Raw genomic sequence first — 72,089 nt, 5'->3', positions numbered from 1 at the left:
GACAAATCAGGTGCGAATCTCAGCCAAAAAGCTGAGTATCTCCTCCCGCATCTTACTATATGTGATTTCTCACATCATTCTCCCTAGGCATTCAAATCATGCCATTGCTCAGGAGAATGACATCTTCACTATGTGGGCTATTAGAAATCAGCTACCCATTGACTGGCGCCATACCTTCTGCACTCAGATGAGAGAAGCCTCATATGGCTCCACTGCCCATCTACCATACCCCATGCTTGTTCAACGCATTATGGAACTTAAGGGTGTGCCCATGGATGGTGAAGAGAAGAAGAAGCTGATGGTTGGTCACAACTGCTTCGGGAAAAAAACTACTTCTCAAGACTCGTATCATCCGACAACATGGTCAGTGGCAATGGGATGATGAATTCCTATATGCAGATGCCCCAGCTGATGATATAGAGGAAAATTAGAGTGCACCGCAGGCTGCTGATATGCCAGCAGATCCATCTGCTGCTGCGACTTCATTTCCTCCGCTGCCACCTCCAGTTGGTGCCAGAGGGTACTCCTCCGAGGATATTATGATGTATCTTCATTCCTTCCGATGCGAGGTGTCTGATTGTCTTACTCGCATCGAGACCACTCTTGGTCTTACCGGAGCTGGTCCGTCTCGTGCTTCACAGAACGATGACTTAGCTGAGGACACTGCTGGCACTGAAGTGATCCCTTCAGCTTCCAGCTCCGATGATGACTCTTAGTCTAGGATTGCTTATTACTTTATTTTCTAGCTAGACTATGACTTTTGGATATCTGTACTCCTTTTTGCTTGCTATTATGTTTGAGTACTACGCGTATGTATTACTTTTGGCTTAATGATATGCATTATCTCTTCCTATTAATTTGATCTCACTAAATTCACTTGATGCATGCTTACTTACTTTATCAGATTAATTGCTTCTTTTTTATGTTGCCAAAGGGGGAGAAAAGGTAATTAAATTGAGAAAAGTTCAATTAGTCAAAATGACAGGTAAAAAGGGGGAGATATACCTATATCATGAACTCAGGGGGAGTATCAAATTTAAAATAATTGAATTTATATAACACTAACCCTCTTTCTCAATTTAAAGTTTGTCATCATCAAAAAGGGGGAGATTGAAGAATCAAAGTGATGATGTGGCTGCCATGATGATACTATTGATGATTCCACGTCAGCATAGTTTTGATGATAACAAACAAGTCAAAGAAGATTGCTTGAAGGTGAAGCAACATCCAAAAGAAATCAAATCAAGAAACATGCAAGCCAAGCATCAAGTCAAGTCCAAGATCTCAATGGTATATTTATCTAGGACTTAGGAAAATGTGTAAAGGTGTATAGTATTATAGCATTGCATAAGCTCAAGTCATACACATCATCAAATGCATAAATGAATCTTGAACTAACAAGTCAAACATGCATCTAAAGGTTTTTCAAATGACTTAAGCAAAAAAAAAAAAAAAGAATCATGGCATTATAACAGTTACATATTCATGGCCTTATACATCCATTAAGAAAAGTCAAATCAAGTGGTTTAAATCGTTCAAAATTGGTTTGGAAAGAGTACTTACATAAAATATACTTTTCTAGTTAATTTCCATAACCAATCATATGCTTTACAAGTCATAGAAACCATATTGAAAGAAAGGAATTTTTGAAAATGTGTAAAAAGGTCACTGCCATAAAATATCCGGATATCTGACCAAGAATATTCGGATATCAATCTCCGGATATCTGATACTGAATATCCGGATATCACATATCCGGATACGTGCGCGATGAATATCCGGATATCTACTGTTTAAACGGCTATAAACGGCTATAATCACATATCCGGATATGTGTTCGATAAATATCTGGATATCTACTGTTTTAAACGGCTATAAACAGCTAGTTTTCGAATTGGGTGCCTATATAAACCCCCCTAACATCTCAAATACACACAATTCGGTCATTGATCATTTACCAAGTCTTTATCACTCATTCTAGCTTGCTTTTGCTCACATATTACTCATTTTGATCATTGCATAGACTTGAGCTCATCTTTGTTGTTAGGCTATACACCTACTAGTTCTTCAATTTGTAATATCTGTACTTTGAGAGTACATATCCACTCTTTATCACCTTCATCTTACTTCTTGAATCAAAAGGGGAGTGAACCCTTGTGTTGGTCTGCCAAGAGACAGAAGTCTTGGAAAGGGGAGTGAACCCTTGTTAGTCTACCAAGAGACAGAAGTCTTGGGATTTTGTAAAGGTTTGTCAAGCACCCGTGAAGCTTGACCGTTAGTGAAAGATTTGATCGAGCGACTTCAGTCTGGACGTAGGTCACAGTGGTGGTGACCGAACCAGGATATATCAAGTTTGCAAATCTCTCTATCCCTTATCTCTTGCATAAGCATTGATTAATCATTTGAGCATATTTAAATTCATATCTCATCAAATATTTACCTGATCTATTTTTCTGTTATTTAGTCACTCCACGCTGTAAATTATTTAAATTAAATAAATTGGCTTTGAAAAAGAAAAGTAAGGCATTTTAATAGAAATATTTTTAAAACTCAATTCACCCCCCCCCCCCTCTTGAGTTTGAGGCCACTTGTCCAACACCTAAAGGACTACGACTTCAAATTAAAATATCATCCTGGCAAGGCTAATGTTGTAGCTGACGCATTGAGCCAAAAATTTGTGAGCGTAGCAAGCATGATGATGAGAGATTATGATATGATTGAGAGGTTCATAGATATGAAACTATCTGAAGTCTTTCCAGGCAGAATTTGTGACATCGAAATTACAAGAATCGAAAATGAAATGTTGATCAGAATTAAAGAAGCTCAACTGCAAAATGAAAGTGCTAAACGACTGAAAGGTCAGAGTGGTGTATCCTGCAATGAGGAGGGTATACTATTATATCAGGGTCGTATTGTTGTACCTAGACAGTTGGCAGAGGAAGTAATGGCAGAGGCCCATAAGGGTCAATTCACAGTCCATCCGAGAGCTACAAAGATGTATCAGGACCTAAAGATTAATTTCTGGTGGCCTGGTATGAAGAAAGATATTGTGAAATTCGTCTCTAAGTGTCTAGTATGTCAGAAGGTCAAGATTGAGCGTCAAAAGCCTTCTGGTATGTTGCAACCTCTGGATGTTCCTGAATGGAAATGGGAGAGTATCTCCATGGATTTCGTAGTGGGTTTGATGAGGATTGATGAGGATGAGGATGTAAATCACAGAATCAGAGCAGGGTGGATGAAATGGCGTAGTGCATCTGCATTTTTGTGTGACCGCAAAATTCCCCTGAAGTTAAAAGGAAAATTCTATAAAACGGCAGTACGACCGGCAATGCTATATGGAGCGGAATGCTGGCCAGCACATAGGCAACATGAGCATAAGATGGGAGTAGCAGAGATGAGGATGTTAAGGTGGATGTGTGGGTACACAAGGATGGATAAGATAAGAAATGAAGATATTCGACGAAAGGTCGGAGTAGTACCGGTAGCCGAGAAGATGAGAGAACATAGATTGAGGTGGTTTGGGCACGTGATGAGAAGACCCATGGATGCTCCTGTAAGAACAGAAGTTTGTTACCAAGAGCTAAACACAAAAAGAGGCAGAGGTAGGCCGAAGCTTACTTGGGGGAAAGTAGTAAAACAAGATTTAATGGAGTGGGATATAGATTGGCGGACAGTATGTCTTAGAAAGGAATGGAGAAAAGCTATAAGTATGGTGGAGGGTTAGACCCGCTGTTATTCCTATGTTCCAGATGGTCCTTTTTTAGTCCTTTTCCCCTTCATTTCCCCCACTTCTTCTTGTCCCTTTCTTTTTTACTTTTATTTATTTATATATACATATATTTTTATTTCATTTTATTTTATTTTATTATTTTATTTGTGTATTTTTATTTATTTATTTATTTATTTATTTTTTATTTTTTATTTTTTTTACTTTTTTTCAATCGTTTTGTATCTTTTATGTGGGTTCATCTACCACCGACCCCAACTAATTTGGGATAAAGGTGTAGTTGATGTTGATGTTGATGTTGTTTGCCGCGAACACAGGCTAGTTATGATTCCATATGGGTAATTGTGGATAGATTGACCAAGTCTGAACACTTTTTGCCAGTACGGGTAGATTTCTCTGCTGAGAGATTGGCTAGGCTCTATGTGAAGGAGATTGTGAGGCTTCATGGGGTGCTTGGGAGCATTGTTAATGATCGGGACCCGAAGTTCACTTCTCGCTTCTGGGGAGCATTGCAGGAGGCTCTCGGCACTCAGTTGAGATTGAGCACTGCCTATCATCAACAGAAGGATGGTCAGACTGAGAGGACCATTCAGACGTTGGAGGATATGCTGAGGGCTTGCACCCTGGAACAGGGTACTGCATGGCATCGATATCTCCCGCTGGTTGAGTTTTCATATAATAATAGCTTCCATGCTAGTCTGGGTATGGCTCGCCTTGTATGGTCGCAGGTGTAGGACACCTACTTGCTGGTCAGAGGTTGAGGACATTTGGATTGGATTTTGTTCAGGAGACCACTGAGCAGATTAAAATGATTAGGGATCGTCTGAAAAAGGCTCAAGATCGCCAAAAGAGTTATTATGATCTCAAACATCGGCCTCTAAAATTTGAGGAGGGAGATCATGTATTTTTAAAATTGTCGCCGGTTACGGGTGTTGGACGAGCCCTTGGAGTGAGGAAGCTAAGTCCGGGATTTATTGGACCTACCAGATTCTACGTAGGGAAGGACCGGTTTCCTACTAGCTTGCCTTGCCTCCTCAATTATCGAATTTACACGATGTGTTCCATGTTTCTCAGCTGAGTAAGTATGTAGCTGATCCTTCTCACGTGGTTCTACCTGATGACGTGGAGATTCGGGAAAATTTGAAAACTTCCGTTGGGCCACTGAAGATACGAAAGAGATGAGAAGAGGCTGAAGAATAAGACCATTCCTATAGTGAAAGTCCAATGGGAAGGAAGGACGCCTGAAGAGTCCACTTGGGAGCGGGAGGATGAGCTTCTCCGGCAATATCCTGAGTTTAAGGACAGGTATGTTCTTGATTTTGCGGACAAAATCACTAATAGGTGGGGTGACTATAATATCCCTAGCCTAATTAATTAGTAAATTACATGTAATTGAGTAATTAAGCATGTATTAGTGAGTAAAATTAATTATAAAGCCTAATTAAATGAATTAGGGTCACTTTTGAGGTAAAAAGTGTTGTCAGTGAAAATTATGGGGTAAAAATGGGTGTAGACAAAAGTACCTAAAATATAAAAGTAAAGTTAAAAATATTAATAGGAAAATATTTTCGACCCTTTGGTTAAGTTTGGTGGTGAATGGAGGTGAATAGATAGATGAGCTTATACACAGTTAAAATAACTTACCTATACTAAGTGGTAAAACACCACAACTCACTCCATTCTTCTTCTCCTTCCTCAACAAAATTGAGAGTGAGAGGGAGAAAACCATTTCATGCCCAAAACCCTAGTTCCATCATCTCTCTACCGATTTGAGTGATTCAAAAGCCTAAAACACTTAGAATCTTCTTTTCATCCTTAATCCTAGCTTGGCCTTGAGTGGGGAGCATTGTGGTGTGAGATTTCTCTTCCCAAACTTTTGCCCCCTTTGAAGATTGAAAGGGTTTGGGAGCATTTCACTTCTTGGGGACTTAGGAAGCACTCATTCCATGGTTGTGCAATCATTTGTGGTAAGTTTCCACTCCTTAAGCTTGGTTTTCATGGAGTTTGTATGATGGAGGAAGATGATGAATAGTGTCATTGTGAGTAATATAAGTTTGAGTTTGACTTAAGCTTAAGCCCTTTGTAAAAGTTGCTGCAGATGATAAATAAACGGTAGAAATGAGTTTAGATAGTCATTTAGTTATTGTTCAATGTATTAGAAAATCCATGCTTGCGGTTTGTGTGTTTTCTAGCATTTTGGGCAAATTGTAAATTGGATGGTTGATTGTGTCCATATTGTGATAGGATTGAGCCTTGTGGACCAACTTTGAGTGACCACTCATTGGAGCAAGCTATGGAGCTTGATTAACCCATTTGGATAGGTAAGCTTATGCCAATTTGTGGTGTAGAGTTGTTGTTTTGTTGATGAATATATGGATATTCATTAGCTTGTATTGATTGATTGTGTGGCATCTTGGTGTAGGTGTGTATTTTGCAAGTTGTAGCTTGAATTCAAAGTTGATTGGTTGCAAAACTTGTTGGTGAGCAAAGGTTGAATTGGAGCTTTGAGGTAAGCCTTCGGACCTTGGGAATTGATCCTTTTATTGTTCCACCAAGCCCAGAATGGGTAGTGGTTATTAATAGTGTTGTATATGCAATAGGGTAGTTTAATTCTTTGTTATACGTATGTGTATGCATTTTGTGTGACATAGGATGGTGTTTCCCTATGTTTTGTATGTTCATGACGATGCGTAATTCATACTTTGTAGTTTAGCTGGCCAGTAGGACTATTTTGCATCTGAGTACCTTAGGACGGCATGAGAGCTCGAGGGATGTCTCCTGGAGATGTTTTTACACACTGCATGATATGTATTTACTGCATTATTTACTGATTATTGCTATTATACTGTGAGTGAACTATGGGGTGGAGATATGCTTCAAAGACCCCTGGTTTACTGAGATGTATTTATATATCTCACCCCGTGTTGTGGGGACCCCCTTTCAAGTAAAGATGTTGGAGGAGCCTCTGGTGGAAAGTGGCCATACTTGGACTAGTTGATACATGAAGATTTTGCATTAATTTGTTATATGCATGCCATTTTGTAGTTCCTATGTATAGGATTCATATATGAAAGCCATTTGTTATATGTATGTCATGTTTCATTTTGATGGACTTAGCCTATGCTCGTCTCCTTTGGTATCTCTTTTGTTAATGGGAGCCAAAGATTTGATCATAGTGTTTTGTATGTAAGTCCTATGATTATATATTAGAGACACCTGGACATTGTGTAATATTGTACGTGTTGTATATATGATGGAAAGACATGGATGCAATTTGATGAATGTGTGTCTTAACATAGATAAGGATCATGTATTAAAGTTGTATAATGTCTATTAGGTGTTAAGAGAATGGTGAAAGTGGGAGGAAATCTCCCATGGAGTCACATGAAAACAGAGGAGGGCATGTTTTGCCCAGCTGGATAGTGTTTTAGCGCTGAAATTGGCGCTAAAACGCTCTAAGTTCGTAAAATGGAGGAAAGATCTCTGCCCCTGGACGTTTTAACGCGAATATGGGCGCTAAAACGCTCAAGTGGGCGTTTTAACGCTAAGTTTCAACGCCAAAACGCTCTGGAGACTTGGAGAAGGCAAATTTTTCTGCCTCTGGGCGTTTAAACGCTAAGTTGGGCGCCAAAACGCTAAATTCGAAAAATCAGCAAAAACCTAGTTTAGTAAAATTGGCGTAACTCGAGCTACAAAGCTCTAATTAGAGCGTGGTTTGAACCCACTCGAAGCTAACAAAGAGATATACAACATAGTAGAAGATAAGAACTATATAGGAAGTATTTTAATCATATAATAATAAAATAGATGAAGACATTTAACAACGCGTGGTCTAATGAAATAAGAATATGATGTTAAGATTAATTTATTTTATTCCGCAACGTAATATGGTTATGATCACACAATTAGGTATTTTAAATTCAGGTTTGTTCAAAAATAAAAATTTATCTGGATTTCTAATTGAACCAATGTGATTGTAACTGCGCTTAATATCATAATGTGATGTTAACAAACCGGTTCTAGAATGGGGTGTTACAAAGCTCGTCCTCCCGCTCCCAAGTGGACTCATCAGGTGTCCTTCATTCCCATTGGACTTTCAGTATAGGAATGGATTTATTCCTCAGCCTCTTCTCATACCTTTCGAGTATCTTCAGTGGCCCAACGGAAGTTTTCAAACTTTCCCGAATCTCAACATCATCAGGTTGAACCACATGAGAAGGATCAGCTACATACTTCCTCAGCTGAGAAACATGGAATACATTATGTAAATTCGATAATTGAGGAGGCAAGGCAAGCTGGTAGGAAGCTGGTCCTACCCTACGTAGAATCTGGTAGGGTCCAATAAATCTCGGACTCAGCTTCCTCACTCCAAAGGCTCGTCCAACACCCGTAACCGACGACAACTTTAAAAATACATGATCCCCATCCTCAAACTCCAGAGGTCGATGCATGAGATCATAATAACTCTTTTGGCGATCTTGAGCCTTTTTCAGACGATCCCTAATCATTTTTATCAGCTCAGTGATCTCCTAAACAAAATCCAATCCAAATCTCTCTATGTCCCCAACCTCTGACCTGCAAGTAGGTGTCCTACACCGGCGATCATACAAGGCCTCGTAGGGAGCCATACCCAGACTAGCATGGAAGCTATTATTATATGAAAACTCAACCAGCGGGAGATATTGATCCCATGCAGTACCCTGTTCCAGGGTGCAAGCCCTCAGCATATCTTCCAACGTCTGAATGGTCCTCTCAGTCTGACCATCCTCCTGTGGATGATAGGCAGTGCTCGGTCTCAACTGAGTGCCAAGAGCCTCCTGCAATACTCCCCAGAAGCGAAAAGTGAACTTCAGGTCCCGATCATTAACAATCCTCTCAAGCACCCCATGAAGCCTCACAATCTCTTTCACATAGAGCCTAGCTAATCTCTCAGCAGACAAATCTACCCGAACTGAAAAAAAGTGTGCGGACTTTGACAATCTATCCACAATTACCCATATAGAATCATAACTAGCCTGTGTTCGTGGCAAACCCACTACGAAATCTATGGAGATACTCTCTCATTTCTATTCAGGAACATCCAAAGGTTGCAACATACCAGAAGGCTTTTGATGCTCAATCTTGACCTTCTGACATACAAGACACTTAGAGACGAATTCGACAATGTCTTTCTTCATACCAGGCCACCAGAAATTAATCCTTAGGTCCTGATACATATTTGTAGCTCCTGGATGGACAGTGAATTGACCATTATGGTCCTCTGTCATCACTTCCTCTGCCAACTGCCTAGGTACAACAATACGACCCTGATATAATAGTATAACCTGATCATTGCAGGATACACCACTCTGACCTTTCAGTCGTTTAGCACTATCATTTTGTAGTTGAGCTTCTTTAATTCTGGTCAGCATTTCATTTTTAATTCTTGTACTTGGAGCTTCAAGGAGCAACTTTTTGGTGTAAAGGGGGTTTGATACTGACTTCATTGCTTGGGGGTGAAAGGGTCATCTACTTAGCATTTGGAGCTTCAAGGAGCAACTTTTTGGTGTAAAGGACCTAGATTGTTGTGTATTTTCATGGTCTTGAAGTGATAGAACCATAGTGCTGTGTAGAGGGCTCCAAATCTATCCCATTTTCTGAGTTTGTGAGCCTTGAGGTAAACCATGGTCACCTCTTTTGTATATCCATGATTTTAGCTTGATTAAGTCATTAAAAAGAGAAACTTTGATCATTTGAGTTAAAGGCTGATAATCCATGTTTAAAATGTATAAATGAACAGTTATTTATGGAGTTATTGGACTCCAAATCGCATTTGGACCCTTAAAAATGGGATTATGCAGAAACTGCACGAGTTTCTGCATTCAGTCTAATAAGTATTCGAATTCTTTTCGTGGAGTATTCGAATACACATCAGTAGATAGTCAAATACCGATTGTTGTGGGGCTTGAGTTGCCCATTGCTGTGCTTTCTCCACCGTTGTGGGTGACTACCGCCACCGGAGAAAAGTGTGATACCTCCACTGTACATCAAGATATCGTGTTTCAGTGGGATGGCCGTGAATTTTCGGTGGATCTGATAGGATTGCCGATGGCTAATTTGGAGATCATCCTTGGCATGGATTGGTTGTCCAAGAATTGTGTGATGATTGATTGCTGTGCAAAGCGAGTGGTGATGTCTCCGTGTGATTTCACAGCCAGTTCCTCGCCTTATATTTTAGTGCTGCAATCTAGGAGAGCCTTGAGAGCAGGGGCATATGGTTATGTCATGTTGGGAGGTTTGGTGAGTGGGACACAGGAGGACATTGTTGGCATTCCTGTGGTAAGGGAATTCCTCGAGGTGTTTCCTGAGGAGATTCCTGAGTTTCCGCCACAGAGGGAGATAAAGTTCTCCATTGATTTGTTACCTGGTGTGGGGCCTATTTCTTTAGCTCCATATCGGATGTCTCCACCAGAGTTGGCAGAGCTGAAGAAGAATATTGAGGATCTTTCGGCAAAAGACTTCATTCGACTGAGCGTGTCTCCATGGGGAGCACCAGTTGTTTTTGTTAAGAAGAAAGATGGGACCATGCGATTATGCACTGATTATAGACAGTTGAACAAGGTGACAATCAAGAACAAGTATCCCCTCCCTCGTATTGATGATTTGTTGGATCAACTTAGGGGTGCTTGCGTGTACTCAAAGATTGATCTCCAATCCGGATACCATCAGATTCGGGTCAAGCTGGAGGATGTCCCAAAGACCGCATTTCGTTTGAGATACGGTCACTATGAGTATTTGGTGATTCCATTTGGACTCACCAATGCGCCCGCAGTTTTCATGGATTACATGAACCGTATTTTCCATCCGTATTTGGATCGGTTTATGATCGTCTTCATTGACGATATCTTTATATACTCCAAGACGGAGGAGGAGCATGCGGAGCACTTGAGGATTGTTTTACAGGTGCTGAAAGAGAAAAAGCTTTATGTTAAACCTTTGAAGTGTGAGTTTTGGCTTAAGTCAGTGAAGTTCCTTGGGCATGTGATTTCTACAGAGGGAGTTGTAGTAGATCCCAAGAAAATTGAGGTCGTGTTAGATTGGGAGAGGCCCAAGACGGTTACAAAAGTGAGGAGCTTCCTTGGTTTGGCTGGGTACTACAGGAGGTTCATTGAGGGGTTCTCCAAGATGGTTCTACCATTGACTGCCTAAGACTCAGGCTGGTTGTGACTCTATCTGGGTCACTATGGACAGATTGACTAAATCTGCCTATTTTCTACCAGTAAAGGTGAGCTTCACTGCTGAGTAGTTGGCCAGACTTTATGTTCGCGAGATCATGAGACTTCATGGGGTGCCCGAGAGTATCATCAGTAATAGGGACCCGAAGTTCACATCTCAGTTCTGGAACGCACTGCAGGGAGCTTTTTGAACTCAGTTGAGATTGAGTACATCCAACATGGCGTGAATAGTGCCGGGAATACATTTTTCCACTGTATCTTAGCGCGGTTAACACCACCACGGCGCTAATAGCGCCAAAGTTCTGGAGATTATACCTAACCTTAGTACTTTACCCATTATTTGAGTTATACATATCTGATTAACGCAGTGTTGGTCTCGTTGGAAAGCTAAAAGAAAGATCTATAACTTCCAATAAGACACAAGGTCCAAATCCATCATATAGGATATGAAAAATGGATAACAATACATGATATTCTTATATTTACATATATTCTCAACTCGAAGGGTTTTCTTTCACCTAATAGAGATTATACCATCACTTCAACACATGATTCTTGGCTATTTCAAGACACACATTTATCAAAATAGGAATCCATGCCCTTCCATCATATATACAATAAGCACACTATTACACAATCTCTAAATGTCTTTAATACATAACCATGTGACTTAGTTACAAAACACCATGATCAAATCCTTGGCTCCCATCAACAACAAGAGACACCAAAGGAGATGAGCATAGGCTAAGTCCACCTAAAATAAAGCATGACATACATATATCAAATGGCTTTCAATTACAAATTCTATACATAGGAATTACTAATGACATGCATAACCCAAAATAGTGTAATATCCTCATGTATCAATCTAGTCCAAGTATGGCCACTTGCCACCAGAGGCTCCCGCAGCGTCTATACCTGAAAGGGGGTCCCCACAATACGGGGTAAGATGTACGAAAACATCTCAATAGACCAAGGGTCCTTGGAGCATTTATCTACCCCATAGTTCACTCACAGTATAATAGCAATAATCAGTAAATAATGCAGTAAATACATATCCATGCATTGTGTAAAGACATCTCCAGAAGACATCCCTCGAGCTCTCATGCTGTCCTAAGGATACTCAAATGCAAAATATCCCACTGGCCAGCTAAACTACCAAGTATGAATTATGCATCGTCATGCAACATACAAAACATAGGGAAACATCATCCTATGCCACACAAAATGCATACACATATGTATAACAAAGCATTAAACTACCTTATTGCGTATACAACACTATCAATAACCACTACCCATTCTGGGCTTGGTGGAACAATAAAGGGATCAATTCTCAAGGTTCGAAGGCTTACCTCAATTGCTTCCAATCTCATCCTTTGTTCTTCACCAACTCAAACAATCAAGCTTTATAATCAATACCTACATCAAGGTATTAGAAAATCTGTCAAGATAATCCAACGAATACCAAAATTGTCATCAACCAAACAAACATATTCACACACCACAATAGGCATGAACTTACCAATTCAAGTGAGCTAATCAAGCTCCATGGCTTCCTCCAATGTAGGTCTTTCAATGTTGGTCCACAAGGCTCAATCCTAGCCATCACATGGACACAATTAAAATCCAACCAAACCATTGTTTACCAATTCAAGAAAATCGACAAACCAAGTATATAATCTTGCAATTTTCAAAGCATAATCAAATGACTATCTAAGTTCATTTCCCGTTTATTTATCCTTTCTAACAACTTTTACAAAGGATTTAAGCTTAAATCAAACTCAAACTCACGCAATCCAAAAACACTATTCATCATCTTCCTCAATCCTACAATCTCCATGAAAACTAAGTTTCAGGAGTGGAAACTTACCCCAAGAGATCACACAACCATGGAATGTTGATCTCCTAAGCTCCCCTTGAAGGAAATGCCTCTAAACACCTCTAATCTTCAAGATTTTCGTCCCCCAAACAAGCCAAGATCTCCACCCACAATGGTTCCCAACTAACAATGAGTGGTGGGTTGTGAAGAGGAAGGAATTTGATGCAGGTTTGCCTTTGGAATGGATTGGTTTGGGTGAGAGATGAGTGAGCTAGGGTTTTTAGCATGAAAATGGGTTCTCTCCCTCACTCTCAATTTTGTTGAAGAAGAAGAAGAAGAATGGAGTGGGTTGTGGTGTTTTACCACTTAGTATAGGTTAGTTATTTCAACTGGGTATAAGCTCATCTATCTATTCACCTTCATTCACCACGAAACTTAACCAAAGGGTCTAGAATATTTTTCTAATATTATTTTTAACTTTACTTTTATATTTTGGGTAATTTTGTCTACACTCATTTTTACCCCAAAATTTTCACAAACAACACTTTTTACCTCAAAAGTGACCCTAATTTATATAATTAGGCCTTATACTTAATTTTACCCACTAATACAAGATTAATTGCCTAATTACATGCAATCAATTAAATTCACGTTGAGGGATATTATAGAAATCTCTTCTTCCTCCTTGGCTGAAGCTTTGAGGTAAGGAATTTTGATTTCCTTAAAGATTCTATGACCTAGGGTAATAGATTTTGGGGATTTTGGGCTATGTTGTGAAATGGTGAAATTGATGGGTGTTATGCGTATATTATGTGTAGGAGTATTAAACCTAATGGTGAAAGTTGATTGGAAACAACATTGAGCAAAGCTTTGGATTCTTGAAACCTTAAGTAAAAGGGTAAGTCCCTAAAATCTATATCCTTGAGGACTTATGAGGTTTACTTGATTATTTATGTGTGTATATATGTGATTGATTGGATACACACCTTTGGTATAGGTTGTGTTGTGATTATGATGCACTTGGCACTTGGTTGGAAAGGTTAAGAGACTTAGAGGAAGCTTTGATAAGGTAAACTATTGGACCTTGGGATTAATCTCCTTTGGTGTGCCACATACTCCATTTGGAGTAATGGTTTATCTTGATTGATGTGCTTGTGCATTAGAATGAGTATTATTGCTTGATATGAGAAATGTATTCATGTATGATTGCATGAGTTAGGATTTTCCTTGGCCAGAAGAATATGGATATATAAACTTCCCTTGGAGCTAGGTTCATAGAGAAACTCCTTGTAATTAACACCTAAGAGGAGGAGTCCTTTGGGACTTCTCTCGAAAGTGTCATAAGAGCATTCTTGTGTTTGGCAAGTTGGCTAATGGAATGGCTCTTGTGCTATATATATATATATATATGCATATATGCTTCTTTAGATGAGATATATTATGATGTGCTTGTTTTAATCCTTGTTTATCATGAAAGTAAACTTAAGGGTGAAGGAGTCTTTAAGGACCCTTAGTTTACTGAGATTATTATCTCACCCCGTGTGGGGAATTATATTTCAGATATAACAAGTGATGGAGTTGGGACTTCCTATGCTAAGAAGCCAATATAGAGCATGATGACCTTTATACCTTTGAGTTGGTCCTTTTGATATAGGAATATGATAGGACTTTCTTTTAGAAATGTATATTTGGATGTTGTAAACTGAGAAGTTGTATATTTAATCATATATGTACCTATGTCAAAAAGAAAGCTAATTGTGAGTTAGATATGATTTTGGTGAAATTGTAATGTAATTGAAGGGCACGTATATCTCAACTTGTAATATGAACATCATAAGATTTAAGGAAGGATGAAATTACATTTATTTTGATGTATATTACCTTTGAATGATGATCATGTCAAGAGCATAATGTAATGAGTTAATACTTATGCCAAAGTTAGATATTTCATTGATAAAAGTATGCTTTGATGCTTGATTATCATGAAATGTTATTGAGTTGGTTATTAGGTGCATTGGAGATGTAATGCCCCTCTCAAACTGATTAGTTAACATTCAATATGGTATTAAGCGCAACATAATTACTTAAAATTTGCGGAAGCTATGTTATAAAAGTATCACTCACACCTAAGTGAACATATGACTTAACTTTTTCATTTCATTTTTTATTATTAACATAAATTGTACAGTCTCATACCTGCACAGCAATCCAACTTAATAATCTTGTAATCAAAATCGATGGTCAATGACTATCCGAGTATGATAACCTGTACCATCCTTGATAGAATCTTGCAGACAACATTTCTGTTGTAAACTGGACAATCCAGGGATAATTCCCACTTCATAAAAAATGCCTGAAAATCAAAAAAGTTCAGTCCAGTCATAATATCAAACTGTCCAACATAACAAACTTAGAATCTATCCATGTATTCATACAAAAAGTGGCTCTGTGCCAATATTCCCATAATCTAACATATCATGTATATATTCACATAATTATCAATATCAAAAGTATCTAATGACATAAAGGCTACATATGCCTCAAATATAAACCATATACGTCATATATAAATACATTCCTCTCAACATATATCTCAGACTATATACATAAGTGCGTGAACATGTCTCACGACTCAAAATAATATATAATCATCCATCAAAATACATGTTTGCCTATACAATTGTGCATGATACTATAACATGCCCACAAAATGTATATATAGTAATCCCAAAACATAAATCTCCGTAGGTCATGGATGCCCTAACCCTGTGTGGGCCTCCTGCCCTATGAGGGCTCTCATGCTGCTGTTGGAGTACCTGAAACATATCCCTAAACGAGGTGAGATTCAACATCTCAGTAAACTCAGGGTTTATGAAGCAGTCTCTATCCATGAGTTCACTTCCTGCATGAGAGATTAAATATCATAGCATAGCAGACATCATATACACATCCATATACAAAGTCAGAATCATCCAAGGGTTATCCTAAAGGATAAATGCCCCAAGGAGAAACCTCACACAAAACCATATTTACACAATTCTGAATCTTCCTAGGGTGATCCCAAAGGATAAATACCCCAAGGAATAACACACACAAATAACCATTCCGAGGGATGTCCCAATGGATAAATCCCTGAGGATGGTTCACTTCTATGGGTTATCCCAATGGATAAATTCCCCTTGGAGGGTCCATACATGATAGTTCCAAGAGTTGTCCCACTGAAAAAATTCCACAAGGAAAATACACTTCTAAGAGTTGTCCCAATGGATACGCATAAGAATGTCCATATATGATAGTTCCCGGTCCTTTATTCGTTCTATAGGAGCCATCTCGATCTCATCTACCACTAGATAAATTTCCCAAGGAAAATACACTTCTAAGGGTTGTCCCAATGGATGAATTCCCCAAAGAAGGTTCATGTATTAGTTCATTGGCCAATAACTGATCAGTCATTCAATCAGCTCATAACACCCATTCATTCAAATCATCACATCACATCACTAATCACTTGTCAATCAATCAAATTATATCGTCTTGTATACTTCTCTACAAGAATGCAACTATACTAAGTATCTAACATTCATACACACATCAATGCTTACCTCTTAAAGGAGAAAACTCCTAAATCGAAAGCTTACCTCTTAAAGCTTCCAATTCAATGCTTACTTGTAATCCAAGAAAGCTAGTCCACAAACTTTAAAACTTACTCGCACACCAAATCACCTATTACAAGTATGAAATTAGAATCGGTAATTCATATCATGCATCATGTAACACCCTGTGTGCACCTGGTGTATTAACATACAAAAGGTAATAGCGTAGCTCAATAAATGCGAAAGCTAACTTTTTCTTTCCCATTATGAAATATATTATAATAACCAAGTGGATTTACTTATTCTTTTTCAAAATAACGCATGTATGTAAATTGCAATAGAAACTACACTGAATAGCCTCAATATATAAATAATGTATCAAGTCACGGAACTACAACACGTAGACCGGACAACATCCTGGTACAATATTACAACACCAGTCTGAAACAAACATAACTTTTACCAATGTGGCATGGACAACCCTCATGCTCACCAAATATAACAACATAACAATGATGTAAGAACTCGCACCGTTAAATTAGGAATTTAAATAAATTAATTATTAGTTTAAGAAGTAATTCCATATTTGACCTTGAATAAATATGGGAAGACTTAAATAATTATTATAAGGGCATAATAACGCTGAAAGTCGCTTTTCTGACGAAAAGTGCGGATCCGGTTCTGCTTCATGGTATAAATGCGTACCGATGAAGTATCCCGAAAAATTATAATGAGTACATGAATATTGCTAGAAAAATATCTAGGTCAAGTATATCAAGTTTGGAGTAAGAATAATGAGTGCTGATGTCAGAACTAATACCGACTATATATAAATTGCGCATCGGCAGAGTGCTGTAAAAATTATAATAAAAATATGATAAATCCTAAAAAAATGGCTAGGTTAAGAATCTAAAGTTTGAGGTTAAAATGAGTAGCGGAGCAAATAGCGCTAATAGCGACGGATTAACTTAATGCACCTATAAATACTAAGTCGCACAGATTTTTAGGGCATTTGAATACACCTCTACGAGCCTCTCTGTCAGAAGCCTTGGTTCCCCACCTTGCCACCTTCAATCCTTTTCAAAAACTTCCCAAGTGATCATCTTTTTCCCAAGTTTCTACAACGAATCACTATAGTTGTTGTGAGCAAGCCTTGGGGGTAGAGAGGCACCACATTCTGAGTTGTTGCAGCCACTGTGTTGAGTGTGTGAGGGCTAACTTCTTTGGTTATTGGATTGGGAAGCCATTTTCCTTGGCCTTTGAAGCTTCAAGGAGATACCTTGTGGAGAAAAAGAACAAGCTTGATAGCCATTTTCGTGGTCTTGTGTAGTCAGAATCATAGAGCTGTGTAGGAAGCTCCAAGACCACTCTTTTTCTCTGTTTTGAGCCCTTGGGTAAGCACCACTACCTTTGCTCTTGATTTTCTATAGAAATAATGAACCTTGATGCATGTAATAAGTGGAAGTTGATAACTTAAGGGTTGTAAAGTATAACACACCTAAAAACGCATGCTTGAACGTCTAGAATCATTAAAAATTGTGTCTTGGAGGGATATCTTCGCAAAATGCAAAAACTGTATTCTATCGCGAAATATCTGGATATGATATCCGGATATTGATATCCAGATATGGGGTTTGTGATATCTGGATATGATATCCAGATATGCCCCAAGGAATATCCGGATATTCTGGAAAATTTCGTGCATTGAGTCGTTCTGTCCAAACAGAAGCGTGGGTTTGGTTTATAGACCCTATGTTGAATAGTATGAACCTCTGTAATAAGTCAGAACCAATTAGAATGAAGGCTTATGGCTTCGAAGGAAGCCTAAGGGAATTAAACGAAAAAGGAAACGTTTTCGTAATGTAATGAACTTCTAGATGATGAATGTTGATAATGTTTTGTTATAAACAGACTGTGAGTATGTTGTTTGGTGACGTGGGCTAGTGTGGAATCTTAGTTTGGATTGTTAGCTTGAGAGGTAACCTTTCATGTCCCTGGTTTTGCCCATTGTTGGTTCCGCCATACCTCATGGAGGGATGGTTTATATGCATGATGTGTTTTAAAAAATATGTGATGATTATTTATATGCTATTGAGCTGATTTTGAGTGCAACTGCCATATGATATGTATGTGGTGTTCCACCTAGACGGTAACCCCTGAGTATGTGGAGACATACAAGATGGTAACTCCGTGGGTGAGGTACAAGAGTACTATGGGCTGTAGATGTACGTAAGTCCTACCTTTTATTCTCTGGCCAGTAGAATGTATATACACACATGACATGGATATACCCTGCATTGCACGGATTATGAAATTATGATGATATTGTGCTTTTGAAATTATATTGCACATGTAAGTGAGCCTGGGGTGGAGAGATCCTTGAGGACCCCTTGTCTTATTGAGGTTTCTTTTTAGAGATCTCACCCCGTGTGGGATACATTTTTAGGTACAGGTATCTCTAAGGTTGAGACCTCTGGTGCAGGAGGCCGGAGTTGAGCTGATATATGCATGTCTACCTGTTACCGCTTTTGGATTTATATATGCCTTGTTATTTATTATATGGCTATTGATTGAGACATCGTTTGGCTAAGTTGCCTTATTTGGTGAGCATGTGGGTTGTCCATGCCACATTGTTATCAGACGTGTTTGATTATACTTGAGTTGTATAATTGTATCTGGATATTGTCTGGTCTACGTGTTGTAGTTCCGGGACTAGATGCATATATATTTGATGAGGTTATTCAGTTAGTTATTTATTGCAATTTACATACAGGCAATATTTTAAAAAAGAATAAGTAAATTCACTTGGTTAATAATGAATGATTTCATAATTGGAAAGAAAAAGTTAGCCTCCGCATTTAATTAGCTGCCCTATTACCATATGTATGTATAATACACCGAGTGCACACGGGGTGTTATATTTCATGGTATCAGAGCATTTTTTAGGAAAAAAGCTTGTATGTATTGCAATAACTTAAGATGCCTTGTCGTGTGAATTGTCTTGTGAGTTTCTTTTAGGTCTTGCTATGATAATGCATGTGTGACCGCATTGTGTAGGTCTGATCAACTCATTCTTTGTGTAACATGTGCAGAGTCATGGTACTTCCTAGAAGGACCCGAGAGACAAATGAGGGTCATCCTGATCCTATCCTGACTGCATTAGCTAAGATGCAGGCGGCTAGACAAGCCGACCAGGAGGCCATTAGAGTGGCCAATCAGGCTGTGATGGACGCCATGAGAGAGGGAAACCAGAAAGCTACTAAGGACGTGCTCGAGGCGAACAGGCTGGCGAACATGACCATAATGAGGGTCATGTTGGAGGAGATGAGGGCTAGTCGCAATGAGCAGTTTCCTCCACCATCACCTCCACCGCCGCCACCTCCATCACCACCTAGTGACCATGATGGGGACGGAGGAGGAGGAACACATATTCCTGACCACAACGGTCTGAGCCACATGGAGGGTGTGAGCCACCTGACGGGACTGATGCAACCTTATTGTGAGCCAGCAGAAGACTAGGAGACGAGATATCGTCAGCTGAATGCTTTTCGTAGGCATAAGCCACCTTCATTTGATGGATCCTATGATTCCATTGTTGCTGCGAGATGGCTTCAGGCCCTGGATAAGATATTTAGGGTGAAGTAGTGTACGTATCCCCAGAAGCTAGTGTTTGCTACTCATATGCTGGAGGGAGATGCTCACGAGTGGTGGATGAACACCTCTCAGTTCTATGAGATGCAGGGTCATGTTATCACGTGGCCATTCTTTGAGGAGCTAATTATGGGGAGGTACTTTCCGTATGATGCTCTGGAGAGGAAGCAAGGTGAGTTTGAGCGCTTGATACAGGGCTCAATGTCTGTTGATGAATACTTAACTAAGTTCAATGAACTGGCCAAATTTGCCCATTTTTGTATTGCTATGCCTACACTGGCATTCTTGGCTTCTAAGTTCTGTAGGGGACTTAATGGAGAGATAGCAGATCGTATTGCTGGTGCTTCCTCCAGAGACTTTGGTACCTTGATCCAACAATGTCGTGATATTGAGGATGTTTACATAAAGAACAAGAAGAGGAAGACGGGGGGAGCCTGAGATGAAGGGAGATGGTAGCTCCACTTCCTGGAGAGACAAGGAGTTTGGAGGGAAAGGCAAAGGGAAGCATTTATCTGCCAGGCAGGCGCCGAACCAGTTCAAGAGAACATTAACTCGGCAGGGGAGTGCAACTAGGCCTTCCACCGTTCCCAGATGTACTGGATGTGGGAGATCACATGTTGGGTCGTGTTCCACCGGTCAGATCATTTGTTTCCATTGTGGCAAGGAGGGCCACTATGCCAGAGATTGTCCTTCGTCAGCTGCTAGAGCTGCAGCAGTTCATGTGGTTCCTTTGCAGATGATTCCTACTCCACCTACAGCAGCAACTGTCATGCCACCGTCTACGGGCCGAGTTTACACCCTGGATCGACAATAGTCGGATCGAGCTGCGAACCTTGCGAGAGGTACTATTTCTATTGGTAGTTGTGTCGTTGATGTGTTATTTGATTCCATGGCTACGCACTCGTTCATCGCGACCCTGATTGCTGTGGGGCTTGAGTTGCCCATTTCTGTGCTTTCTCCACCTTTGCGGGTTACTACTGCCACTAGAGAAAAGTGTGATACTTCCTCTGTACACTGTGATGTTGTGTTTCAATGGGATGGTCGTGAGTACTCGGTAGATCTGATTGGGCTACTGATGGCTAATTTGGAGATGATCCTTGGCATGGACTGGTTATCCAAGAATTGTGTGATGATTGATTGTTGTGCTAAGAAAGTGGTGATGTCTTCTTGTGATTTCACTGCCAGTTCTTCTCCTTATATATCAGTGTTGCAGGCTAGGAGAGCCTTGGGAGTAGGGGCATTTGGTTATATCATGCTGGGAGGTTTGGTGAGTGGGACATAGGAGGATATTATCGGCATTCCTGTGGTGAGGAAATTCCTCAAGGTGTTTCCTGAGGAGACTCCTCGAGGAATTCTCTCACCACAGGAATTTAACCACACAATTTAATTAGACCATCTAACTCAAGCTTTAACCTAATCTTGGTCAATTACCAAGATAACCCTAACTTTTATCATACTAACATCTATGTCCTCACATATATTTCATACTTATACTTGGGTCCTATTAGACGTTTCTGGCATTAAATGTATTCTTAGCTTAGTTATCATGTCAATCACATGATTTAATTCTCACAAAATATTTGAATTGGTGTTTAATTCCTTAAACACTCTATTAATCTCTTTTATTCATATGTTTAAAATTGAGGGTTGTTATACCATCGATCCATTTTGCAACCTCGGGAATAGTATCACGAAATCGTGCAAAGGCATTCTAAAATCTACCATAAAAATGAGTATAACCTGCACAAATAGATATGTATTTACATAGAAATACATTAATACATTCAAATTGGAGATAAGGGTTGTTAACCATACCTAAATTCGTTACCGCCTTCTTCAATTTGTCATTTCTGACTCTTTGATTAAAATTGCTAGCAATGTGACGAAGGCAAAACACGTGATGTGCATGCGGTGGCTTCCAACTAGCATGACTGTCCACAGCAGCTAATATGCTAGTGTGCCTATCCGATGTGAGACATATATTTGTCTTCTGCGTAACATGAAAATGCATGAAGGAGAGAAAGTACTCCCAGGCTTCGAAGGTCTCACCCTCAACAGTGGCAAATGCAAGTGGCAAACATTCATTATTTCCACCCTAAGTTGTGGCAATCAACAATTTCCCTTTATACTTGCCATATAAATGAGTGCCATCAATTTGAATAATTAGTTTGCAATAATTGAATGCCTCGCAACACTGTCTGAAAGTCTATAAAATACGATGAAATACACATTTTCTAGAAACTACTCGATGATATAATCATTTGTTTGAAGATGGTAAACAAAACCTGGTGAAAAGCGAAGAATATATTCACACCACCTGTGCAAAAATACATAAGATTCCTCCCAATCACCATACATCATTGCAATTTCTTTCTGCTTCGCATATCATGCCTTTATATATAAAACTTTAAAGCCATAAGAATGAGTTATCCTCTCCTGAACTAGTGCAACTGAGACCGATGGTTCCTTGCTTATCATCCCTAACAATCAAATTGCAGCATACGCATTAAGGCAAACATGGACACAATTATTTTTTAATATTCAAAAATTTCTAAAATAATGTACTAATATTCAAAAAATTCTAAAATAACGTACCTAGTACAAGGGAAGCAATAACATTAGAATCAATTTGTCTGTGATCCTGAGAAATATGGTCATTCAAGCATACGTGATCACCACCCCATTTAGTAACCTTCCAATTTTCACCATACGTTTGTTTTATGACCCTAACCCTCCACGGGCAACCCTGTTCATGCGAAAAACATTTCATGTTTAACTGTGTAGGCATGCTCTCAACCACAATCGCTTCTCGATGCTCCTTCATGAGGTTGCGCTTGATTGTCATCTGCACCTCTCTTTTTTATACAAATTATTGATTAACAAACTACTTTTCCCCAATTTGCCATGGACCATGGACTGAACCCGAACCGGAAGCGAGGTATAAGATTCTTATACGCTCAAATGATTCCAATCAATATATGTGTAATATGGGATTCCATCCCAAAAAGGAGTAACGACCTCATTGCTCGCATGTACGAATTAGTAATAGTAACAAAAAGCAAAAATTACATAAACATAAACATATATGTATATATGAGTTTTTACTAAATACCTTCATAATTTTGTGGTGATTGAGTCAATCACATGTCATGATGTTTCGCGACTTGAGACTCACCCCCAATCATGATATTCTTTGATTTAAGTCGCGAGCAGACCACGATCCTCATCATTGTCCAAAGCACTAGCATCCTCGGCTAGAAGATGATCTTCCACTATGATATTTTCATCATCGTCATCATCATAATCTTCATCCATAACCCAGGTAGGGTCATTTTCATCTTCCTCAGACATGTTAACTACTGGAGCAGCAGATGACAATGCATTACGTGGAGAATTGAAAGCAACTAACCTCATGGGTAAAACAACACCCTCTGCTCTGGCAATATCCACGTACAACTCTAAGAAATCTTTCCTTCACTGGTTGAAAAATTCTTCCATTACCATATCTACGTCTTCATCATCCACTACTTGCAAACTAATGTATTGTTTAGATTGCCATAATCTTGTCGTGACCAGAGTGATAGATTTGTTACCTTGGAAAGCTAACTTTTGACGAATTCTCTGATGTAGTTCAGTAATTGTTGAGTTGCGCTTGATACGTGTTGGCTTTTTTTCGCCTTCAAAAACTACACCACGTCTGCCTTCAACTTTCCTACCATTATAATATAAAATAACACGAACATAATCAGAATGTGAACTCATTCTTAAATATATAAACAGAAAAAATAAAAGAGAGTATGAAAAGTGTGGAGAGGAGGTTTATGATAGAGAAGAATTGTGAAGAGTGTGGAGAGGATATAAGTTTAAATAGGAATAACTGGGTCAATCACGCCTGGGTGGGGCGAAAAGAGGGCTTGAGTCTCGCCCCAATTGGGCGAGACTAGTTTCGCCTAGCTTGGCCGAAACTCCCTTCCTTATTTCGCTTAATTTGGACGAAACATGTTTTGCCTAAGTGGGACAAAATTGAGTGCAATATATCCGTAAATTAATTTAAAACGACTATATATCCATTATTATTCATTAAAATAATTATATATAATTTTTTTCCCGAACAACATACATCATTTAAGACCATTTAATGAAAATAAAATTTTAACCATAAATTTCAAATTAATGTGAATTTATCACTTTTTAAAATATTAAAGCAATATATATGTCACTTTTTTGTGAGTATATATATGTAGGGGTGTTCAAAATGTCCAAAAGAACCAAACCAATCCATAACCAAACCATTCCATATTTAAAAAACTGGTTATTTGTTTACCAAAAAAAAAAAAAAACTGGTTATTTTTAAAAACCGGTTTCATAACAAACTGCATTTTATTTTATAAACTGGTTATTAACCAAACCATAAAATAATTGGTTATCCATGGTTATCCATAACCAAACTGTTTTACTTACCTTCTTCGCGAAACGACAACGTTCTGTTTCGTTTTTGGTTCTGTGAACTTTGAAGCAAAATCCTTGTTCTTTGCGAATTTGGAGTGGGAGTTTCGAAGAATGCTTTTGGGAGAGGAATTGAGTGCGATGGGGCTCAGGTTTTCTTTGGCACACGTGAATTTTGTTATCGAGGTTAATTTGTCGCGAAACCACCATCATTTTCACACTGCTGGGAGCAAAAGCAGCGATTTCTGTGCTCATTCGATCAGCAATGCCAGGAAACATAGTTGACTAAGCACAATATTTCCATATAGATCAGATCCCTCCTAAATCCTAATATCAATATCACTTTTCATGATGGAGTTGTACGTGGTTTCATGGATTCCAGTAGCTTCAAGGTTAAGAAGAAGGTACAAAGGTATTGGAATTTGATTCTTTCGTTTCTGTTGATTGAGACTTGAGAGTGTTGTGTGAAGATAAAATGAGGAGATTATTTGTATCTTGAGATTATGTGACCATTTCGATTGAGATTATACATAACCATAAAATTATTTGCTATAAACCGGATTTGAATTTGCATGGTTCATAACCGGTTTTGATTTAAAACCGGTTTTGAATTAAAACCGGTTTTAAATCAAAACCGGTTATGAACCATAAACCGGTTTAGAAAATTAAAAACCGATTTTAAAAAAAGAAAACTGGTTCGGTTTGAAAACCAAACCGTTTAAAATCGGATCGGATCGGTTTTTGTCAAAACTGGTTATGAACCGCTCCAAGCACATCCCTATATATATGCCACTTTATTAACATGTTTTATGCCTTCCCCTCTCTCTTTTATTGAGACGTTTATTTCTACACTTTAAAGAATATATAGTATTCCTATATATATTTTCTTACAACTTTGTCATTTTTAATTGTAACTTTTACCCTTTTAATTGATTTCTTTACTTTACTGCATGATTTCATAATTTCTAATAACATTATTGTAACTTTTTTGAACTTTTTATACATAAAGTGAGGCACGAATTTTAAATTGTAAATGTAAACCTCTTGCTTCATATGGAAAAAAAAAAGTAAATATAATTTTAAATCCCTAACCAAAAAAATACGGTACCCACTTTAGTTCTTTATAAAAAAAAATTAGTTAGTTGATCCTATGAAATTCAAAATAGATCCATTTTAGTTCTTTTGAAGGATTAATATGAGTATTTTTTGAAATTTGTGAGAGGTCACGATTTCAACTAAATTGATCCGCTTTAAAGCCGTATTTTTTAAGAATCAAAAAAAAATATTTACTCAAAAAAAAAAAATGCCAGTGAAAGTAAAAGTCATTTAAGATTTTATGGGAAAGGATATTGTAACAACTAAGTTGTGTTACTACCATGTTACTACCAATCAATCTCATCGTTAGATCGATTATTTTGATCCAACGATTATATTTATTTTCATCTTTTTATGGTTATGATTCCCCGTATTTAAAGTGAAAGCATTAAATATGAGAAATCATAACCATACAAAGGTGGAAATAAATATAAAGTATTAAATTGGAGAAATCATGACTATACAAAGATAGAAATAAATATAACCGTTGGATCAACATAATCAATCTAACAATGAGATTGATTGGTAATAACATGGTAGTATAGTAACACAACTTAATTGTTACAATATTCTTTTCCCTTATTATATTCTATATAAAATAAATTCTTTTTGGTTAATAGGTTAAAAGGTTTTAGGAATATTATGTTTTGGCAATGAAGTGCCCTTTGGGAAATTTACTTTTCACTGAAGCCAAACAGAAAAATACAAACGAAAAAAGAAAAAAGAAAAAGAAGGTTCATATAATAAAAACATTACACTCGGGGCCTACACGACTGTCAGTGATTTATTCCCTTTCCGAAGAAAATATAAAAATAAAATGAGATAATTTTTAGAGTAAACACTTTTTTTAGTCCCTGACAATATTTACGAAGTTCTTTTCAGTCCCTGGCAATAAAAAAGGACCAAATTGATCCCTGAAAGTATATGAAAAAAGGTCACTCTACATATTTGGGAGTTGACATAAGGACTAACATGGCCCCTTTTTTTGTAATTTTAGGGACCAATTTTGTCCTTTTTTATTGTCCGGGACTAAAAAGGACTTCGTAGATATTGAGAGAGACTAAAAAGGATGTTTACTCTAATTTTTAATATTGTCTTTGATTTATCCACTTCTGTTTACCTTAACACAGTACTCCATAATCACATAGCAAAACCATAATATTAATGGCACCAGAGGCTATGCTGCAATTGGGAATCTTAATCCTAACCCTATCCCTGTTCTTCGTCATGCACAATCTCCGCAACCAAACAACCCAAGCCAGAACTCGAACCCGCAACAAGAACCGCCAACCCGAACCGAACCGCTACCTGGCTCAAGCATCGCGCCACCTGGCTCGAGCCAGATCCACCTCGCACCGAGCCCAACACGCCAGAAGCGCGCTCATCGAAGCAGATCGAGCCCTATCCATCTCGCCTAGGGACCCCTCCGCCCATATCCTCCGATCACGAGCCCTCCACCTTATGAACCACCGTGTCGCCGCTTTAAGGTCACTCGACACCGCCCTCTCCTCGCCAGCCGCGAAGTCCCTCTCCGCGGCGGAGCGCTCTGCCGCGCTTGTCAACAGGGCGGTACTGAAGGTGGCCGTGAACATGCGGCGGCGAGTTGACTCGGCGGTGGAAGACCTGGTGGAGGCTGTGGGACTGAGTGGAGGGAAGAATAGTAACTCGGAGGCGCTGTGTTTGTTGGGAAAGTGTTACGAATGGAAAGGGATGAAGACAGAGGCTAACGATGCGTTCCAGAAGGTTCTTGATGTTCACCCCGATTCCGTGGAGGCTCGGAATGGGTTGAATCGATTAGGCCCCTAATTTTTTTTCCCCCTTACTTTTTAATGATTTTTTTTTTTTTAATGTAATGAGTTGTTTTCTACTTTATATTTAAAACAAAAATTTTGTAATGGGAGTAATATATAAGATAAAATTATTTCACTTACATGTCAAAAACTAGATGAGATATTTTTTTTTTCTTTCCTTCTCATGTGAATTCATATATAAGAGATAAAATTATTTTCTATAATATAAAAAATATTAATTTTATATTAAATATATTGAAACACATTATATTGTGATAATTTATGTTTTTTTTCTAAAATTCAATATATCTTAATTTATGCCCCCATACTCATATTATAAAGCAAGACATGTGACAAACATGTTTTAGGTTTTGCACAAGTTGCGCATTATTGGGATATTTAAATGTTCTGAATCTTACATTAGTTACTAATAAGATTAAGTGAAATTGATATAAGTGGATTGATCCATGAATTCACTTTATGTGGCGTTGTGATATGACATTTGTAACAACCCGTTCTAGAACCAGTTTGTTAACATCGCATGATGATATTAAGCGCAGTTACAATCACATGGGTTCAATTAAAATCCGGATAAATTTTTCATTTTAAAACATACCGAACTTGTAATACCCAATTTCGTGATCATAACCATATTACCTTGCGGAATCAGATAAATTAAGCTTAACATCATGTTCTTATTCTATTTTTAAACCATTAATTTACTTCTTATTTATTTCACAACTTCTGCTATATTGTAGATCTCTTCATTAGCTATGCGTGGCTTCAAACCGCGCTCAAATCGGAGCACTGTAGCCCAAGTTAGGACAATTTGAAGCAACACAAGAGAGTGTTGGTCACAGGCCCCGCGCGCTTCAGCGCGCTACCGGGCGCTCAAGCGCGCGCTATCGGGCGCTAAAGCCTCCATCTGGGCGCTTAAGTGCACGGAGGCAGGAAGCATCAGATATTTCAGTGTAGATGGGCGCTTAAGCGCGCAACAGGGCGCTCAAGCGCGCTTTCCTGGGCGCTCAATCTCCCATTGGGACGTTTTAGCGCGCAGAGACAGAAGCATCTCCTCCTTCAGTGGCTAAGGGCGCTCAAGCGCGGACCAGGGCGCTCAAGCGCGCAACCCTGGGCGCTAAAACTCGAGGGGACAGTAAGCATCCCATCTTTCTGCAGCGAAGGGCGCTTCAGCGCAAACCAGGGCGCTCCAGCGCGCGACCCTGGGCGCTTAAGCCCCATTTTGGGCGCTCCAGCGCGAGGAGGCCGAATGCATTGGCACTCACAGGGGCAGCAGGGCGCTTGGGCGCGCTCCTGGGCGCTTAAGTGCGCTGCCAGGGAATTCCAATCCCCAGATTTTTCAAGTCCAAGTCTAGGGGAAGATGCATCCCCATTCCAAACCCCAATTGTCCATGCCCCAAAACTAAATCCTAGCACTCATCCAACCTCTCCTCAGGAGATTTAGCTAGAATTTGGGCAGCATAACCTTTGTTTTCTCATTGTTTCCCAATTTAAACAAAAGGTACCTAATTGATTCTCAGCCCAACCAATTCAATAACTCAATACATAACAAGCATGCATATATTGAACTTCAAGTAGGCATCATTTACAGTACATATCCATTACAAATCATGGAACTTAGCTTACAAAATACTATGATCATTCCCTTGGCTCCCATCAACAAAAGAGATGACCAAAGGCATGAGCATAGGCTAAGTCCATTCCAATATACAAATCATAAATCTAGCATTGCCTATTCATTACAATTCTATACATGTGAGCTACAAAACAACATGTATAATCTCAAAAGAAATGCCACATTTCATGCATAATCCAGATATGGCCACTTGCCACCAGAGGCTCCTGCAGCATCCTTACCTGAAAGGGGGTCCCCACAACACGGGGTGAGTTATACGAATATATCCAGTAAACCAGGGGTCCTTGGAGCATCTCTCCACCCCACAGTTCCATATCAGTGTAATAACAATAACAATAATAATGCAGTAAATACATATCTATGCAAAGTGCAATACATCTCCAGGAGAAGTCCCTCGAGCTCTCAAGCTGTCCTAAGGAAACTCGGATGCAAATAGTCCTACTGGCCAGCTAACTACCAAGTATGATTTACGCATCGTCATGCAACATACCACATAGGGAAACACCTTCCTATGCCACACCAAATGCATACACATACGTATAACAAAGCATTACACTATTTCATTGCATTTATATACACTATAATCACCACTACCCTTTCAGGGCTTGGTGGAACAATCAAGGGAATTACACCCAAGGTCCGAAGGCTTACCTCAAAGCTTCAGCAACCTTAGTTCACCACCAATGTCAACAATACTCTACTCCAAAACCAACACCTACACATGGTGTAACGCAATCAACACATTGCATCCAAGAGTATTTCACAATCAACCATCAACTACTCCATTCAAAACACAACACAAGTATGAGCTTACCAATTCCAATGAGCTACTCAAGCTCCATAGCTTGCTCCAATGGTTGATCACTCACGGTTGGTCCAAATGTCTCAATCCTAGACATCACAAGGATCCAATCATCAATCAACCAAGCCATACCATTTATCAACAATGCAAGAAATGCAATATCTAAGTGTCATATTCTTGCCATTTTCCAAATATAATCATTTAGCTATCTAAGCTCATTTTCACCGATTAAACGTCGTTCCTAGCATTTTTCACAACATGCTTTAAGCTTCATTCTTCCTAGAACATAGCTAATTTAACAACATTTCATCAAAACCCCAATTTACTATTCATAAACCCTAACTCATGCAAAATCTAGGGATTTAGTGTGCAAAGTAGTGGAAACTTACCACCAATGACCACACAACGATGCAATGAGCGCTCCCCAAGCTTCAATGGAGGTTGAAGCACTCAAAACCCCAAATTTCTCCAAAGGGCCGAATTTTTGAGAGCCAATATCTCACCACACAAAGCTCCCCACTTAAAACTAAGCTTGGATTATGAAAGAGGGCGAGATTCTAAGCGATTTAGGCTTTTGAATCACCCAAAACCATCAAGGTTTCCTCCCTCCTCTCTCTCTTCTTCTCTCTCCCTTTCTTCTCCTTCTCCTTCTTCTGTTTGCTGGCGACGGGCAATGGGGGGAAATGGATTCTTTTGGCTTTTAGTCACTTAACATAGGTTAAGTGGCTTTAAGCGGGTATTGGTTTGTCTATCTATTCAACTCCAATAATTACCAAACTTTACCCAAAAGTCTGGAATATTTTTCTAGGAATATTTATATTTATATTTTTATATTTTGGGCACTTTTGCCAGCACCCATTTATACCCCTTAATTTTTACTGAGTACACATTTTAACTCCAAAGTGACTCAGATTCATTTCATTAAGCCTTATACTTAATTTTACTCACTAAAACATGTTTAATTAATTAATTACACTTGATTTACTAATTAATTAAGATGGACTATTATAACATTGCATTTACTTGATGTGATTGGTACAACTAAGTTCATTAGTAGTAGTCTTGTGCTACTGGCCCTTCTAACAATGATATCAGAGTCGGTTGGGCTTTGCCTAACCAAGTGTTTGGCTAGAGGCAGATTAAATATTTGGGCCCTCAAATACTCTATTCAGATGGAGTATATTAATGTTGGATTTCGTACTTGAAAAAAGATTGTTAAGATATTCAAGTGAGATGTAATCTCACATTAGTTGGTAATACGCTAAGTGAAGTGTATATTAGTGAGGAGACTCATAAACTCAATGCCTTAAGATTTTGGATTTAGTTATAATATCGGAATCTTTGTAAGTTTTTGCTTGAGGGGGATTTGACAATTATAGGACTCACGCTTGACTGGGAAGAGAGAGAAAAACCTCAAAAACAAACTTGTAAAACAGAAAGATCTTATTATACCACTGATCAAGTTAAGACACAAGAAGAAATCTTTGTTAAAACGTAAAATTGAGCAGATCAAAATATTCCTCATCATTGAGAAGCTGCTTAAATAATCCAGTTTCTTACACCAACAAAGACTTAGGACTTTACCAACAAAAAAAAAAAAAAAAAAAAAAACCCATCCAATCTTTCAATTTTCCCAGGTAAAAGGTTGATTGTAGAAGGATCAAAGGAGCGTCAAGCTAAATTGCACCAGAGACAGCTAGCTTTTGTTTTGTTAGCAGAACAGAAAATAGCAAAGATTACAAGATGATCATTTCAAGAATTCAATAGGGCTGATGAGGCCATATGAAGAACTCAGCTGGTGCTGGCAGTGCAGTCATTGTGGTTGCATTGGTCATAACTGCAGCAGACTCTGCTGTGCTATTGCCAGCAACGTTGGTAGGATGAAAATGGTGGAAGAGGTTGTGGGGGTAATATGCTGTTGCAGAATCATAAGGTATAGAATCAACTGACTGAATGGTTGAGAAATTGATGCTGCTACTCACATTTGCACACTGTGGTTGTTGGGTAATACTCATAATAGGAGGTTCTTTCTCTGGTTCTTGGGAAAGCTTCAAGCGTTTTCCTCCCCCACCAATTGGAAGAGAGTTCTTCAATATAGCTTCCACATTGTATCTACTCATCTCAAAATTTGTTACAGCATTTGCACCTCTAAACTTTATGGCTGCGATGTCATATGCCTCTGCTGCTTCCTCTTCAGTTGCTGCAACAATGCAAGTACCAAGAATATTCAACTTCAAAATATTAAAAATATATCGTTATATAACATGCAAGAAGAATTGTTTTAAGACATGCCAGCAAAATAATGATGTTAAAGATTACAAATGTTATAGATTATAAATAGTGTCAACATTGGACTGGTCTATCATGAAGACTTGCTATGATGTTTAAGGACATGATTATCAGTCCTTGAGTTTACAGTTATGTCATGGTATCAGATTATAGAAGCTAAAAACTTACGAAATGTTCCCAAGTATAGATCTTTGTTTCCCGCAACTCGGCCAATTCTTGCTTGCCATCTACCCTGCTGGTGATGCCTGAAGAATCCGAAAGTATAAGAGACATGGAGAACATAATTACTCAGTAGTACATCATTATTATGTTAAATTATTTTAAATTACAAACCTTGTAACACCCCTGTATATTGAAGCTCCCCTAGAAAAACCACTGCTTTTCCTGCAAGAGGAAGTACAATTTTAGTTGCGGCATTGAAGTATAGTGCTAATTATATAATAGGCCAGCTCAGGCAAACCTTCGCAGTGATGCAACAAATTCTTGCTTTCCCACATGTTTCATCTCCTCCAATTCCTTTGTATAATTGGAAACCTGAGATAATGGAGGGTAAAAATATGCTTAAGTGATGCAAGTTCTGATACGGTCCATTCAAAATCTTCAATTAAAACATATATAACCCACAACCGCTTGAAAACCCTTCAAAAAGAGAACCTTAATTCATTTACTTTGCACCCACCTTAGCCTCAACTTTTTAGGTACGAAGTAAAGCCTATTTCTTTGACATGGGTTACCAAGTTTCACCTTAGCAAATAGATAGATACTACACGTACATCCAAGTATGAACTGATAATCATTCCTTTAGGAGAATTTGCCTCACTATTCAGTCCCACTTCAATGTTTTCAACTCATCTATATACGTAGGATTTCATGCACACAGACACACATAACTAACATAGATCTAAACAGAATACTAGAAGCGAGTATTACAGGAAAGTTTGTGGTAGCATTTGGTCCCCAGTACTTCAGAGCTGCCAAATCATAAGCTCTTGCGGCCTTTTCTTCCTTGTCATATCCACCTGATAATCATGACAATTTATCATCTCTCAAACAGTATCAAGCTTAAGAAGATAAGTTGAGAAACAATCTACATTAACATTAAGTAAGAAAATTTCTTACCCAAATACACTGTAGGAACAGTCAAAAAGATGGGTGACAGCCATGAAGTGCACCATGCCACATTCCATGCAAAGGAAAAGCCAAGAAAATCAAATTTAAGCTTATGAAGTGGTCAAATTATTCTGGTAAAAACTACTTTTTTAAGCTAAAAATGTAAATGGCCAAAAGAAAAGTGACCAAATGCATACAATGGTGGCTGTACAGAATCCTTTTTTTTCTTTTTCTTTTTCCTTATCTTTTTTACTCTCTTTCCTTCCACCCCATTCTAGCCACAAAGAGAAAAAATAACTGTTCATGAGATGGGATCCATCTACCCCACCATCTTTTCTAATAGTAGACAGACAGTGAAGGACTATTAAGTGTACCATAAAGATACAATAACAGATTGATGATGAATTTTCAAATCACTATCTTCATTAAGGTTTAACACTCCCACTAAGCTGGCACATTGTCAAAGACATCCGAATTCCCAACCAACTAAAAATCGGCAAAAATATGGTAAGAGTTTTTGGTCTAGTTGCGTTTAGCTAGACTCTAACATTGACATACCCAAAGGTAGTGGGTTCAATTCGTAAGAGTCATAAATTCTGAAAAGGGACTAGAGACTCAAATCCGAAACTGAATTAATGAAGGCCATTGGAGCTTCATACTCGGCCGAAAATTGCCTTATTCTCTCATTAGATAGATTACAGACAAAACACCTTTTTCCTTTCTTACAAAAGTGATTATTATAAGATTTTTATGTGTTTTTTTTTGTTTTTTTGTCACTGCAAAACATCCAAAGATCCAAGAAATCCCGTGAGTTTGTTTCAGCGGGGCCAGACCCACTGTGAAAAACCTTTTCAGTCAACAGTGGACGCTCCACCACATTCATGTAAGTACAAATTTCAACATGGAACGAGTGAAGGATGATGTAGTCAAACAAAGCTTTCATAGCGAATAGAAAGCAAAAAGCAAAAGTTAAAGCCAAACTAAGAACAGAACAATTTGCATGCGAGAGAAAGAAGGAGAAAGGGATAGATAGCTCTTTATATATTTGGACGCGTCACTCGCAATCTAACAGAAAGCAAAAGCCACGCCCGCAAAACCAGTACGGAACATGAAGAGGCTGCACACAGAAAAGAGATTAACAACAAAAATGGCGGCACATTGGATCAAATCAATTGACAGAAATTGCAGAACAATGAAGTAACAAGTACAAGCACGATACCATATCACCTATCAACATAAGTAAACAATGAAACAATGTTGTGAACAAAAAAGCATATATCTTTCAAATGCATGCAAGCCTCTTTTCAGTGTTTGTCCCTATTATTCATTTTTCCATCATTTTCTTACCTCAAGTTCAAAATAATAAAACATTTACCCAAGATAAAATAAAATAAAGTTCAAAACAATAAAAAGAGAGAGAGAGAGAGAGAGATGAACCTTGACGCCCTTTCCTGACTTGACCCTCTCTTCTACAGCTGTTATCCCATAGATGCGCTTCATATCTACCCGTCCATCTGTGTCTGTAGGAAAATAAAAAATAATAATAAGGTGTTTGAAAACAGGCCAAATTTATGACCTTGACATCAATATTAATAAATGACAACAGAGCCGCAAGGTTAGCATCATTTCCAGGGTAAAAGAGAGAAGTTCATTAATGAAAATAAAGAAGATAACAATTATAGAAAAAATAAAATAAAATAAAAATTATTGTAATTTAAAATAATAATAATAATAATAAAGAATGAGAGGATGAAATGAAATGGAGCTACCTTGTGACTCCTCTGTAAATTGAAGTTCGCTGGCCAAAGGTATGAGCAATTTTCTCGGATGCATCAGAACCTGCTACAACAATGGCCTTATCAGAACTTTGTGCGATAGCATCCATAGACAAAGTTCCCTTAGAAGACTCAACCGAGGGAGCACCGAACTCGGCAGTTTTGGTGTTTGAGACCGAGTCATCCACCTCGGAGCCCGAGTTGGTGGTGGAAAACGCTTGAAACCCAGCAATTGCTTTCAGATCTTGATGGTTGCTGAAGTAAGAAGAGGCAGAACCATGGTCGTATATTTGGCTCAGAGAAGAAGAATCATGTGTCTCCGTTTGGTTATCGAAGAAATCTTCAACTTTCGGCACCGCCTCTAGTTGGTTCTCATTCTGTGAACCCATCAAGCTTGTGAAAATGGAAGGTTGTTCAGCCATGTTCTCTTCTTGGTTTTTGTTCAGTACCTGAGAATTTGGGTTTGTCCACCCTGCGAATTTCAAACCAAACACATGAAAAAGAAACAAGAAACAAAGATACAAGCTTTTGAAGAACCCATTTGTTAATAACTTTAATATAATAGCTATACCAAGGACCTTTCACTGTTTGGTTGATAAGAAACTGTAATTCCAACTACACAAACACGAGACTAGAACTCTAGTTTGGAAGATTATTCAATGCGTAGGTTACTTGCAACATGAAAAAAAAAATACATATATATAAAGAACACTTCCAAAAAGTTTCCTTAAATTCCGTAAAGTTTTTATTAGTGTGGTTCGAAAATGGCGTTACCATTGGAATAGAAGTCGAAGAAGTAGTGAGAAGGAGTGTCGTATTGAACAAACTTTGAGTTTAGGGACATGAGCATTTTCATGAGCGTCAACGAAAACGTAAGCCAATTAGGAAGTAGCAACAGCGTTTGTTTCTGTCCCTCTGTTTAATCTCTGATCAGCGGAAAAGGAGAACCGGTTTCAAAACGGGTTTTCCGAGGAAACAAACAAAACAAACTGAACCCAATACTGAAACCACCTCTCTCTGAGTCTGAGTCTATAAGGCGTTACACTGAAAGCTACTTCATGTTGGGATTATTATTTATACATAAAAGAAATCAAGATTAAAATATTTTGGTCATTGGGGGTATAATGGGCAGAATAAATTTGCTAAGAACGCATGCAAGCTCAGTAATAGTGGATTGCCAATGAAGATAGACTTGAAGGAGAAAAGGGAGAGAGAAAAAAATATAAGCGTAGAAGCTAAGATGAGTTGTATTGTGATAGTGGGAAGAGCAAGGTGTTGAATTATAATGGGTGAGTTCAGCGGTTTCAGCTGCCAACCGGCATAAAACCAGAGCGATTGAGTTTTATTTTCACACAGAAAAATTAAAACAGTAGAAAATGAATTATTGAATTGGATAGTGAGAAATAAGTTAATTTAATATTAAAAGGAACATGTAGAGAAGTTACATTTATTATTTTGTTCTCCTTTTTTTTTATTAAACATTTTATTTTCTGCTCTGCGCGTAAGAAAATTTGTCTGAAAAGAAAGATGGTTGCGAAATATGCGGGCTGGCGGAAAATTGAAGTATTTGGTACGGTTCCTTTCAGTTTCACACTTATCAAAATAGCCTCACTATTTTATCGTAGGTTGGCTTTTTTTTTTTTTTCAGTTAATAAAATTATTTATATTAACTCAAAATGACATTATTTTGAATCGAAGATCATGATATTTTTATAATTATAATTTATTTTAAAATTATAATAGTCTTTATTATTATAATTTTTTAATTCAAAATAATATTATTTTAAAATTAAATATAAATAATTTATTTATATTCCTTATATAAACTTTAAAGCCTTTATTATAATGTTATTAATTAGAGGAAGTCATTTCATTTCATACACACACTTGTCTCACATGCAGGTGCAGCTCTTACTCTTTGCTTACGCTCTCTTTCAGTGGGTCTAGATTGGATTGGTTCCAATTCCGACCCTAAAATAAACCAAATCCAATACTCTTTAGTGTATCATTTGACAAACTTTAATTATATTCCAGTGTGTGGATTTAAATTGGAATTTTCACAACTGTGGAATATATAGCTCAGTTGCTAGGCTTGATTTAAGCGGATATCGTTGTAGCGCGGGAATTCAAATATTGGACATTTGGTAGAGCATAAATTTTTTTTTTCCAAGAATTTTAATTTTCAGAAATATGATTTTTACATTCAATTTACGATAATATCTGAAAATTAAAAATTTAAAAAAATTTAATTTTCTAAGAATCTCCAAAAATTCCGCGTACCAACGGAAAACAAGTGAATCAAATTAAGGTACTACCCGACTCATACCAATTAGAATTTTGATAGGTTTCTCTAGTCATCAAGACACTACTACGGCAGTTAATTTCACCAATTTTCTTAGACCGAACTAGAAGATAATTTATTATAGACCTGCACCCGTGCTCAATTTCGGTTCTTTAATCTTGCATCAGCGGCACAACTTAGCGTGATGGGTTGTGCTTTAGTAACACTCAAAAACCAAAATCCGTTGTTGTCGAATTGTTTTGTTCCAAAGCAAAGAGATCCACGAGACAATTTGTTCAGATATTCACGACTAAGAAGTACGGAATTCTTTTTCTTTTCTTAGGGGGCGTTTGGTAGAAGAAATTTTTTTTTTTGTTCGGAAATCTCGATTTTCAAAAATATGATTTTTATATTCAGTTTACGATAATATCCAAAAATTTAAAATTTAGAAAAATTCAGTTTCCTGAAAATCCGGCTAAAATCCTTGTATCAAACGCCCTTTTAAGGAAAAATATTGGTTGACCTTTGGAAGCATAAAGTTTGGAGTACTTTTTTTAAAAATCTTTTTTAAGACTCTCGCTATGGGCTTGAAATACCAACGCCTCCCTGCATCCCGTTCAGAGACTCACCTTTTCCTTTTCGACACTAACTTGGAGACAGATATGGTCAACACGTTGAATGAATGAAGAAAAAATTAAATTGACAATGACAAACAGGAAGTATTACAAATAAGTTTGATAGTTCGTATGAAGCCCCAAGTGTTGGAGTGGAGCTAAGAGGGGGGCCGAGCTCCGAAAAGTATGGAAATTAAGCAAAAGGAGAGTAGAAAAAATAAAATAGACAAAAAAAAAAGTTTATAAACAATGGTGACAAGAAGAGAGAAAAAGTTACAAATGGAAGTAACCACCCCTTTAAAAAGACACCGGCCAGAAGGCCAAAGGTTGCATTTAAAAATATACAAATTGCTATCAATTACGCAATCATTGTTGCACACTCTTTGAACTATCTAAATTAATTGACGATTGTCACATGTCATCACAAGCCGTCAAATGACACCAAAAGTTAACCATCCTATCAAAGTCAGACTATGTTACATCAAACAACTCTATCAATGTACGACAATCAAGTCAACTTTCAATTTATGATCACTATTAAAGCATAGTCAACCAGGTTGCCTCAATGGCCCATAATTACCAATGCTAATATTAACCAAGTTGCCACGTAAAACTTGGTCAATATCACAAGTTATAATCTTCAGGGTTCAGGGGTACTTTTCGGAGCAAGTCAACAAAGCCCAAAGAAGAAACTGAAGAAAGCCAAGTACCAATCCAAGGTTTTCAAGCCTACTACATAAAAGACACCAGATCTTGAACCCAACCACACAAGATGGAACAATGCACCTACTTCGGAGCAAGTCGACAAAGTCCAAGAAAGAAATCCAAAAAAGTCAAGTGCCAGTATGAGGTTTTCAAGTCTAGGACACAATATCTCAAAGACACTAGACCTTGAACACGTCCATCCAAGATGGAATAATGCACTTGTAATCAAACATCTTGACGTACCCCGGCCGAAAGGGTTGGAACACTCTATTGACTACACCAAATGTTGTCCATTGTCCTTTGCAACTCACTCTAACATGGCAGAGCAATGAGATGGGGGCAATTGTTCTGCACTAATATCTTGGACCCACGATACGATCCAAAGAGCATCTTAACTACCAATGACTAGTAATCTATTAGTATCATAACTGACTTCCTTATCTTAGCCAAATTTCCTTTATGATCTTAATCATCTCAAAATCTCATGTTCATCCATAAATACAAGGCACCCCCCCCCACACACACACACACACATACACATTTTTCCCATATTGCACTTTATCATTATCACATACTAACTTGAGTGTCAAAGTCCCTACAGGTGCAACATCATGTTTCATCCACTTAAGCTTCAAAAGATTTACATTCAATAATCAAGAGAAACCATTAAGAAGACCATGAATGACACCCTTCAATCGGTTCAAGTCATAATATTTGACCATGTCACCTAGAAACACATTGTTACATTCTATTGTAAATGCAAATAAATCTACGAATACTTCAAAAAAAATCAAATAGAATTCAAAAACAAGAAAATTACATCATAACTCTTAATTATTGTAGCTACTGAAAGTTCTTGCTGAAAAGAAAAGATGGCTAAACAAACATACAAGGGGGTTGAATTGTGTGTTACTTCTAATGCAAGAAATAATTAAAAACACAATACTTTAACAGGAATTTTAACCAAAATGAATTCAAACAAAATGTAAATCTTTTTTTCAATACAAAGCAGAACTAAAATAATTCTAATAACATAAATTCAGAAGCAATACATCAAAATAAAATTTGAATGGAAAAATAGTGAAAATCAATGTTTATGGCAACCTTTTTCAAGAAAACACGCAAGAACGAATTAAAATAGAAAACTTATGATTCTCAACCCTTATACAGATTCAATATGACATATACAAAGAATCAAAACGAAATTAATTGATCAAAATCAAAAGAGAGAAGGGTTTGGGAAGAATCACACGGGATATATTTTGGTTCACTCTCTAACCAATTGAGAGCTACATTCAGACTGAGGTCGATCCGTTCACTATGTTCTAGCTTCCAACCGGTGCTAGAAAAATTGATCTACAATGATTTTTTACAAGTCTATGACCAAACTTTTGATCACACTCAACCTATCACCTATAGGGTCTCTGATAAACCTTTAGTTTATCTTATTTTATAGACTAAATTAATATAAAATATCAAGTTAAATAAGTCAAAAACTAGGGTTTAATATAATAATCATGAACATTATCTGAATTTTTGTTTAATGGAATCATCTTTGCTATTTTTTAGGGATTTGTTGACAAAAGGAGTCAAAGATGAAGATTGGATAAATAGAGATCACAACTAGAAAAGATGAGATCAAGAGATGATAGAAGAAGATCAAAAACAATAAGATTGAAGATCTTATCAAGTTGTTAGAAGTGGGAGCTTAAGCCCCCATTCAGAAGCTTAAGCTCCCTAAAAACGCAAATAGCTACTGCCTCTGGGCGCTTAAGCCCTCAACTCAGGGCTTAAGCGCACCACAAGAAGAAAAAGTTGTCGCGAGGAGCGCGCTTAAGCGCCCTTCAGAGCGCTTCAGCGCGCAACGCGAATCAGAATTCACTGCCCTAGGGCACTTAAGCGCGCTACAACAGGCTTAAGCGCCCTGACAGATCCAACTTAGGCCCATTCGAGTTTTCTACTATGATACAAACTCTTGGCCAATAAAAACACCATTGGGGACCAGAAATACATAACTTTTACATTGCTAAACAACTCTTGGGTGCTCGGAGGCTGAAGGAACGCAGAGAAACATCAGATTCATGTTCGTGAGCGGCGGAGACGGATCAACGTCAAGTGTTCACTGGAGATATTGAAGATCCACCAATCACTTATGGAGTTTGGGGGAGCTTTTCTATTTTCTTTTGTTCTTGATTTTGCCATGTCCGGCTAGTTCTTTAAGTAGTTAGGGTTAGATGGATTTTAGTCGATTTATTATGCTTTGAATAATTCGTACGTTAATTTTCCTTTTTATCATGAGTGAAGTTATCTGTTTTTAATGCTTTATATAGGCTTGAATCTTATATAATGATCATCGGTGAATGCATGACAATAGGAATGTTGGTGTGTGATCCATATCTGATAACTTCATCGTAAACGCTATGATTCTAGGGATAGACATAGGGTTTGCGTAATCTTTAAGATTCTTGAACTTAATGCTTGCATGCTTGGGGAATAACCGGGGAACTAGGGTTCTTCCAATATTGTAAAGGTTTTAGAGTAACAAGGGATTGAGCTCTAATAACATGCGAAAGAATTGATTAGATTGATACTAAGGACAATTAACATTAAGAAGGAATTCAAACGTAATAAGGAGATTAAATGAAATCGAACCCCTAGCTACGTTTTTATTTTATTAGTTAAATCACATCTTTAATTTCTTGTCTTTAATTCTTGCAAGTAATTAGCTTAATATTTAATATTTTAATTTTGCAATTCAAATCCTGTTTCCAAATACACTTTCGATTGTCCAACTAAGTTTGCGATAGTGAATTAGTGCTTGAACCGTAATCCTCGTGGGAACGATCTCTTACTTAATCATATATTACTTGTACGATCGGTGCACTTGCCGTGAGTAGCAACAAGTTTTTGGCGCCGTTGCCGGGGATTACTATTTCAACATTAATAGTAGCTATTAATTCTTTAGATTGGACCTTATTTTCTGTTATTTAATTTTCTGTTATTTAAATTCAGTTTTATTTTCTTATTTTATATAATCTATTTTTCTGGTTTATGCGAGGTACCGTTGACACCGATTCCTTGCAATTCGACCCGGAGATAGAGAAAACAGCAAAAAGAAACAGAAAACTTGCTAAAGAAAGAAGACAGCAAGAGAAAGAAGCTTCAAGCTCAACAGAACCAAGAGAAGAAGCAATGGGAGACAACAATGTACCTCCACCACCTCCGAGAACGTTGGGAGATTACATGACTCCTGCTCGAGTTCCACAGACGGCGAGTATTGTTAGACCAAACGTGGATGCTAACAACTTTGAACTCAAGCCGGCACTTTTACAATTAATTCAGAAAGACCAATTTGCCGGAGGAAGCACGGAAGACCCTTACATCCATCTGGAAAACTTCTTGCTATATTGTGATACCTTGAAGATGAATGGGGTGTCTCGGGATGCTATTTTGCTCAGATTGTTCCCATGTTCACTTAAAGACGAAGCAAGAGGATGGTTGCAATCGTTACCTCAAGGAAGCATCACTCACTGGGACGACTTGGCAACCAAATTTTTGGATAAATTTTTCTCATCTTCGAAGATGGCAAAGCTCAAGGCGGATATCACTTCTTTTGAACAAAAAGAAAGTGAATCTCTATATGAAGCATGGGAAAGATTCAAAGGACTGCTCAGGAAGTGTCCCCAACATGGCATTGAAGCCTGGGAGCAAGCGAGAACCTTCTTCCAAGGGATGACGCCGAACACAAGAACAGTGGTGAATGCTGCATCAGGAGGGTCCTTGAAGACAAAAACTCCAGAGGAAGCCTTGGAATTACTAGAGTCTCTAGCCTCTCAGGAGTATGATAATGCTCCCGCACCACAGAGAAGAGCGGGGATTATGAAGCTTGATGGCTATGATGCCATCTTGGCCCAGAATGATCAGATCCTACAGTCTAATAAGAAACAGCAACAACAACTAGATGCTCTCACAAAGCAATTTTCTGATTTTCAAGTTTCTTCTAATACTTCAGTAGCTTATGTTAATACTTCTTCTATTGTTTGTGATATTTGCGCAGGTGCTCATACTACTGATGACTGCAAGGCACCCGAAACTGCAGATGTTAATGGAATTTGGCATGATCAGAAAGTTCCATATAATCCAGGGAGGAACCAATACGGCAATAACCAGAATCAAGGGTGGAGAAATAAAAATCAACATCCAGGATTCAGTTATAGCTCGAATCATCAGCTAAATCCTCCTATGCCAGCACCACAGCAACCTCCACAACAATCAGAGTGGGAGAAAGCCTTTGCACAACTATCCAAGACCACATCAGACTACGTTCAAAGTACCAATGCATTCAGGGAAGACACTTCAACCTTTATGCAGGAGACCAGGGCCTCATTCCGGAATCAAGAAGCCTCTATCCGGAATCTTGAAACCCAGATCGGTCAATTGTCAAGGCAGTTCAATGAAAGAACCCAAGGCACTTTCCCGAGTAATACAGACGTTAATCCAAACGCACACTGCAAGGCCATTACCACTAGAAGTGGCATTGTAATTGAACCTGTGATTAAGCCTTCAGTAGAGAAAAAGAAAGCTGAGGGACCTGCCATTGAAGAAGAAAAAGAGAAAGAAGTTGACAAAGAGCCTACTGCAGAGAAAGCTGTTCCAGAAAAGAAAGAGTTCAAATGGGAGAAAAAGAAAGCTCAAGAAAGACAAGAAAAGCCATTGGAGCTCTCACCTTATGCAAAAATTCCATATCCGCAGAGGTTCAGAGAGGAAATCAAAAAGCAGCAGTATTCGAAGTTCCTTGACATCTTCAAAAAGCTACAAATCAATATTCCATTTGCTGAAGCCTTGGAGAACATGCCGAATTACGCAAAGTTCATGAAAGATCTCTTATCGAAGAAACGTAAACTGAAAGAATGTGAAACGGTGACGTTGACGGAAGAGTGTAGTGCTATAATTCAGAAAAAGTTGCCTCCAAAACTTGAAGATCCTGGAAGTTTCAGCATTCCCATAGAAATTGGCAACATTGATGTGGGAAAGGCGTTATGTGACTTGGGAGCTAGTATTAACCTTATGCCATTATCCATCTGCAAGGCTCTGGGGATTCATGAATTAAAGCCGACCAAAGTTTCACTGCAGCTAGCAGACAGATCTACCAGAAGGCCAGATGGAGTTATTGAAGATGTCTTGGTGAAGATTGATAAGTTCATATTCCCTGCAGACTTTGTCATCTTAGACATGCAAGAGGATGCTGAAATTCCCTTACTGTTGGGAAGGCCCTTTTTAGCCACTGCAAGGGCTATGATTGATGTGGAGCAGGGTAAGCTGATGTTGCGGGTTAATGATGAAACCGTAACGATTGATGTTCTTGAATCTATGAAACATCCTTCCGACGGAGGAGATTGCTTCAAGGTTGATGTGATCAATGATGCAGTGCTAGATACAGTTGATGAAATACTCCAACCACTGATGGAATTGGAGTCATTAGAAGAAGATCTACTGCACAATACGACTGAAGCAACAGAAGGAGAACAAGAGGTTGAAAAGCTAGAAGAGAAAGTTGATGATATCATTCCAGGTGCACCAAAGGTTGAATTGAAAGAACTTCCTCCCACTTTGAAATATGCATTTCTTGGAGAAAGCAAGACATACCCGGTGATCATCAACATAAATTTATCAACCGCCGAAGAAGAAAAATTATTGAAAGTGTTGAGAGAGCACAGAACAGCTATAGGATGGTCTATTACAGACTTGAAAGGAATAAACCCATCTTTTTGCACTCATAAAATATTGATGGAGAATGAGGTGAAGCCAGTCAGACAACCACAGAGAAGATTGAATCCAACTATGAAGGAAGTTGTGAGAAAAGAAGTCGTGAAGCTCTTGGATGCTGGTATGATCTATCCAATCTCTGATAGTGCATGGGTGAGTCCGGTACAAACAGTTCCAAAGAAAGGTGGGATCACAGTGGTACGTAATGAAAACAATGAGTTGATTCCTACAAGAACTATTACCGGCTGGAGAATGTGCGTCGACTACAGGAGACTTAATGCCGCTACAAGAAAAGATCATTTCCCTCTACCATTCTTAGATCAAATGTTGGAGAGGCTAGCGGGACATTCATTTTATTGTTTCCTTGACGGCTATTCCGGATACAATCAGATAGCGGTTGCTCCAGAAGATCAAGAGAAGACAGCCTTCACCTGTCCCTACGGTGTGTTTGCCTACAGACGTATGCCCTTCGGGTTATGCAATGCACCCGCCACTTTTCAAAGGTGTATGCTATCCATATTTTCTGATATGATTGAAAATTTTATTGAAATATTTATGGATGATTTTTCTGTCTTCGGTTCATCTTTTGATGTTTGCCTCACTAACTTAGCTTGTGTTTTGCAGAGATGCCAAGAGAGTAATTTAGTACTCAACTGGGAAAAATGCCACTTTATGGTAAGAGATGGAATAGTCTTAGGCCATAAAATCTCAGAGAAGGGGATTGAAGTTGATAGAGCAAAGATCTCACTTATAGAAAAACTTCCCCCTCCCTCTAATGTGCGTGGTGTGCGTAGCTTTCTTGGACATGCAGGTTTCTATCGGCGTTTCATCAGAGATTTCTCAAAGATAGCCAAACCCCTCTGCAAATTATTGGCCAAAGAAGAAGAGTTCAACTTTGACAATGATTGTTTGATTTCTTTTAATCTTTTGAAAGAAAAATTGACTACCGCACCTATTATCACTTCACCGAATTTTGAATTACCTTTTGAATTAATGTGTGATGCTAGTGATTATGCTATAGGTGCAGTCTTAGGTCAAAGAAAAGATAAACTCTTGCATGTTATATATTATGCTAGTAAAATTCTAAATGAAGCACAATTAAATTACACTACTACCGAGAAAGAATTACTAGCTGTTATATATGCTTTTGATAAATTTAGAACCTATTTGCTAGGATCTAAAGTTATTGTGTATACTGACCATGCTGCCTTGAAATACTTATTGACTAAACAGGATGCTAAGCCGAGACTACTTAGGTGGATGCTTCTACTTCAAGAATTTGAGATAGAAATCAAAGACAAAAAGGGAGTAGAGAACCGGGTAGCTGATCATCTCTCTAGACTTCAAGAGAAAGAACTTCAAGATAGTTCAGAATTGATAATCCGAGATGAGTTTCCAGATGAGCAAGTTCTCTCAGTCAGCACACTGCCATGGTTTATGAATGAGCAAGCTCTTGCAGTAGACACCGCACCATGGTTTGCAGACTTTGCAAATTTCAAAGCAGCTGGGACAATTCCTAAAGATTTTTCATGGCAACAACGGAAAAAGTTTCTCCGCGATGTGAAAAGATACTTGTGGGATGAACCATTCCTATTCTACACATGTTCTGACGGAGTCATTAGAAGATGCATCCCTGAAGAAGAGATGAAAGATGTTCTATGGCACTGTCACGGTTCAGAATACGGAGGCCACTTCGCGGGAGAAAGGACGGCTGCAAAGGTTCTTATGAGCGGATTCTATTGGCCCACTTTATATAAAGATGCCAGAAAATTCGTGGAATCTTGTGATCGTTGCCAAAGAACGGGGAACATATCAAAAAGACATGAAATGCCACTAAACAACATCATGGAAGTTGAAATCTTCGACGTTTGGGGCATTGACTTCATGGGGCCCTTCCCCACTTCATACGGGAATAAATATATATTGGTGGCGGTGGATTACGTCTCTAAATGGGTGGAAGCAGTTGCCTTGCCTACCAATGATTCTAGAGTCGTGATCAACTTCATCAAGAAAAACATCTTTGTGAGGTATGGAGTTCCGAGAGCAATGATCAGTGATGGTGGCACACACTTCTGCAACAAGCAAGTTGAATATGTGCTCGCAAAATACAGCGTCAGACACCGCATTGCCACACCATATCATCCACAAACCAGTGGGCAAGTGGAAATATCAAACCGGGAACTAAAGCGTATCCTTGAGAAAACAGTAGGAAGCTCCCGAAAAGATTGGGCCCGCAAGCTAGATGATGCACTATGGGCATACCGGACCGCTTTCAAGACACCCATTGGTATGTCTCCGTTTCAAATGTTGTTCGGGAAAGCTTGTCACTTGCCGGTAGAGATGGAACACAAGGCGTTGTGGGCTGTCAAGTTCTTAAATTTTGACACAAAAGCGGCAAGCGAAAAGAGACTGTTACAACTGGATGAGTTAGACGAATTCAGATTGTCCGCTTATGAAAGTGCAAGCCTCTATAAAGAGAAAACCAAGAAGTGGCATGACAGAAAAATATTGGGCAGAGACTTCAAGGTCGGACAGCAAGTTCTGCTGTACAATTCCCGATTGAGACTGTTTCCGGGAAAGCTCAAGTCCAGATGGTCAGGACCGTTTTTAGTGAAAGAAATCCGTCCATATGGTACAGTGGAAATTAGTCCACTTGATTCTGACCGAAGCTTCAAGGTGAATGGGCAGCGATTGAAACCATACCTCGGAGGAGAAATTGACAGAGGAACGGCTACCGTTGCTCTTGCAGAAACGTAAAGGAGGTACGTCAAGCTCGTGACGTAAAACAAGCGCTTATGGGAGGCAACCCAGTATTTAAGCTTCCAGTATTTTAAATTGATTAGTTTATTTTCAATTTCAGTTTTTAGTTTAGGTAAGTTTAAAAATTTAGTTCTTAGCCATAGAAAATAAAAACATTGAGGTGGATGATCAATTTTTGTTGAGATGAACGTGCAGGTCTAAGTGGGAATAAAGCATGCTCAGGTACATGATTTTTATTACAATTATATGTTTTATAAAGGGTTTAAACTCCAAGGGGAAGCTTAAGCGCGCTAAACAAGAAAAGAGGCCATTTGGTTCTGCCTCTCCGCGCTTAAGCTCAGGAGAGGAGGCTTAAGCGCGCTCCACGATTAGAAAGAACCCATTCATAGCTCGCGCTTAAGCCCCCAAGGGGAAGCTTAAGCGCGCTACATAGGCCATTTGCCACTGCCTCTCCGCGCTTAAGCGCAGGATAGGAGGCTTAAGCGCGCTCCTCGAGCTTCAAAATCCAATCCCAGGGCGCGCTTAAGCCCTCAAATGGAGGCTTAAGCGCGCTAATTGAAGAAAAATAAGCCATTTGCCACTGCCTCTCCGCGCTTAAGCGCAGGTGAGGAGGCTTAAGCGCGCTAAACAATGAAAAAAGGCCATTTGGTTCTGCCTTAAGCGCTCCAGGCTTAAGCGCGAAAACAAGAAAAAAATAAGCCATTTGCCACTGCCTCTCCGCGCTTAAGTGCGAAAGAGGACCGCTTTAGCGCGGCCCAACCCACCCAAAGCCTGAATCGGGGAGGGCGCTTAAGCGCACAAAACCGCGCTTAAGCGCGCCTCAGCAAATCAGATTTTTCAATAAACCCCAAATTTTCCCCTACACACTCATCACACTCCTCCCTTTCTAAAACCCTATTCTCTCTCAACCATTCTCTCTCAACCATAAAGAATTCTCCCACCAAACCCTAACTCTCCCACCACCGGATAGTCACATCACTCCGGTCATCACCAAGACCACCCTCCGGACCACCCAATCTTTCGGATACCACCATATTCTTCCGGTCATAATCCTCACACCCTCCGGTCACCAATCACAGTTCATTTCTTCCTCGTTTGCACAAGACATTCAAGGTATATCTCTTAATATTCTTCCTCATTTGAACATTAATGCGTCCAATTTTTCCCTTAGAACGAGTTGGATTCTTGAATTGGGATTTGGATTCTTGGAAATTTTATTTTAACCGCACTAAGGTTCTGTACTTTGAATGTTTTCAAATGATTGTTCCCTATTGAATTGAAATATGATTTACATCGTTACTTATTACCTGATCTGGTTATTTTGATCTTTGGGTAAGGAAACACATCATTGAAATTAAATTAGGAAGAAAACCGAAAACACATGCATTCCAACCGTTTGATGAAATGCCCCAATATAGATATCCAAAGGTTGAGAATTATGTTTTTGGAATGGGGCCAAGATTATTCAACCTCTGATTCATATATGGTCATTAATTATCAAATTATTTTGTTTGATTTATTTCAGCCTTACATGACTTATCATTGAATTTAGTAAAAGAGAGTTGAACCCACATGCATGTGTAGTATTTGACAAAATGCCCAAAAGAACAGAACCTCCATTCCTCATGCATATGCTCGAATCCTGATAAGTAAGGGAAGGTTACATATTATAGGAATGCAATCATAATCCAGAATTCATGCATATCTTCTGCAGTACTCTAGTCACACGTAATTGCTGATATAATCATTTGGAATACTTTGTGACAGAATAGGTACATATGATTGAAACAGAATGAATAGCATAGAATTTCCATATTTAACAACTGTAAAACATATGATTCACTTTATATGCATGCTGCCATAAATATGAATCCTGCAGTTATAGGATAATTTGAGCATAAACCAGAATTTACACTAATGCAAATATGGGAATTATAGTTTTGGACAGGATAAAGAGAGTCCAATGTACATGTCTTAATGTGTTAAATATGATCGAATTGGGGAATACCTTGCTGATTATTACTGTCCTTGATCGTCTACACACTGAGTTACAAACAGGAGTTGGAATGAGCAACTGTCCATCATTATAATAATTCCAGTTTGATTCCATACTGCTTATTAATTTCAGCATACAACCTGATATTAATCTGGGAATTGTTTCGTGGGTTTCGCACTGACTTGAAACTTTTCTGATTTTCAGGATATGGCTCCTAAGGATAAGACTTTGGGAAAAAGGGTCCGAAAGACCACAGCCCCTGGAGCTGCCTCTAGCTCCACCCCCCCTCCGGATTTTGACTCACATAAGTTCACAACAGCTGAGCACGAAGAGAGATACAAAATTGTGGCAGCCAAACCTATCATTCGGGAAAGGAAAATGGTGCTGAATGACGGAGAGCACCCAGATTTCTACAACAACCTAATCCGCAGGAGGTGGAACTCTTACGCAATATCACTGACAGATAGCTCCGGCACAATTTGCAAGGAGTTTTACGCAAACGCTTACAATTTTGAGAAAGGGGCAAGGCGGATATACAAGAGTTATGTCAGGGGCAAGAGCATATTCTATGATGCGGATGCATTACAAGAACATTTGAAGACAGCCCATCATCATAGAACAGCACTGTGTGATTACAGAAGACTACTAAGTAGGCTTGAGTATGGGCCTGTCAGAGGCAATGATCATGATACCTGGAATCCAGTGGAAGAGGCAAGACCTATTCTGCAAACCATTGCACTTCCAGAGCAAAATTGGGAGCTAACTGCAGATAGCCGCCGTCCCAAACTGTTAAAGATAAGACAGCTGAATGCAGTAGCTAAGATATGGTTCCAGTTTATCATCAACAACATCCTCCCTACCACTCATACTTCAGAAGTTCAGGTCAGCAAAGCAGCTCTCATTTACACCATTATGACTGGTGGTACAGTGGACCTTCCTTGGCTGTTGGCAGATGGTATTTATGATTTTGCCCATCATAAATCTCAGAAAGCTGCTCTTGCACACAGCTCCCTTATTCAGACCTTGTGCCAAAAAGCGGGAGTAGAGATACCCACCGAACACAAGCCGGTGGAAGTGTGCCCCCTATTCATGCTGCTTTCATTAACTACACCATGGGTATCCCTCCAGCACCCCCAGCACAGCATGTTCAGCAGGGAAGACAGCCAGATCTCCCTGCTATATGGGAGGCAGTGCAGTCACTGCAGCGTCAGCAGGGATCTATGCAGAGGAGAGCTAGATACTCTCAGAGCAGACAGATGGCCTTTCAGGATTATATGAGTACACAGATAGTGGAGTTATTCCGCCAGAGAGAGATTCCGGCATTACCCTTCGAGTATCCAGCATATGTTGGATCTGATGAGGAGGCCCCATGCACGACCACTGCTGCTGACACTGAGACGGCTGCTGCTGAGAGTGATGCAGTCCACATAGATGATGCCACTGCTGCTGAGGCCACAGTTAGAGATGACCAGGAGGATGCAGGAGATGACGACACACCCACCACTGATATGGAGGAGGACTGATCCTCATATCAGTTTATCTGTTTTCAGACTTGTATTTTTTTTTTATTTTGCTGTTTTTACTATTAGTCTAGTGCATTTTGATATGGAGGTATATTGAGACTGACCTGACATGACTGATATTTTTTGGATATATGACATGCTGACGTAGTTTCTCTATCTGTGACATGTGTGCAGAGAACAGTATCATTTTTTTCTGATATCTTGCTTAGGATTCTTTTTAGATTTAAATTTATTGCTAAGGACAGCAAGATTTAAATCTGGGAATGGGTACCAACGCAATTTATCAGACCATAAACTTCACATGGTCGGAAGGAGAAACTCATGATTACACGGAGTACACAGAAATATCCAAATTACAAATGCAGTGTTTCAGGGGAGTTTCTTAATATTATTTTCATATTATAGTTCATTATTTTTATATTATTTAGTATTAGTTTATTTTAGAATTATTTTGATTTAGTATTAGTTTATTTTAAGGTCTTCATATATATTAGTTAGTTTAATATTTAAGTTTTTTTTTTTTTTTTTTTATTTTAAATTATTTTTAAGACCCCTTCCATCTTAGTCAATAAATAATAATTAAGTGGATCTTAAGAGATTTTCCATTGTGCTTGATATGGATGCATAATGAATAATTACATGAAATTGGTTGATAGTTGATATCAAGAGTATAAAGATGTAGATAAATTTTATTTTCGTACGTAAATGAGCGTCAGTCAAGCATGCTTCATAGTTCACTGGAATAAGAGAAGAATAACTAGAGTAATCAAAGAGAGAGTGGAAATAAGTCTCACATCCTTCGCCGTAAGCTTTTGAGCCTAAACAGAATTTTTTTTGTGGTGTGAACTTCTCTGTATGAATCACTCTAGAACTTGTTTTGTTTCTCTTTGAAATGGTCTGTAGTATACAATTGTTGAAATGATAGAGGCAGTTCTTTCTGAAAGCAAGATAGCCAAATAGCCACCCTGATGTTCATCCTTAGTTGAAGCCCCTTTGAGCCTAGGCCTATTTATTCATTGACAGCTTATTGTGAATAGCCATTTTATACACATCCTCACCTGAACTGATTAAATTTCAAATTTAAATGAGGGACTAGATATGATTGAAACAAAAAGAGAAAATCAAACTCTAAGTGTATGGGAGAAAAGGGTGAAAAGAGGAAAAAGCCAAAAAGTGGTGGAAAAGAAAAGCAAAGAAAAAGGTTGAAATGTGTATCTGTACAAAAACAGAAAAACAAAAACAAAAGGAAAAGGGAAAAGAAATAAAAGACTCATATTATATGAATAAGTGGAAGAAGAAAAGAGAAGAAAAATAAGAGAAATCTGTTTACTATACGTTGAACAGTTAAACTAGTTCCTCTTTGAAGTTGAATTTTGATCAGTTATCTTACGCCACTTACCCAGATGATTCCTTCCCTTTTATCTAAAGCCACGTTACAACCTTAACAAAGACCTCTTGATTGACTTTGTATAGTAGTAAGACTGTGGAGAGTGAGAATATAAACAAGCTTATGGTAGTGTTAATTCAGTAAAGTAAGAGTGAAACACATACCCTTAAACACTGAATATGAGTGAATAAATAAAAATCCAGTGAGAGGGTGTTGTGGGAATTAAATTGTACTACTCTTTCTTTTGAGAACGCATGTTATGATTTTATGACTGGTGAATTATGGTTGTTTGCTTGAAATGGATGTGTCATTGATTTTAATAAGTCTGAATACTTTGGTATCTCATTATTGATCAGTTTTCTGCCTGATATTCATTAAGCATGACTAGCCGTCTTCAAACTTTCCCATAGTTTTATTCTAATTAGTTGCTGAGGACAGCAATGTTCGAATCTGGGAATTGTTTGATAAACCTTTAGTTTATCTTATTTTATAGACTAAATTAATATAAAATATCAAGTTAAATAAGTCAAAAACTAAGGTTTAATATAATAATCATGAACATTATCTGAATTTTTGTTTAATGGAATCATCTTTGCTATTTTTTAGGGATTTGTTGACAAAAGGAGTCAAAGATGAAGATTGGATAAATAGAGATCACAACTAGAAAAGATAAGATCAAGAGATGATAGAAGAAGATCAAAAACAATAAGATTGAGGATCTTATCAAGTTGTTAGAAGTGGGAGCTTAAGCCCCCATTCAGAAGCTTAAGCTCCCTAAAAACGCAAATAGCTACTGCCTCTGGGCGCTTAAGCCCCCAACTCAGGGCTTAAGCGCGCCACAAGAAGAAAAAGTTGTCGCGAGGAGCGCGCTTAAGCGCCCTTCAGAGCGCTTCAGCGCGCAACGCGAATCAGAATTCACTGTCCTAGGGCGCTTAAGCGCGCTACAACAGGCTTAAGCGCCCAGACAGATCCAACTTAGGCCCATTCGAGTTTTCTACTAGGATACGAACTCTTGGCCAATAAAAGGGCCATTGGGGACCAGAAATACATAACTTTTAGATTGCTAAACAACTCTTGGGTGCTTGGAGGCGGAGGGAACGCGAAGAAACATCAGATTCATGTTCGTGAGCGGCGGAGACGGATCAACGTCAAGTGTTCACTGGAGATTTTGAAGATCCACCAATCACCTATGGAGTTTGGGGGAGCCTTTCTATTTTCTTTTGTTCTTGATTTTGCCATGTCCGGCTAGTTCTTTAAGTAGTTAGGGTTAGATGGATTTTAGTCGATTTATTATGCTTTGAATAATTCGTACGTTAATTTTCCTTTTTATCATGAATGAAGTTATCTGTTTTTAATGCTTTATATAGGCTTGAATCTTATATAATGATCATCGGTAAATGCATGACAATAGGGATGTTGGTGTGTGATCCATATCTGATAACTTCATCGTAAACGCTATGATTCTAGGAATAGACATAGAATTTGCGTAACCTTAAGATTCTTGAACTTAATGCTTGCATTCTTGGGGAATAACCGGGGAACTAGGGTTCTTTCAAGTTTGTAAAGGTTTTAGGGTAACAAGGGATTGAGCTCTAATAACACGCGAAAGAATTGGTTAGATTGATATTAAGGACGGTTAACGTAAAGAAGGACTTTGAATCATAATAAGGAGATTAAAGGAAATCGAACCCCTAGCTACGTTCTTTTACATTCTTAAATCACATCTTTAATTTCTTGTCTTTAATTCTTGCAAGTAATTAGCTTAATATTTAATATTTCAATTTTACAATTCAAATCCTGTTTCCAAATACACTTTCGATTGTCCAACTAAGTTTGCGATAGTGAATTAGTGCTTGAACCGTAATCCTCGTGGGAACGATCTCTTACTTAATCATATATTACTTGTACGATCGGTGCACTTGCCGTGAGTAGCAACAACCATCTTTGTAAGGGATTTAAAGTCTTAATCCTAAACCCACCCCAAACAGGATTACCTCCTGTAGAGGATACTTGTGGTTTATGAAATATATTTATAGAAAATATTACTCTCAACATAAGATAAATTATCTTATGCTCTCTCACTTCGATTTTCTCACCCCACCTTTTTCTTTTTCTTTTCTTTTTTCTTGTAACGGTGGGACCCACTTATTTTCTCTCTACAACATTAGATAATTATCTCATGTAAAAGAAGACTAATAAAACCCTATATATATACATATATATTTATATATATTTATATATATATATGGAAAAAGTGTTTGTGCTTTAAAAAGATGTAATTTGTGTCCTTTTAGTTTTTTTACTCTAAGTTAGTAATTCAAGCTTATTTCAATGCTAACAGAAAATATAAAGTAAAAAACTAAAAAGACACAACTTACATCTTTTAAAAGGACACTCACTAAACCCTATATACATATATATATATATATATATATATGGGATTTACATTTCTGCAACTGTTGAATGTGCAGCAATTAAATACTTGCCATATATATACTTGAAAGCATTAAATGCTAGAAATCATAACCATACAAAGGATGAAAGCATTAAATGTGAGAAATCATAACCATACACCTGTCGTTGTTGTAAGTAAAGCGGCTGCAGAAATAATTTTACCTATATATATATGTGTGTGTGTGTGTTTTTTTTTTTTAAAGCAGAAACACCCATATATTTGTTTTTGGGTAATTGTAGATAACCTTATCTAAAGTGACTGTAGAAATATTTTTTCATATATATATATGAGAAAAACATTTCTCAAGCAGCTTGAGATAAGTTTATCTCCGGCCACCCCAAAACTACGTCTTTTTATTTATATATTTCCTTATATTAATTGATTCACCTTTGAATGATTATGATTCTCTTTTTCTCTCTCTTCCTTTATCACCATTGATCAATCTTTGTACGGTTATGATTTAGTAGCCGAAGATAACTTTATCTCCGGCAGCTTGAGAAATGATATTATATATATATATATATATATATATATATATATATGGGTCAGGTTATATTTACAAACTTTTTTGTTTACAAACTACACTAAGTATGACCGGTCATACTTTTTTAATCATGCAGTGTACAACCGGTCGTATTTAGTGTAATTTGAAAGAAAGTTTGTAAACGGATCCTATCCCTATATATATATATATATATATATATATATATATATATATATATATATATATATCAATACCTATTATTACGCTCTAATGTGGGACACAGTGAAATCCATAGTTGGGTTTATTAGATTCGTTGCGGAACACTATTATGTACATTAAGAAGTAAGAATATATACGTGGGTACAACTAGAATTGGCTTATTTTTGGGATGAAGATGCTTGCTAAATACCAAAGTTTCTTAGTTCAAAATTCCAAAACTAAGAATACAAGCAATGTTCTCTTTTAATTTTTTTTCCCTTTTCTTTTTATCAACTTTATCAAAAGGAAAACTCTATAAGTCTGAACCAGAACCACAATAGAACAACATATTATGTATGCCCCCTTCAATTGATAGTGTTATAGGATGAGTTCCCTTGGGATCTCAGGTTTCGCACACTTGTTCGGTGTCTTGGCCATCATCCTCTTGCTTGTTTGGTTGTTGCATTACCGTGAGGGGATTGACTTTGATTCGGACAATGGATTTCGCGTCTTTAATGTAAGATTGTTTCCTGTGTTTTTTTTTTCTTCTTAGTTGTAACATGTTACATATAATAGCAATCATATGATGTAAAACTCACGTGTATCTATCTCACTATATGTATGTTCTGCAGGTTCACCCTTTAATGATGTTCACGGGGTTTATTTTCCTTGTTGGTGAAGGTATCTGTTAACTTCATATCATCTATATATGCATATGCAAAATTATTACTTCAATTTAGCATATTTTTGTCCACTTAAAAAAGAAGTGATTTTCTTGAAGAGCAATATGATTTTGTGCAAAATGTGTTGGGAAAATATAAAAACCATTGATGAACCTCCATTTATCAGCTTGAGCTATTAGGTTGAATTGGTTCTTACATGATATTAGAGTTTCCGTGACCACAAGATTACAAGTTCAATCCATATTGACTCATTTTCTAATAGAATTAAGTAAGCACGGGTATAAGCCCAATACAACTTACCAACTTGAGTTGTTGGGTTGAATTGGTTCTTACATGATGTTAGAGTTTCCGTGATCACAAGATTACAAGTTCGATCCATATTGACTCATTTTCTAATAGAATTAAGTAAGCACGGGTATAAGCCCAATACAACTTACCAACTTGAGTTGTTGGGTTGAATTGATTGTTTAAGGACAAATTAATATCGTATCACTTTCTTCACTGATTGAGTTTATGCTAAATTTAAACAGCTGCAATGGCATTCGAAACGGTACCAGGCCTAAGGCAAACCAAGAAATTCGTTCACATGACACTGCATTTGACTGCTATAATTCTTGGAATTGTTGGTTTGTGTGCTGTTTTCAAGTTCCATGATATGGCCCACATTGTCAATGTTTACAGCCTCCATTCATGGATTGGCATTGGCACCTTTTGCTTGTTTGGATTGCAGGTAAAATCAATCTCAAACCTATGCCTTCTTTTCATTTTATCCTTTTTTTTATTCAAAAAAAAAAAAAAAAAAACTTACAAAAGTAATGTTATTAAACTTGAACCATTCATCGACCTAGTATAGGTAATCGATTAATTATTTATCGGTTCAACAGGTTAAATTAAATTTATGTTAAATTATATAATAAATATATTAAAATATGAATTTCAGCTAATAACAAAGTGTAGTCTAGTGGTAAGTGTTATACTATCCATCCTATGATAAGGGTTTGATTCCCAGTTTTAATAACAATGTATAGGAGGATGCATGATTCCAAAATTGTATAGTTAAATCTTATATTAATTAAAAATGAATTAAATAAAGACTAGAGAATAATCAATAAAATAAAATTTAAAAAAAAATAAAAAATAATTTAAAAAATAATATAATTTAACTATTTTTCATAATTATATGGCCCCACAAATGTTATATGTATCATGTGTCACATATCACATTTTTGACAACTATATAATCAAAAATGGTCAAAGAATATCATTTTATTAAATGAGAAAATATTTATCTCCTAAAATTTTAAAATCCAATCGTTTGTAGAATTTGAAATGAAAAAACTATAGAACAAAAAACGACTCTTTGTTAAATCCGACTAGCGAGTGTGGATTGGAGGAAATCTTTGTATGCGAGCCTTACCCTTACATAATTTACATAATTGAAAAGAGACTGTTTCTTTGATTCGAACCCATGAATATTCAATAATTGAAAACAAATTAATCTATCAATGAATAGAACTGCTACTTTTAATGTTACTCCTCCCTGTACTATGCCTACGTACTAGCCTAACCATTATTATTCTTCTGCATGTGTCGAAACTTTCATAATGGGAACTGCTGCTTATTCTTGATTGCAGTGGCTTTTTGGTTTCGTTACATTCATGATCCCAGGACCTTCAGCTCCAACAAGGACTAGAATGCTTCACAGAGCTTTTGGTAAAGCGTTGTTGTTTATGGCAGTGTGTGCTGCAGAAACAGGATTGATGGAGAAGTCTAGTTTCTTAAATTTGAAGCCACATCAGAGAGAATATCATTTGATCAACTTCACGGGTCTTGCAATTCTCTTGTTTGGAGTTTTTGTCGACTTTTCTATTAATTTCCGTAATTTTGCCTGAAATGCAGTTCTCTACTTCACACACTTTCTCATCATCACAAATTGGATTGATACATCATTTCTTTATCTTTTTTACTTTTTGATTTTGTAATTATAACGATATTATTCAATTACTCGAAATGGTTTGTATAATTTTTTTATAGTATTTTTTACTCGATGTTAATGTAACTAATGATAATACATTATGGAAAAAAAATAAAAAATCAACATTACAACATTAAAGAACCAATTTAACCCAAAAACTTAAGTTGTTGGGTGAGCTACATTAATAATTTTATATATGTTTAACATGTCCCCTCTGCTTCAAACCCATCGGACTTGAAGAATGGATGATGCATCGGTCTAACCTACATGTGCTAAAAAAATCCACAAGACTTAATTAATTATTAATTAAATGGAGGCGAGGAGTATCGAGTCAGTGATACCGAGGCTCAGATACCATGTAAAGAATTAATTCAACCCAAATAGTTTAAGCTGTTGGGTGAGGCTACATTAGTAGTTTTACCCAAAAACTTAAGCTATTGGGTGAGACTACATTAATAGTTTTATATATCTCTAACACGTTTCTCACACGAAAGCTCATTGGACTTGAATGGTGGATGATGCATCAGGTCCAGCCTACCTGTGCTAAGAAACTCCACAAGACTTAATTAATTATTAATAAAATGGGGGCGGTGAGAATCGAACCAGTGACACCGAGACTCTGATACCATATAAAGAACAAATTCAACACAAAAACTTAAGCAGTTGGAAAAAATTACATTAATAGTTTTATGGGGCAGGTTATATTTACAAACTTTTTTGTTTACAAACTCTTACAAACTACACTATGTAGGACCGGTCCTACATTAATCACACAGTGTATGACCGGTCCTACATTAGTGTAATTGCAAAAAAAATTTGTAAACAAATCCTGTACCTAGTTTTATATATTTCAAACAAAAACCTTCTCTTTGTAAAGACTATATTTTTATAAGTTATAATGTAATGTGTGTTTCTTTTATTGATAGTTATGAGATAGATACTGTCTGAAAAGAAATTTGTCACTATTAGCACTATCATCCATATATGTCTCTTCTCTTGTTTAGCATTAGTGGTTCCTGGATGGCTAATTTTTCAGATTAAAACCGGGACCCATTTCACCAATTTTATGATCCTCTTGATCTTTAACATATCTTGTTTGATGATACAGCGCAGGTTAAAACTTCCTAAATTGTAATAAAAAAAAAAAAAAACTTCCTAAATTAGTTTCGGTTGATTTGTTTATTAGTTTCTTATTTTCTACAAAAAGAAAAAAGAAAAAAGAAAAAAAAATTGATTTGATACTATTAGGTTGATTATGAACAAAATAACGACAGTTGACCGCAGTAACAATGCACTGCAATCAACCATACCTGCAATGTCTTCCCTAACTCGGTAAAATGCAAGGATGAACAAAAAATATGGGTAAACCAAAGAAAAATGAAAATTTGAAATAAAGTTAGATTTTTTTTTAATTATTGTTGGTTTTGAAAGAAAAGCCAATAATTACATAGCAAATAAACACATTTGGCCTAACCTATATTTTGTGCTTCCCAAGAAAATGCAAGGAGGTGGAGCAAAGAAACAAAAATAGAGAATTTAAAACAAAATCAGACTATTTTATCTATTGTGTTTTGTAAAAGAAAAGTGAATATTTATGTTCAGATATGTATACTACAACATGTTGAAATAAGTATATACATCTTATGGACTATGGATAAGAAGTGGGTTGAAGAAGAAAAGAAAAGAGAAAAGTTGAAAGAGTGTGTGGGTTATAAGAAGTCCCACATTGGACAACTAGTAAGAGATGAGAGGATATATAAGCTCTCATCTCACACTACTAAATTGCCTCTTTAGGGGTGGTAAACGAACCAAGGGCATTTACCTTGGAGTTTACATGTTTAAAATTGGTTGTTAGTACCATGCTTGGTCTTGTAGGTCTTGTATAAAAGCTCGTTCTTAGTCTTAGAGCCTCTCAAAGCTGATTTATTATTTTTATTTTATATTTTTTTTGGAAATATTCCAATCGATTCATTGTTTCGCAACTAATCCGATTCGGGGCCGGTCCCAAAGGTGGTAGTGGAAAGATTCGAACACATGCTCTCACCCCACCTGCTTAGCTCTCATGCGCCAACTGAGCTACCACCATTTGGTTTTTTATTTTATATTTTGGGAAAACTTAAAAAAAACCCTACAAGTTTCCTCAAAATCACTTAACCCCCTTCCCGAAGTTTTTAATCACTTACCCCCTACTTAAAATTTCTTTATCACTTACCCCTAATTTGATTTTCCAACCAAAATTTTGTTAATAGAGTTAAATTTTTTAAAAGGTACCAAAATTACTCTTAATAGAAAAAAGAAAAACATAATTTCTTCACAAACACAGTTTTAGACAAACTCACGTAAGCAAGAAATTAATGTAAATCAACGATTGAATCCTCCCTCTACTCTCAACGACACAAAAAATAACGAAATAGCATCTTCTGCATGTTTTCTTGGTAATATAATATGAATAAGGGAAAAGCAAGACATATATAAAGCACAGAACGTAAAGCTTTTCAATTGTTGTGCAAACAAAATAAAGTGAGGCTCTGAGTAAAATTATAAAGTCAGATTTGTTGGTCATATTATAACAGAAAATGGAAGAACCTGCTGAGATGATGCCTCTTTAATCATTTTATTTGAACAACGACACCAACAATTGTGAGTGAGTGTTTAATAACAACTGGATTTGCAGGAAACAATTTTAATAATTACTAATTCTAACAAGGCTACCTTAAAGAAAATATTTCGTGAGTTCGTCTAAAATTGCGTTTGTGAGGAAATTATGTTTTTCTTTTTTCTATTATGGGTAATTTTGGTATTTTTAAAAAAATTAACTTTGTTAACAAAATTTTGGATGGAAAATCAAATTAGGGGGTAAGTGATAAAGAAATTTTATGTAGGGGGTAAATGATTAAAAATTTCGGGGAGAGGACTAAGTGATTTTGAGAAAACTTGTAGGGGAATTTTTGAAATTTTCCCTTATATTTTTTATACTACTTGTAATGGCTCTCTCTCTCCCCTTAATCCATTTCACTCAATTTTATTGGTTAAATAGATTTTTTGAAAGATTTTGTTCTATATTCTGCTGTTTGGATATATATTGAATTTATGAATATTTATAGAATTACTGGTGCAGTTGATTGTATATTCTGTTTGGAAAAAAATTTGTTGTCTTATTTTAAAAAAAAGGCTAAACTAGGCTTTTATTTTTTTATAAATAAGTCATGCCACATGCCGATAATTATATTCATAACAAGTAACAAGTTTGGTCAAGCTGAAACATTTAAACACAGACTTAACTTTTTAAGACCAAAGTTTGGCTTGGTTCGGCCTGTTAACACCCCTGCCCTTGGGGCACTACAAAATTTGTGGAGGGGAGAGTCTGGCAGGCTCGGTTCGTGCGTGCGTGTGAAATAAAAATAATTTTTTATTAAATTTTTTATTAAATTTTTTATTATTTTTTATTCGATCGTTGCTTCCCTCCAAATTCAAAAGTGAAATGATGCTTCCCGCCAGAACCAATTCTTTCCCTTTCAGTTTTATTTTAAACCGAACCGACGCATTCAATCAATATTGAACCGAATCGATCACCGGTTGTGCCCCTTCACAACTGTCAGTCACGGCGGTTCGCCGTCAACGGTTCATCATGTTCGGTTAGTGTCTATATAGACCCTAACCCCTTTAGAAAATTTATCCGATTTTTGCACTGTTACTCTATCGGATTTTTCCTTTATCCATGCACGCATTCTTCCATTCTTTCTAGTGTAATTCCTCAAGCATTCAGTTGTGTTCGTTTTGGCTGTTGACTGATAGTGCCATCATTCTTCAGACGTAATCCGCTCTATCTTGGGAGATAAGTGTTTATCAACCTTCCGCATCAGTGAGTGAACAAATTGTCTTAAGGAGACACTTTATGTGGGCTCTAATTTTACCAGTGTTCTGCATACTGCATACTTCCTTCATTCCTTTTTATGTATACCAGTGTTTTAAAACCCACCCCACCTCCGGGGTTAACCCGGGTCAACCCTGACCCCTTCCCTCTGAGGGTTGGGGTCACAAGTTGGACCCTATATGCATATCGACCTCTCCGACCCCCAAAACCCGGCCGAGTTTCAGTGACTCCCGGGTCAGAGGGGTCAAAGGGGGTCAGTGCATGTTTTTTTTTAAAATTTTTTTTCCATGAAACAAGATCGTTTTATTAAAAAAATGAAATAAAAATATTTGCAAGCCTAAACCTAATCGTTCTCTTCTCTCCCAGCGACTTAGACATCTTCAATCTTCACCTCGCTGTCGTGAATCTTCTAAAAAAGGTAAGAATTGTACACATTCAAATGAAATTTTTACGATAGTTGATGGAAAACACAAACTCATTCTTACTTCCTTTAAATTTTCCTTTCTCAGAAACCTTCTCAAAAGAGGCAGAACCGGGTCAGCGTAGTGACCCCATTAGAATATAAGTGTTGTATTTTGGTATCTTGATACTTTAATTAGGTTATGTAATATTGACTTGTGGTTGTAATTGGTGAATTATGTTAAGTATATTTTGAATTTTTGATGATTTGTGGTTTGTTTTTTAATATTTTCATATAGGATATATATATTTATATTTTTTAATATATAAAACTGGGTCAGCGTAGTGACCCCGTGACCCCTCGGTTGAACACATGACTCCGTGATCCCTGACCTCGGCCGAGTCGATGGCCGAGCCGGGTTTTTAAACACTGATATATACCGATATACTGTGAATCTGTTCTTAATTTTTTCCATTGCACTATGTTCATAATTAATAATCTTATATGCGTCATACACGAATTCAAATCTATCAGTGATTTTAATTATCACCCACTGTTCTTCTAAACAATAGAACATAGTGTATGGTTGTGTTTGAGCATTCATGGAGTAGATCCGATGGTAGTATCAATAAAATATTTCTCCATGTGCTCCGGTGGAACAAAAGGGATGGTACACCTAGACACTCTAACGCTCGAATTAACAAAAACTATAATCGTAATGTGTAAAGTAAGATTACTTGATAAATGAGAATGAAGGGCCCTCTTATATATAATGACGATTAGGAATCTCTTAAGGGGTGTTTGGTAGGTGAATATTTTTTTGAGAATGCTAGGAAAGTTAGATAGGAGTCACAAATGACCATGTTTGGTATGGAGTAGGAAAAATGTGACTAGAAAAAAAAATTTGATGGGGAAATTTTTGTAGTGTAAAAATGAAGGAAAATGCTCACTTGAGAATATCACCTTGATGGTGGTATTTTGATTTCCCCAGCAAACTAAAACTTGTAGCAATTTTACATCAAAAATTTTTCAGTAATATTTTAGTCTACCAAACAACTTTTTTTTAACTTTCCCAGAAAAATCATTTTTCCTCCTTTTCCATCATTTCCCCTGTAATTGTATTTTTCTGGTAAAATTTTTGTCTCCTCTAGTCTAAAATTTCTCCCTTAGTTAATTAAATCCAATATTTAATTGGCCTAAACTGGATAATAGTGAATCAACTCATTTAGCAAAAGATAACTTAAATCAATCAATGAAGATATATTTTTATACAGGATCAAATAGTTATTAAAAGATAAAATCAATCATTGGGGCTTTTGAGCCGGTGTCTTCATTGTAAGCCATTAAGTTTAGAGTCCAGAAAGTCTTCTGCTATAATTAAGAAAAAAATCTTAGTGCATCCGTGAGTAGGATTTTTCTTGATTTACATCATTACATGCGTATCATCTCAACTATCTAATATATAATATCGAGCCGCGTTATATTTATAAAAAAATTTATTTATAAACTCTTATAAATTATATTATATACTACAAATAATATATACTACTTGAGTATATACTACCCGTATACATAGTGTACCGTATACATAGTGTAGTTTGTAAGAGTTCATGAACAAAAAATTTGTAAATATAACATACCTCTATAATATTACATATATAAAAGGAAAAACTTGCTTTGACTCTGCCGTGTAAGAAAAAAAAGAAAGACATTTGACTCCAACAAATGTTTTAATTAGAGATGACTTGATATGAAAAGAGAGAGCCTGAATGATACTTTATCTTTATCTGATTTAACGTTGTCTCAATTTATCTTCATAAATCTTTCTTTGTGTCATCAAACTCCCCCTAACGTCTGGATGATACTTTATCTTTCGAAAAAAGTTGTTAATAGTCATTGTTTTTAGTGTAACTAATTAGATGTCATATTTAACTATCCATTGTAATCTGTGTCCCGAGCCCAACTAATAATATTAATAATCAATCTCATCAATATTTATAATTGGAATTGTATAGTGAATCGGCCCACTACTGACCCAACTGCTCCAGCCCAATAACCACCATATACTTGGACAATCACCAATCCCAAGTAGCACGATCTCCAATCATGCCTTATAAACTGTTTTAGAATTTTCTCATATTTTAATTTCAGTAATTTCTTAATATTTAGAGTAAATATCATTTTCGGTCATCAGCAAATTTTACGATACCCGTTTTAATTCATAGCAAATAAAAAGACTAGTCGTGGTCCCTAAGAAATTCAAAGTGGACCCATTTTAGTCCTTTTGAGAGATTAATGTGGGTCTTTTTTGAATGTATAAGGGACCACGATTTCAATTAAATGGGCTTATTTGAATTTCTTAGGGACCACGAATAACCTTTTTATTTACTAGGGACTAAAGAGGGCATCGTAAAATTTGCTGATGACCGGAAATGATATTTACTCTAATATTTATCTGCTTTCAGTTAGTCTCTTTTTGCTAATAGCTGTGAATGATTCTGTTGTAACATCTTTATGTTAAATAGAATAGTAGTAATGAAAAAAGAGACATAAAATTTTAAAATTTTATGTTAAAATTTTATGTCTCTCCTTTCGTATTTCTCTCCTCTTCTGCTTCACTTTTCTCCCCTCCCGAAAATCAGTCGCTATAAATTGCATGGGAATAATTGAAATTGTCAAGGAGAGAAGAACCCCTAGATCTTTAGTTATTGCTAGTTGACTCTCTAATTTTGTGATTATTGTGTTTTCGCTCGTATTTCTAGTTTTGATTTACTTTCTTTTTGTTTTTTATTTATAATTCGATTTAAATTTCGGTAGCATTAGATTAATCACTAGCATACATGCAAAAACAATTTCTATGAGATGATATACTCTTTTAAGTTATTGCTTATTACTTTTGCGAGGTGTGCATTTGCGTAGTCAAACAAATTGTTATATTAGATCAAAATGTTAAGAGAAATGGAATTAATCACCGTGATATATATATGGGGAATGATCATTTGACTCCAGAGTAAGACTTATTAGTCTTACTCCTCATCTCAGCCTTTGATTTCTGTCCATCCAACAGTTATAATTTAGGAAGTTAAATTAATTAATTAATTATTAATTACTTTACAAATGACAACCATTGATTTCTGTTCATCAACGGCTAAGATGAGGAGTAAGACTTAAAAGTCTTACTCTGAAGTCAAAAGAACCCTCCCCTATATATATATATATATATATATATATATATATATATATATATATATATATATATATGAAAAAATATTTCTACAGTCACTTTAGATAAAGTTATCTACAGCTATTCCAAAAATTACATCGTTTTGATTAATGAAGGGTGTTTCTGTAATTTTAGGTGAACTAATGAAGGGTGTTTCCGTAATTTTTTTATTTTTTTATCATATACATTTTACTGAAACACCCTTCATTAATTCACATAAAATTACATAAACATCATTCATTAATCAAAACGATGTAGTTTTTAGATAGCTGTAGATAACCTTATCTAAAGTGGCTGTAGAAATGTTTACCCCTGTGTGGGAAAAATATTTCTTCGACAACTTGACTTAAGTTTATCTTCGGCCATCCCAAAACTACGTGATTTTGTTTATTTATTTCCTTACATTAATTGATTCACTTTTGAATGGTTATGATTCTTTTTTTCTCTCTCCCTTTCTTCATTACCATTGATCCATTTTTATACAGTTATGATTTAGTAGCCGGAGATAAAATTATCTCAAGCAGCTTGAGAAACGATAAGCCCTATATATATATATATATATATATGTATATATATATATATATATACATATATATATATATATATATATATATATACATATATATAATTTGAGCCCTTAGATGTAAATGGAAAAATGGGATTGAGAGTGTAATTTATACTGGTGTAAAATGATCCTGACTCATATATATATATATATATATATATAGGGTAAAGTATTTCTCCAATCACTAGTCACTAGAGATAAAGTTATCTCCAGCGAGCTCAAAACGTCGTCGTTTTGGGTTATAAGATTAAAAAATTATAATCATAAAGACTAAAATAACCCTACAATATATTATAATTACAAAAATACCTTGATTTCAGCTCCAAAACGACGTCATTTTGGGCTCACTGGAGATAACTTATCTCCATTGACAGGAGAAATCATTCAATACATATATATATATATATATATATATATATATATATATATATATATATATTGAATGATATTTTGAGTCCGGTATAAGATAAAAAATTTTACTTTCCATTTTATCAATTTATCTTCATATATTTTATGATTAAAATTTATTAAATTATATTTGTTAATTAATTATTAATCCCTAATAAAATTATAATCATCATAGATACGAAAATTAATAATTGAAATGATGAGTAATACTTTTTATTCTTATACCGAAATTTATATATATATATATATATATATATATATATATATATATATATAGTTCGCTTTTTCTACGGTCGATGTAGATAACTTATCTACGTTGAGCCTAAAACGACGTTGTTTTGAGGCGCCAAAAAACATGGTGTATTTGTAATTTTAATTTATTTTAGGGTTATAATAGTCTTTATCATTCTAATTTTTTAATTTTTCAATCTCAAAACGACGTCGTTTCGATAAAAATTAAATAAAGTTATCTAAAGTAACATTAGATACTTTTTTTTCATATATATATATATATATATATATATATATATATATATATATATGGAAAAAATATTTCTGCAGCCATTTTAGATAAGATTGTCTACAGTTACCCTTTTTAACTAAGTACGACCAGTCATATATTAAAAGTGCATTTTCTCTCTCTGCCACGTCAGCCGACAGTGTCTAAGGAGAGAGGAAAAAAGAACAGCTTTATTGTTATAACTAAGTACAATCGATCGTACTTAATTAAAAAGGGATAGCTGTGGATAACCTTATCTAAAGTGCGTGTAAAAATACTTTTTCATATATATATATATATATATATATATATATATATATATATTATCCAATAAGCACGAGTTGGCCCATACAAAACTAACTTAGTTAATTAATAAAGTCCGAGAAAAATGATAGACCTCAGAGACAATTTAGTTGCAAGTATATCTAAAACAGACAAATCAGCAGGCATTCCGTGATCTGGTGCCAGTTTATCTACGTTACCAGATAAATTACAAACATCTTTGTCATTTTTGTCCATTTTCCCCAAAAGAGCGAGAGAAAGCTGAGCTTATGGGACAGTTGTGTAAGAAAAAGACTTGACACATACATGAGAGACACGCAGAATCATTTTTCCATCCATCAATTCACTTAATATGAATTAACTAGAGATTTATAATTCAATTTTATATATTAAATTAAATTTGGGCTTTTATTTTCTCATATTACATAAAATATTATCTCTCATGTTATATATACAACAAGTGATGGAATTTATCTCTTGTTAAAAAAAAGAAAAGATATCATATTTTGATGCCTCACAACATAAGTTAACAATCTCCAATAACATAAGAAAATAATTTCTAATTAAAATCCATATCTTTGAAAGTGGTTAAATCTCTTAATTTTTTTTATTGGTAATTTTACGCATATTATATCTTAATTATTCTTTCTATTAGTTTATATTTTTCAAAATTTTACCTAAATTTAAAAAAATGTTAAATAAATAGGATAAATTATTTTATCTATCTCTTTTTCTGTCTACTTTTGTCTACCACTCTCCAATATTATTATATCAGAATCTACCTTTATCATTTCTCTCTCCTATTGGTATTCTAATGTAATGGTGTTGGAGAGTGATATACAAAGATAGATTACAAAAAAAATAAGTACAATAACCTATATATCCCGAAATACATAAGGTACTAATTAACAAAAATATATGAGCCATCATTTTAATATGGCACATTCAGCGTTATCAGTGTTTCAATAACCGTTTTCAAACATAAAAAATGAAATGCATGGTTTTCATACATACTCGACAGATGGAATAAATAAGAAATATATGAGCCTCTACCTTCATATGTCCTCTTCAGCATTATTAATATTTCAGATTACTATTTTCAAACATCATAAAATGAAAAGCATGGATTTAATACATTTTCCATACATCTGGACAATGGAATTCAGCATTTTACATTTTTTTTACTAAGGTGTATTTTGTAAAATTATGTAAAAATATATCACTTCTTTTTTTTGGTGAAAAAAATAGATCACTTCAATTTAAGAGAAACTAAACTCATGTATAAAAAAAGAAAAAGAGAAAGAGAAAGAGAAACTAAACTCAATAAAATTTGTGGTAATTAATCAAATAGATAAAGGGGCATGTTATATTTACAAACTTTTTTGTTTACAAACTCTTACAAACTACACTATGTAGGACCGGTCCTACATTAATCACACAGTGTACGTCCGGTCCTACATTAGTGTAATTGCAAAAAAAAAATTGTAAACGGATACTGTCTCATACACGCCTTTCAGCTTGTGGAGGAAAATGCATCATGGTTGTAAAGATGGAAAGCCAATTAATTAGGGACGTAGGATGTGTGAAGCCGGATACAGTGATAGAATCACCACCATTCGCGTACTGATCAATCTAATAGAAAAACCTGGGTGCTTTCTAAAGTGGAAAACAAAAAGGAAAAAATAAGTAAAGGATACTTGAAGGATTTATCCTTCTGGACAAAATTATTTATAAACTATTTATTAAATTATTCTCGTTTCAATCATGTTAGACTTTTAAATTTTTTTTTTCATTTACACTAAATAACGTCGAAGCATAGGTTCTTATTTTCTAGAGATTATATAAAGTTTACACAGGCCGGGTAATGATTTAGAATAAAATTTTAAAATTATATAATAATTTTTTATTTATTTAAAGTAATATGTAATGTGTTGAGATATATAAAACCATTAATGTAACATCACCCAACAGCTTAAGCTTTTGGGTTGAATTGATTCTTTACAAGGTATTAGAGCAGCAAGAGCAGAGGAGTCAACAGTATCCACTGGATGTACATGCATCAGGAGTCAACAGTATCCACTGGATGTACACGCGTCATAAGAGGTGCTGGTGACGTAGAGGGCTTAGGTGAAATCCTAAGCAAGGTAGACATCACAGAATCCAGTGTAGGGATTGTAGCAGATCCCAAAATTTGATCCCGGTTGGCAAACAAATGGTCTGGTAAACCATATAAAATGAACAACATAAAAAGTGTATTACGTTGTTCTTGTTCCTTAGTAACATCACCAGTGAGGGGCATAAGTTCGTTAAGATCATGAAGAAAACTCTGAGATTTTCCCAAATATTCAGTCATAGGACAATTGAAGTCCCGAGAAGCAAAGGTAGTCATCAATTTCTAACACACACCATATAGTCACTGTGTATCATTGATGTACAATGCTTTTTTCTGACTCCAAATAGCTTCACAGGTATTGGCAGGTCGAAAAATCTGCTTAATTGACGGATGGAGAGTAGCTTTAATGAGACTACACAACTGAGCATCAATCATCTTCCATCGTGTGCGCTCATTAGCCGCCACAGAATCAGCCTTAGTAGTAAGATGGGATGTATAATCTTGCCCATCCAACCAAAGTCACAGATCTGACGACCAATTATCATAGTTTGTCCCATCCAATTTATCCACACTCAGCGGAGCAAGGATATAATTTGAAAAAATAGTAGAGTCTGACTTGTTGCCAGCCGGAGACCCAGAAACCGTAGAGATAGGGGAATCCATAATCAAGATTAGAAAAAAATCAGAAAGACAGATCACACAACTAACCAGTAGAAGAGGGATCTGTGCGTCAACTTAAAACGAGGTGCAAACACCAAAACAAGACCAGATCCAGAACCTACGCAGTGAGACGAGAAGAACACAACCAGCCACAGATTTTCCAGATGGAAGAGGAAATTTATATGGAGCAACCTCCTGGATTTGTTACTCAAAGGGAGTCAGTTCTTGTTTGTCGTCTTCGCAAGTCTCTATATGGTCTCAAGCAATCTCCAACTTTACGTCGATACTTTATCTAGGCAGATGTTTCTTTTTTGGGTTGAATTGGTTTTTTATATTTTATCAGAGCCTCGTGTGTTCGATCCTCGCCGCCCCCCACTTTCTTTCAAGTGGGCTCTCGTGTGAGGGGGCGTGTTGAGATATATAAAACCATTAATGTAACCTCACCTAACAGCTTAAGCTTTTGGGTTGAATTGATTCTTTACCTAATGTTTTAACCTAAATACTCAATTTGGTGATACCTTGACTTAGACGGACCCAGTCACATACTATGTTACAATAACCAAGGTGAACAGACACATATATATATGTGTGTGTGTGTGTGCGCGCGCGCGTGTGTGCTAAACGATCCAGGGGCCTTTGGCTCGGCTCGTGAAGGCCTGAGCTTACATGTCTAAAATTGGTTGTTGGCAGCAAACTTGTACTTTTATAAAAGCTCGTTCAATAAAAAGACCTCAGACTCTAATTCAAAAGCTCGGTGGCCTAGTATATTATTTTTATTTTTATTTTATATTTTTTATACTACTTGTAATAGTCTCTCTTTCTCCTCAATCCATTTCATCCTATTTTATTGGTTAAATAGGCTTTTTGAATGATTTTGTTCTATATTATGCTATTTGAATATATATTGAATTTATGATATTTATGGAATTACTGGTGTTGTTGATTGTATATTCTGTTTGGATAAATTTTTGTTATTTTATTTTTTTTAAACAGGCTAACAGACTAAATCAGTCTTTTACTTTTTGTAAATAAGTCAGGCCACAAGCCGATAATAATATTTATAACAGGTAGCAGGCTTGGTCAAACCGACACATTTAAACACAAGCTTAGTGTTTTAAGATCAAAGCTCGGCTCGGCTCGACCCGTTAACACTCCTAGGTGTGTGTACCCAATCACATACTATGTTACAATAACCAAGGTGAACGTGTGTGTGTGAAAATCTTTTATTAGAAATGAGTTATCTTATGTTAGTGAAATAAAATTATAAGATGGATCCACAAATAATTGGAGAGAAAAAAAATAGAGATGAGACCTACATTTGTTATGTGTGTGTAAAAATTTGGTTTATCTCATATTAAATGAGATAAATATAATCCATATATATATATATATATATATATATATATATATATTCTAACCCCATGAGGAACCTTGTCTTTCAAAAAGTGCATGCCTACTGCACAAACCTCCCCATCTGTCTGTATCTTTGACAAGAGAACCGCCCATTGATTTCTTGTACCATTTTACATATTATGCTCCATAAAATCAATCACTTAACTTTAGATATAAGCAAGGAATAGTTAATACACATGATGGCTAAGAAAGGGAGAAGGGGAAAAGGGGGCACTGGCCCGGTTTATTATCTTATCTGTTTGACGTGTCGGGAATAAATGATGTGAAGAGGGCCTACAAAAAGTACATGCGTGAAAAAACTATAGGGCAAAGAGTACGAGGGATTTTTTTTTTTTATTATTTATAAACTATAGATATTTTATATTTCTATTATTCAGAATTAAAATTTTAAACTCATTCCAAAATTAATATTGGAGAGGATCGAATATATGCTTTTACCCTCTATTGCTCAACTCTTATCAACCAACTAAATTATTATCATTTAACAACGAGGGACTTTGTTGAATGTGGAAATATGGAACCCCACCATGCCATGCCTGTGCTCACATTGTATAGAGATTGTTTTCTCCTTAATTTCGGCTTTATTGGAGTTTTTTTTGTACAATGGAATCTAATCACAGATATGGCATATCATATATATACATATTATATAATGCCACCTTATTCTTATTTTTACATGGAATAATGTTCTTTTCTTTACTTTTATTGGGTTGATACCAACTATACAATGTTACAAAACCGTTTTCCTTTAATGTAAATAATTATTGTCATTTGCCCTCTGCTTGCAGGCGGTATTCATGACCTCAGATTTAAAGGGATGTTTACGGTTTGGATTGGATCGGTTTTGAAAGCAAAAA

General features: G+C 36.7%; 4 protein-coding genes, 1 long non-coding RNA gene and 1 other non-coding gene across 6 annotated transcripts; 2 read left to right on the top strand and 4 right to left on the bottom strand.

The window, feature by feature from the left end:
- Window positions 1-7,426: 7,426 nt before the first annotated feature.
- LOC133313011 (uncharacterized) lies at window positions 7,427-19,814 on the bottom strand. The gene is made up of 6 exons (XM_061514309.1): window positions 19,721-19,814; window positions 15,580-15,665; window positions 15,030-15,116; window positions 8,826-9,009; window positions 8,490-8,678; window positions 7,427-7,458 (listed from the first exon to the last, which is right to left on the bottom strand). Exons 1-6 carry the CDS (start codon window positions 19,812-19,814, stop codon window positions 7,427-7,429), a joined length of 672 nt encoding a protein of 223 aa, XP_061370293.1.
- A 6,390-nt stretch (window positions 19,815-26,204) lies between these two features.
- LOC133313044 (uncharacterized) lies at window positions 26,205-27,443 on the top strand. The gene has a single exon (XM_061514353.1). The coding sequence runs from the start codon at window positions 26,713-26,715 to the stop codon at window positions 27,352-27,354; it is 642 nt and encodes a 213-aa protein (XP_061370337.1). The 5' UTR covers window positions 26,205-26,712; the 3' UTR covers window positions 27,355-27,443.
- Window positions 27,444-28,939: 1,496 nt separating this feature from the next.
- LOC133312965 (uncharacterized) lies at window positions 28,940-29,884 on the bottom strand. Its single transcript, XR_009751752.1, has 3 exons — window positions 29,807-29,884; window positions 29,644-29,707; window positions 28,940-29,213 (listed from the first exon to the last, which is right to left on the bottom strand). It is a non-coding gene; the product is annotated as an uncharacterized LOC133312965 (long non-coding RNA).
- Window positions 29,885-31,554: 1,670 nt separating this feature from the next.
- On the bottom strand, window positions 31,555-35,509 carry LOC133313001 (AP2-like ethylene-responsive transcription factor AIL6). Its single transcript, XM_061514303.1, has 9 exons — window positions 35,491-35,509; window positions 34,963-35,440; window positions 34,631-34,713; window positions 33,203-33,211; window positions 33,014-33,102; window positions 32,544-32,617; window positions 32,417-32,467; window positions 32,252-32,328; window positions 31,555-31,994 (listed from the first exon to the last, which is right to left on the bottom strand). Exons 1-9 carry the CDS (start codon window positions 35,507-35,509, stop codon window positions 31,555-31,557), a joined length of 1,320 nt encoding a protein of 439 aa, XP_061370287.1.
- A 6,647-nt stretch (window positions 35,510-42,156) lies between these two features.
- Window positions 42,157-42,263, bottom strand: LOC133313053 (small nucleolar RNA R71). The gene has a single exon (XR_009751759.1). It is a non-coding gene; the product is annotated as a small nucleolar RNA R71 (small nucleolar RNA).
- A 13,259-nt stretch (window positions 42,264-55,522) lies between these two features.
- LOC133312986 (probable transmembrane ascorbate ferrireductase 3) lies at window positions 55,523-57,712 on the top strand. The gene is made up of 4 exons (XM_061514284.1): window positions 55,523-55,654; window positions 55,770-55,818; window positions 56,351-56,550; window positions 57,455-57,712. The coding sequence occupies exons 1-4, from the start codon at window positions 55,523-55,525 to the stop codon at window positions 57,710-57,712; spliced, it is 639 nt and encodes a 212-aa protein (XP_061370268.1).
- Window positions 57,713-72,089: the final 14,377 nt, after the last annotated feature.

This window comes from Gastrolobium bilobum, unplaced genomic scaffold (assembly GCF_033153095.1).
Source record: "Gastrolobium bilobum isolate Gb01-03AN ecotype WA unplaced genomic scaffold, APGP_CSIRO_Gbil_v1 utg26590, whole genome shotgun sequence".
Taxonomy (NCBI): Eukaryota; Viridiplantae; Streptophyta; class Magnoliopsida; order Fabales; family Fabaceae; genus Gastrolobium; species Gastrolobium bilobum.
This window is presented reverse-complemented; position numbering and strand designations above follow the sequence as displayed.

What these genes read in the sequence shown, in the direction of transcription:
- LOC133313044 (XM_061514353.1), top strand. Translation starts at nt 26,713, where the DNA reads ATGGCACCAGAGGCTATGCTGCAATTGGGAATCTTAATCCTAACCCTA.
- LOC133313011 (XM_061514309.1), bottom strand. Translation starts at nt 19,814, where the DNA reads ATGTGGCTCAGACCGTTGTGGTCAGGAATATGTGTTCCTCCTCCTCCG. An exon ending in TGAGCATCAAAAGCCTTCTG is followed by an intron (nt 8,679 to 8,825) that starts GTATGTTGCAAC and finishes ACTTTTTTTCAG; the next exon opens with TTCGGGTAGATTTGTCTGCT. An exon ending in CTATCATCCACAGGAGGATG is followed by an intron (nt 7,459 to 8,489) that starts GTCAGACTGAGA and finishes TCTCTTTGTTAG; the next exon opens with CTTCGAGTGGGTTCAAACCA.
- LOC133313001 (XM_061514303.1), bottom strand. An exon ending in ATTTACAGAGGAGTCACAAG is followed by an intron (nt 34,714 to 34,962) that starts GTAGCTCCATTT and finishes ATTTTCCTACAG; the next exon opens with ACACAGATGGACGGGTAGAT. An exon ending in ATGCTACCACAAACTTTCCT is followed by an intron (nt 32,618 to 33,013) that starts GTAATACTCGCT and finishes CCATTATCTCAG; the next exon opens with GTTTCCAATTATACAAAGGA.
- LOC133312986 (XM_061514284.1), top strand. Translation starts at nt 55,523, where the DNA reads ATGAGTTCCCTTGGGATCTCAGGTTTCGCACACTTGTTCGGTGTCTTG. An exon ending in ATGGATTTCGCGTCTTTAAT is followed by an intron (nt 55,655 to 55,769) that starts GTAAGATTGTTT and finishes TATGTTCTGCAG; the next exon opens with GTTCACCCTTTAATGATGTT. An exon ending in TTTGCTTGTTTGGATTGCAG is followed by an intron (nt 56,551 to 57,454) that starts GTAAAATCAATC and finishes TCTTGATTGCAG; the next exon opens with TGGCTTTTTGGTTTCGTTAC.